Raw genomic sequence first — 64,318 nt, 5'->3', positions numbered from 1 at the left:
TTTCCAGAGAACTTATTTTTCGAGCCCTAGACGATATTTTCATGGGCTATAGGCTTACCGTTTTTTCGCTTTTTAGGGAAAATTATTCTGGGCCTATTCGTTTGTTTCAACGCCTAAATCGGCGTCAGCGGGTGCGTGGGAAGCGATTTACACGAAGAACCAGCCTTTTCGAGAGAATACATTTTTCGAGGCAGAGACGATATTTTCATGGGCTATAAGGCTTACCGTTTTTCCGTTTTTTAGAGAAAGTTATGCGGGGCCTATTCGTTAATTTTAACTCGTAAATCGGCGTCAGCGGGTGCGTGGGGAGATTTACACGAAGAACCAGACCTTTGGAGCGAATTAATTTTTCGAGGCTGAGACGATATTTTCATGGGCTATAGGCTGGTTGTTTTTCCGTTTTTTTAGAGAAAGTTATTCGGGGCCTATTCGTTTATGTTAACGTGTAAATAGGCGTTAGCGGGTGCGTGGGAAGCGATTTACACGAAGAACCAGACCTTTCGAAAGAACTTATTTTTCGAGGCTGAGACGATATTTTCATGGGCTATAGGCTTACCGTTTTTCCGTTTTTTAGAAAGTTATTCGGGGCCCATTCGTTTATTTCAAAGCGTAAATCGGCGTCAGCGGGTGCGTGGGAAGCGATTTACACGATGAACCAGCCCTTTCGAGAGAATAAATTTTTCGAGGCAGAGACGATATTTTCATGGGCTATAGGCTTACCGTTTTCGATTTTTAGAGAAAGTTATTCGGGGCCTATTCGTTAATTTTAATTCATAAATCGGCGTCAGCGGGTGCGTGGGGAGATTTACACGAAGAACTAGACCCATGGAGAGAACTTATTTTTCGAGGGTGAGACGATATTTTCATGGGCTTACCATTTTTCCGTTTTTTTAGAGAAAATTATTTGGGGCCTATTCGTTTATTTTAACGCGTAAATCGGCATCAGGGGGTGCGTGGGAAGCGATGTATACGAAGAACCAGACCTTTGGAGAGAACTTATTTTTCGAGGGTGAGACGATATTTTCATGGGCTTACCGTTTTTCCGTTTTTTTAGAGAAAATTATTCGGGGCCTCTTCGCTTATGTTAAGCTTAAATGGGCATCGGCGGGTCCGTAGGAAGCGATTTATACGAAGAACCAGATCTATGGAGAGAACTTATTTTTCGAGGGTGATACGATATTTTCATGGGCTATAGGCTTACCGTTTTTCCGTTTTTTTAGAGAAAGTTATTTGGGGCCTATTCGTTTATTTTAACGCGTAAATCGGCATCAGCGGGTGCGTGGGAAGCGATTTATACGAAGAACCAGACCTTTGGAGAGAACTTATTTTTCAAGGGTGAGACGATATTTTCATGGGCTATAGGCTTACCGTTTTTTCACTTTTTAGAGGAAATTATTCGGGGCCTATTCGTTTATGTTAACGTGTAAATAGGCTTTAGCGGGTGCGTGGGAAGCGATTTACACGAAAAACCAGACCTTTGGAGAGAACTTATTTTTCGAGGCCTAGACGATATTTTCATGGGCTATAGGCTTACCGTTTTTTCGCTTTTTAGGGAAAATTATTCTGGACCTATTCGTTTGTTTCAACGCCTAAATCGGCGTCAGCGGGTGCGTGGGAAGCGATTTACACGAAGAACCAGCCCTTTCCAGAGAATACAATTTTCGAGGCAGAGACGATATTTTCATGGGCTATAGGCTTACCGTTTTTCCGTTCTTTAGAGAAAGTTATTCGGGGCCTATTCATTAATTTTAACTCGAAAATCGGCGTCAGCGGGTGCGTGGGGAGATTTACACGAAGAACCAGACCTTTGGAGAGAATTAATTTTTCGAGGCTGAGACGATATTTTCATGGGCTATAGGCTTGTTGTTTTTCCGTTTTTTTAGAGAAAGTTATTCGGGGCCTATTCGTTTATGTTAACGTGTAAATAGGCGTTAGCGGGTGCGTGGGAAGCGATTTACACGAAGAACCAGACCTTTCGAAAGAACTTATTTTTCGAGGTTGAGACGATAGTTTCATGGGCTATAGGCTTACCATTTTTCCGTTTTCTTAGAGAAAATTATTCGGGGCCTATTCGTTTATTTCAAAGCGTAAATCGGCGTCAGCGGGTGCGTGGGAAGCGATTTACACGATGAACCAGCCCTTTCGAGAGAATAAATTTTTCGAGGGTGAGACGATATTTTCATGGGCTATAGGCTTACCGTTTTTCCGTTTTTTAGAGAAAATTATTCGGGGCCTATTCATTTATTTTAACGCGTAAATCGGCATCAGCGGGTGCGTGGGAAGCGATTTATACGAAGAACCAGACCTTTAGAGAGAACTTATTTTTCGAGGGTGAGACGATATTTTCATGGGCTATAGGCTTACCGTTTTTTCACTTTTTAGAGGAAATTATTCGGCGCCTATTCGTTTATGTTAACGTGTAAATAGGCTTTAGCGGGTACGTGGGAAGCGATTTACACGAAAAACCAGACCTTTCCAGAGAACTTATTTTTCGAGCCCTAGACGATATTTTCATGGGCTATAGGCTTACCGTTTTTTCGCTTTTTAGGGAAAATTATTCTGGGCCTATTCGTTTGTTTCAACGCCTAAATCGGCGTCAGCGGGTGCGTGGGAAGCGATTTACACGAAGAACCAGCCTTTTCGAGAGAATACATTTTTCGAGGCAGAGACGATATTTTCATGGGCTATAAGGCTTACCGTTTTTCCGTTTTTTAGAGAAAGTTATGCGGGGCCTATTCGTTAATTTTAACTCGTAAATCGGCGTCAGCGGGTGCGTGGGGAGATTTACACGAAGAACCAGACCTTTGGAGCGAATTAATTTTTCGAGGCTGAGACGATATTTTCATGGGCTATAGGCTGGTTGTTTTTCCGTTTTTTTAGAGAAAGTTATTCGGGGCCTATTCGTTTATGTTAACGTGTAAATAGGCGTTAGCGGGTGCGTGGGAAGCGATTTACACGAAGAACCAGACCTTTCGAAAGAACTTATTTTTCGAGGCTGAGACGATATTTTCATGGGCTATAGGCTTACCGTTTTTCCGTTTTTTAGAAAGTTATTCGGGGCCCATTCGTTTATTTCAAAGCGTAAATCGGCGTCAGCGGGTGCGTGGGAAGCGATTTACACGATGAACCAGCCCTTTCGAGAGAATAAATTTTTCGAGGCAGAGACGATATTTTCATGGGCTATAGGCTTACCGTTTTCGATTTTTAGAGAAAGTTATTCGGGGCCTATTCGTTAATTTTAATTCATAAATCGGCGTCAGCGGGTGCGTGGGGAGATTTACACGAAGAACTAGACCCATGGAGAGAACTTATTTTTCGAGGGTGAGACGATATTTTCATGGGCTTACCATTTTTCCGTTTTTTTAGAGAAAATTATTTGGGGCCTATTCGTTTATTTTAACGCGTAAATCGGCATCGGCGGGTAGGAAGCGATTTATACGAAGAACCAGACCTATGGAGTGAACTTATTTTTCGAGGTAGAGACGATATTTTCATGGGCTATAGGCTCACCGTTTTTCCGATTTTTAGAGAAAGTTATTCGGGGCCTATTCGTTAATTTTAATTCGTAAATCGGCGTCAGCGGGTGCGTGGGGAGATTTACACGAAGAACTAGACCCATGGAGAGAACTTATTTTTCGAGGCTGAGACGATATTTTCATGGGCTATAGGCTTACCGTTTTTCCGTTTTTTGAGAGAAAATTATTCGGGGCCTATTCGTTTATGTTAACGCGTAAATCGGCAGCGGCGGGTCCGTAGGAAGCGATTTATACGAAGAACCAGACCTATGGAGAGAACTTATTTTTCGAGGGTGAGACGATATTTTCATGGGCTATAGGCTTACCGTTTTTCCGTTTTTTTAGAGAAAATTATTCGGGGCCTATTCATTTATTTTAACGCGTAAATCGGCATCAGCGGGTGCGTGGGAAGAGATTTATACGAAGAACCAGACCTTTAGAGAGAACTTATTTTTCGAGGGTGAGACGATATTTTCATGGGCTATAGGCTTACCGTTTTTTCACTTTTTAGAGGAAATTATTCGGCGCCTATTCGTTTGTTTCAACGCGTAAATCGGCATCAGCGGGTGCGTGGGAAGCGATTTACACGAAGAACCAGCCTTTTCGAGAGAATACATTTTTCGAGGCAGAGACGATATTTTCATGGGCTATAGGCTTTTCAGGCTTACCGTTTTTCCGTTTTTTAGAGAAAGTTATGCGGGGCCTATTCGTTAATTTTAACTCGTAAATCGGCGTCAGCGGGTGCGTGGGGAGATTTACAAGAAGAACCAGACCTTTGGAGCGAATTAATTTTTCGAGGCTGAGACGATATTTTCATGGGCTATAGGCTGGTTGTTTTTCCGTTTTTTTAGAGAAAGTTATTCGGGGCCTATTCGTTTATGTTAACGTGTAAATCGGCATCAGCGGGTGCGTGGGAAGCGATTTACACGAAGAACCGGACCTTTCGAAAGAACTTATTTTTCGAGGCTGAGACCATATTTGCATGGGCTATAGGCTTACCGTTTTTCCGTTTTTTTAGAGAAAGTTATTCGGGGCCTATTCGTTTATGTTAACGTGTAAATAGGCGTTAGCGGGTGCGTGGGAAGCGATTTACACGAAGAACCAGACCTTTCGAAAGAACTTATTTTTCGAGGTTGAGACGATAGTTTCATGGGCTATAGGCTTACCGTTTTTCGATTTTTAGAGAAAGTTATTCGGGGCCTATTCGTTAATTTTAATTCATAAATCGGCGTCAGCGGGTGCGTGGGGAGATTTACACGAAGAACTAGACCCATGGAGAGAACTTATTTTTCGAGGGTGAGACGATATTTTCATGGGCTTACCATTTTTCCGTTTTTTTAGAGAAAATTATTTGGGGCCTATTCGTTTATTTTAACGCGTAAATCGGCATCGGCGGGTCCGTAGGAAGCGATTTATACGAAGAACCAGACCTATGGAGAGAACTTATTTTTCGAGGTAGAGACGATATTTTCATGGGCTATAGGCTTACCGTTTTTCCGATTTTTAGAGAAAGTTATTCGGGGCCTATTCGTTAATTTTAATTCGTAAATCGGCGTCAGCGGGTGCGTGGGGAGATTTACACGAAGAACTAGACCCATGGAGAGAACTTATTTTTCGAGGCTGAGACGATATTTTCATGGGCTATAGGCTTACCGTTTTTCCGTTTTTCGAGAGAAAATTAATCGGGGCCTATTCGTTTATGTTAACGCGTAAATTGGCAGCGGTGGGTCCGTAGGAAGCGATTTATACGAAGAACCAGACCTATGGAGAGAACTTATTTTTCGAGGGTGAGACGATATTTTCATGGGCTATAGGCTTACCGTTTTTCCGTTTTTTTAGAGAAAATTATTCGGGGCCTATTCGTTTATTTTAACGCGTAAATCGGCATCAGCGGGTGCGTGGGAAGCGAGTTATACGAAGAACCAGACCTTTAGAGAGAACTTATTTTTCGAGGGTGAGACGATATTTTCATGGGCTATAGGCTTACCGTTTTTCCGTTTTTTACAGAAAATTATTCGGGGCCTATTCATTTATTTTAACGCGTAAATCGGCATCAGCGGGTGCGTGGGAAGCGATTTATACGAAGAACCAGACCTTTAGAGAGAACTTATTTTTCGAGGGTGAGACGATATTTTCATGGGCTATAGGCTTACCGTTTTTTCACTTTTTAGAGGAAATTATTCGGCGCCTATTCGTTTATGTTAACGTGTAAATAGGCTTTAGCGGGTACGTGGGAAGCGATTTACACGAAAAACCAGACCTTTCCAGAGAACTTATTTTTCGAGGCCTAGACGATATTTTCATGGGCTATAGGCTTACCGTTTTTTCGCTTTTTAGGGAAAATTATTCTGGGCCTATTCGTTTGTTTCAACGCCTAAATCGGCGTCAGCGGGTGCGTGGGAAGCGATTTACACGAAGAACCAGCCTTTTCGAGAGAATACATTTTTCGAGGCAGAGACGATATTTTCATGGGCTATAGGCTTACCGTTTTTCCGTTTTTTAGAGAAAGTTATGCGGGGCCTATTCGTTAATTTTAACTCGTAAATCGGCGTCAGCGGGTGCGTGGGGAGATTTACACGAAGAACTAGACCCATGGAGAGAACTTATTTTTCGAGGGTGAGACGATATTTTCATGGGCTTACCATTTTTCCGTTTTTTTAGAGAAAATTATTTGGGGCCTATTCGTTTATTTTAACGCGTAAATCGGCATCGGCGGGTAGGAAGCGATTTATACGAAGAACCAGACCTATGGAGTGAACTTATTTTTCGAGGTAGAGACGATATTTTCATGGGCTATAGGCTTACCGTTTTCCCGATTTTTAGAGAAAGTTATTCGGGGCCTATTCGTTAATTTTAATTCGTAAATCGGCGTCAGCGGGTGCGTGGGGAGATTTACACGAAGAACTAGACCCATGGAGAGAACTTATTTTTCGAGGCTGAGACGATATTTTCATGGGCTATAGGCTTACCGTTTTTCCGTTTTTTGAGAGAAAATTATTCGGGGCCTATTCGTTTATGTTAACGCGTAAATCGGCAGCGGCGGGTCCGTAGGAAGCGATTTATACGAAGAACCAGACCTATGGAGAGAACTTATTTTTCGAGGGTGAGACGATATTTTCATGGGCTATAGGCTTACCGTTTTTCCGTTTTTTTAGAGAAAATTATTCGGGGCCTATTCATTTATTTTAACGCGTAAATCGGCATCAGCGGGTGCGTGGGAAGAGATTTATACGAAGAACCAGACCTTTAGAGAGAACTTATTTTTCGAGGGTGAGACGATATTTTCATGGGCTATAGGCTTACCATTTTTTCACTTTTTAGAGGAAATTATTCGGCGCCTATTCGTTTGTTTCAACGCGTAAATCGGCATCAGCGGGTGCGTGGGAAGCGATTTACACGAAGAACCAGCCTTTTCGAGAGAATACATTTTTCGAGGTAGAGACGATATTTTCATGGGCTATAGGCTCACCGTTTTTCCGATTTTTAGAGAAAGTTATTCGGGGCCTATTCGTTAATTTTAATTCGTAAATCGGCGTCAGCGGGTGCGTGGGGAGATTTACACGAAGAACTAGACCCATGGAGAGAACTTATTTTTCGAGGCTGAGACGATATTTTCATGGGCTATAGGCTTACCGTTTTTCCGTTTTTTGAGAGAAAATTATTCGGGGCCTATTCGTTTATGTTAACGCGTAAATCGGCAGCGGCGGGTCCGTAGGAAGCGATTTATACGAAGAACCAGACCTATGGAGAGAACTTATTTTTCGAGGGTGAGACGATATTTTCATGGGCTATAGGCTTACCGTTTTTCCGTTTTTTTAGAGAAAATTATTCGGGGCCTATTCATTTATTTTAACGCGTAAATCGGCATCAGCGGGTGCGTGGGAAGAGATTTATACGAAGAACCAGACCTTTAGAGAGAACTTATTTTTCGAGGGTGAGACGATATTTTCATGGGCTATAGGCTTACCGTTTTTTCACTTTTTAGAGGAAATTATTCGGCGCCTATTCGTTTGTTTCAACGCGTAAATCGGCATCAGCGGGTGCGTGGGAAGCGATTTACACGAAGAACCAGCCTTTTCGAGAGAATACATTTTTCGAGGCAGAGACGATATTTTCATGGGCTATAGGCTTTTCAGGCTTACCGTTTTTCCGTTTTTTAGAGAAAGTTATGCGGGGCCTATTCGTTAATTTTAACTCGTAAATCGGCGTCAGCGGGTGCGTGGGGAGATTTACAAGAAGAACCAGACCTTTGGAGCGAATTAATTTTTCGAGGCTGAGACGATATTTTCATGGGCTATAGGCTGGTTGTTTTTCCGTTTTTTTAGAGAAAGTTATTCGGGGCCTATTCGTTTATGTTAACGTGTAAATCGGCATCAGCGGGTGCGTGGGAAGCGATTTACACGAAGAACCGGACCTTTCGAAAGAACTTATTTTTCGAGGCTGAGACCATATTTGCATGGGCTATAGGCTTACCGTTTTTCCGTTTTTTTAGAGAAAGTTATTCGGGGCCTATTCGTTTATGTTAACGTGTAAATAGGCGTTAGCGGGTGCGTGGGAAGCGATTTACACGAAGAACCAGACCTTTCGAAAGAACTTATTTTTCGAGGTTGAGACGATAGTTTCATGGGCTATAGGCTTACCGTTTTTCGATTTTTAGAGAAAGTTATTCGGGGCCTATTCGTTAATTTTAATTCATAAATCGGCGTCAGCGGGTGCGTGGGGAGATTTACACGAAGAACTAGACCCATGGAGAGAACTTATTTTTCGAGGGTGAGACGATATTTTCATGGGCTTACCATTTTTCCGTTTTTTTAGAGAAAATTATTTGGGGCCTATTCGTTTATTTTAACGCGTAAATCGGCATCGGCGGGTCCGTAGGAAGCGATTTATACGAAGAACCAGACCTATGGAGAGAACTTATTTTTCGAGGTAGAGACGATATTTTCATGGGCTATAGGCTTACCGTTTTTCCGATTTTTAGAGAAAGTTATTCGGGGCCTATTCGTTAATTTTAATTCGTAAATCGGCGTCAGCGGGTGCGTGGGGAGATTTACACGAAGAACTAGACCCATGGAGAGAACTTATTTTTCGAGGCTGAGACGATATTTTCATGGGCTATAGGCTTACCGTTTTTCCGTTTTTCGAGAGAAAATTAATCGGGGCCTATTCGTTTATGTTAACGCGTAAATTGGCAGCGGTGGGTCCGTAGGAAGCGATTTATACGAAGAACCAGACCTATGGAGAGAACTTATTTTTCGAGGGTGAGACGATATTTTCATGGGCTATAGGCTTACCGTTTTTCCGTTTTTTTAGAGAAAATTATTCGGGGCCTATTCGTTTATTTTAACGCGTAAATCGGCATCAGCGGGTGCGTGGGAAGCGAGTTATACGAAGAACCAGACCTTTAGAGAGAACTTATTTTTCGAGGGTGAGACGATATTTTCATGGGCTATAGGCTTACCGTTTTTCCGTTTTTTACAGAAAATTATTCGGGGCCTATTCATTTATTTTAACGCGTAAATCGGCATCAGCGGGTGCGTGGGAAGCGATTTATACGAAGAACCAGACCTTTAGAGAGAACTTATTTTTCGAGGGTGAGACGATATTTTCATGGGCTATAGGCTTACCGTTTTTTCACTTTTTAGAGGAAATTATTCGGCGCCTATTCGTTTATGTTAACGTGTAAATAGGCTTTAGCGGGTACGTGGGAAGCGATTTACACGAAAAACCAGACCTTTCCAGAGAACTTATTTTTCGAGGCCTAGACGATATTTTCATGGGCTATAGGCTTACCGTTTTTTCGCTTTTTAGGGAAAATTATTCTGGGCCTATTCGTTTGTTTCAACGCCTAAATCGGCGTCAGCGGGTGCGTGGGAAGCGATTTACACGAAGAACCAGCCTTTTCGAGAGAATACATTTTTCGAGGCAGAGACGATATTTTCATGGGCTATAGGCTTACCGTTTTTCCGTTTTTTAGAGAAAGTTATGCGGGGCCTATTCGTTAATTTTAACTCGTAAATCGGCGTCAGCGGGTGCGTGGGGAGATTTACACGAAGAACTAGACCCATGGAGAGAACTTATTTTTCGAGGGTGAGACGATATTTTCATGGGCTTACCATTTTTCCGTTTTTTTAGAGAAAATTATTTGGGGCCTATTCGTTTATTTTAACGCGTAAATCGGCATCGGCGGGTAGGAAGCGATTTATACGAAGAACCAGACCTATGGAGTGAACTTATTTTTCGAGGTAGAGACGATATTTTCATGGGCTATAGGCTTACCGTTTTCCCGATTTTTAGAGAAAGTTATTCGGGGCCTATTCGTTAATTTTAATTCGTAAATCGGCGTCAGCGGGTGCGTGGGGAGATTTACACGAAGAACTAGACCCATGGAGAGAACTTATTTTTCGAGGCTGAGACGATATTTTCATGGGCTATAGGCTTACCGTTTTTCCGTTTTTTGAGAGAAAATTATTCGGGGCCTATTCGTTTATGTTAACGCGTAAATCGGCAGCGGCGGGTCCGTAGGAAGCGATTTATACGAAGAACCAGACCTATGGAGAGAACTTATTTTTCGAGGGTGAGACGATATTTTCATGGGCTATAGGCTTACCGTTTTTCCGTTTTTTTAGAGAAAATTATTCGGGGCCTATTCATTTATTTTAACGCGTAAATCGGCATCAGCGGGTGCGTGGGAAGAGATTTATACGAAGAACCAGACCTTTAGAGAGAACTTATTTTTCGAGGGTGAGACGATATTTTCATGGGCTTACCATTTTTTCACTTTTTAGAGGAAATTATTCGGCGCCTATTCGTTTGTTTCAACGCGTAAATCGGCATCAGCGGGTGCGTGGGAAGCGATTTACACGAAGAACCAGCCTTTTCGAGAGAATACATTTTTCGAGGTAGAGACGATATTTTCATGGGCTATAGGCTTTTCAGGCTTACCGTTTTTCCGTTTTTTAGAGAAAGTTATGCGGGGCCTATTCGTTAATTTTAACTCGTAAATCGGCGTCAGCGGGTGCGTGGGGAGATTTACACGAAGAACCAGACCTTTGGAGCGAATTAATTTTTCGAGGCTGAGACGATATTTTCATGGGCTATAGGCTGGTTGTTTTTCCTTTTTTTTAGAGAAAGTTATTCGGGGCCTATTCGTTTATGTTAACGTGTAAATCGGCATCAGCGGGTGCGTGGGAAGCGATTTACACGAAGAACCGGACCTTTCGAAAGAACTTATTTTTCGAGGCTGAGACGATATTTGCATGGGCTATAGGCTTACCGTTTTTCCGTTTTTTAGAGAAAGTTATTCGGGGCCTATTCGTTAATTTTAACTCGTAAATCGGCGTCAGTGGGTGCGTGGGTAGATTTACACGAAGAACCAGACCTATGGAGAGAACTTATTTTTCGAGGGTGCGACGAAATTTTCATGGGCTATAGGCTTACCGTTTTTCCGTTTTTTTAGAGAAAGTTATTTGGGGCCTATTCGTTTATTTTAACGCGTAAATCGGCATCAGCGGGTGCGTGGGAAGCGATTTATACGAAGAACCAGACCTTTGGAGAGGACTTATTTTTCGAGGGTGAGACGATATTTTCATGGGCTATAGGCTTACCGTTTTTCCGTTTTTTTAGAGAAAATTATTCGGGGCCTATTCGCTTATGTTAAGCGTAAATCGGCATCGGCGGGTCCGTAGGAAGCGATTTATACGAAGAACCAGACCTATGGAGAGAACTTATTTTTCGAGGGTGAGACGATATTTTCATGGGCTATAGGCTTACCGTTTTTCCGTTTTTTTTAGAGAAAATTATTCGGGGCCTATTCGTTTATGTTAACGCGTAAATCGGCATCAGCGGGTGCGTGGGAAGCGATTTATACGAAGAACCAGACCTATGGAGAGAACTTATTTTTCGAGGGTGAGGCGATATTTTCATGGGCTATAGGCTTACCGTTTTTCCGTTCTTTTAGAGAAAATTATTCGGGGCCTATTCATTTATTTTAACGCGTAAATCGGCATCAGCGGGTGCGTGGGAAGCGATTTATACGAAGAACCAGACCTTTGGAGAGAACTTATTCTTCGAGGCTGAGACGATATTTTCATGGGCTATAGGCTTACCGTTTTTCCGTTTTTTAGAGAAAATTATTCGGGGCCTATTCGTTTATGTTAACGCGTAAATCGGCGTCCGCGGGTGCGTGGGAAGCGATTTATACGAAGAACCAGACCTTTGGAGCGAACTTATTTATCGAGGGGGAGACGATATTTTCATGGGCTATAGACCAGAACACGCTAGTCTCGCACCCAGACTAACCGAACGCATACTCTCGCACCCGGGTTGCCCGGTCGACCGGCGCTATTTTGTACTGGGCTGCCAAAGTGTGTTCGCCGGCGACCAGTAGACATGGCAAGCGCCAGCTCTAGGGCTCCAAAGTGCGGAAATGTGCCCGTTCACACGGATCCAAAGTAGAAGTCATCTGGGCATCATTGCGTCGTGTTTGGATGCCAAAACAACCAGCGGAAAAGGAGCAGGTTGCTTAGCGCTGTTTGCGAAGAGCACAACACACGTAGGGAATCGTGCCGGTGCGGTGTTTTCAGCCTGCGCCGATTTCCATCCGCAACGAAGAATGCCAAGCTGCGCCACCGGTGGATAGCTGCAGTGAATAGGAAGAACTACCAACCCAGTGAAAATGCACGAGTGAGTATTCGATCTGTGTATATTTTGGTGCCACGTTCAACTTTGCGCCCTACAAACGTAATACACAGGTTTGCTCCGAGCACTTTCTGGGCAACAAGCCTACAGAGCAGAATCCCGCGCCGGTGCTTCGCCTTGGCTATAACAAAAAGGCAAGCCTTTTCGTGTTTTCATTCAGGCAGAGCTCCCGACGGTTAAGCGGAACAGTTGAGTTTGCGGTTAGCGATACTTGCAGCTGGTGCACGGAATGACCATTAAGCGTGAACGACAAGTTGTAGGCCTTGCTGGTGAGCGTTATTGCTAATGAAAGTAAACCGAAGTCTGCTCGTCACGTAGCATGCGTCCACAAACACGTAAACGACGACTACTCGTCGCCGAAGGTGTTCTTGCAGCGCACCTACCTTTACGAGCTGGTGTTGCAGGTGTCATTCGTAACGAATTCATTTGAGCCTCCTGAGCTCTAAACTGCGTGCGGGCTGTTATGAGGGGCAAAGCGCAAAATATTTCCGTCCATATGGCGAGGAAAATAAGGTGCTTAATTATTCTTGTATTTTGTAACAAAATTTTGATCGTTCTCACTAGTTTTTTTTTACTGTTTTCTTTTCTAAGGGAGCGCCAACAATCCGATGGCCTCGCACAAGCGAAACAGGTCTGGTACCAGGTAGCTACAGTTGGTGGGGCTAATTTCTTGGAATGCAGGTGCGGTTGTTGTCTTGTACCAAAGGGGTCCTGATGATGCAGCTTTAAGTAGGGATGGTAATTTTACGTGCCCTGTCATGGTTTGTGCAACTGTACAACACCTGCATCTGTCATGCTCGCCCTGTTATACGGGCTTTGACTGCACATGTAGTTGAACATTATAACTACTGTAGTACCTCATTTTCCAATGAGTGCAGGTTTAGCATCATATGCTGCTTGTTCGAGTGCTGTAGGCTTTTGTTCTGACTGTTGTACTCTTAAGTGGTTGCACGATACAATTGGCCTGGTGTATTTTCTGTTTCATTTTGAGATGACTTCATATCTTCGCAAAAGTGGTGGCATGGGAAAGAACTACAGCCCTGCTTACTATAACATCTATTTTGTTTTCAGTGTGCAGGTGGTGAAGGGCAGGCGTCTGCTAACCAGGCAGTCAAACGACCTCGACAGTTGGTTGCCAAGCGCGGCCAACCCAGTAGAGACCATTAAAAACAAGACCAAACTGAAAGTGCAGATGACAGTGTTCTGCGTGCTTTAATAATATATGGCACCAACACAGTGCTGTAAATTCCTTCACAGGTTACGTGCCAGAAAGCTCACAGGTGTTCTAGCATATAGCGCGCGGTTTGTACAAACGTAATAGCGTACCTACCCGATGTATTCGCTTCTGCAATCTGCACAGCACTCAGTGTGTCCATTGTGGACTTGCACGAGGTCTTGAAGTTTGATTGAATCCAGACAGCGAAAATGACAGGTTAGAAAAAACGTGAAACACGCCTTCCGCCCAGCTAAAAAGCCCAAGTTTCACTTTCGCGCCGGGTCGCATCTCCCGGCGTGGCAGCCCAGGCCTGCTACTTCGCGGCGCTTGGGATAGATGGCGCGACCGGTGCTCATCAATATGGCGGCGCCCTTTGAATTCACGGTGTTCTGGTGTATAGGCTTACCGTTTTTCCGTTCTTTTAGAGAAAATTATTCGGGGCCTATTCATTTATTTTAACGCGTAAATCGGCATCAGCGGGTGCGTGGGAAGCGATTTATACGAAGAACCAGACCTTTGGAGAGAACTTATTCTTCGAGGCTGAGACGATATTTTCATGGGCTATAGGCTTACCGTTTTTCCGTTTTTTTAGAGAAAATTATTCGGGGCCTATTCGTTTATTTCAAAGCGTAAACCGGCGTCAGCGGGTGCGTGGGAAGCGATTTACACGAAGAACCAGCCCTTTCGAGAGAATACATTTTTCGAGGAGGAGACGATTTTTTCATGGGCTTACCAGGCTTTCAGGCTTACCGTTTTTTCACTTTTTAGAGGAAATTATTCGGGGCCTATTCGTTTATGTTAACGTGTAAATAGGCTTTAGCGGGTGCGTGGGAAGCGATTTACACGAAAAACCAGACCTTTCCAGAGAACTTATTTTTCGAGGCCTAGACGATATTTTCATGGGCTATACGCTTACCGTTTTTTCGCTTTTTAGGAAAAATTATTCTCGCCCTATTCGTTTGTTTCAACGCCTAAATCGGCGTCAGCGGGTGCGTGGGAAGCGATTTACACGAAGAACCAGCCCTTTCGAGAGAATACATTTTTCGAGGCAGAGACGATATTTACATGGGCTATAGGCTTACCGTTTTTCCGTTCTTTAGAGAAAGTTATTCGGGGCCTATTCGTTAATTTTAACTCGTAAATCGGCGTCAGCGGGTGCGTGGGGAGATTTACACGAAGAACCAGACCTTTGGAGATAATTAATTTTTCGAGGCTGAGACGATATTTTCATGGCTTGTTGTTTTTCCGTTTTTTTAGAGAAAGTTATTCGGGGCCTATTCGTTTATGTTAACGTGTAAATAGGCGTTAGCGGGTGCGTGGGAAGCGATTTACACGAAGAACCATACCTTTCGAAAGAACTTATTTTTCGAGGTTGAGACGATAGTTTCATGGGCTATAGGCTTACCATTTTTCCGTTTTCTTAGAGAAAATTATTCGGGGCCTATTCGTTTATTTCAAAGCGTAAATCAGCGTCAGCGGGTGCGTTGGAAGCGATTTACACGATGAAACAGCCCTTTCGAGAGAATAAATTTTTCGAGGCAGAGACGATATTTTCATGGGCTATAGGCTTACCGTTTTTCCGATTTTTAGAGAAAGTTATTTTGGGCCTATTAGTTTATTTTAACGCGTAAATCGGCATCAGCGGGTGCGTGGGGAGATTTACACGAAGAACCAGACCCATGGAGAGAACTTATTTTAGAGCGCAGCTCTTTGGCGTCCGTTCCTGGGTTTCGCGTCGTCGTCGGCGTCGTCGTCGGCGTTGTCGTCGGCGTTGTCGTCGTCGTTGTCGTCGGCCTCGTAACCAGCTCGCCGACGAATCTGCTCCGCCGCCGCCGCGCATGCGCGCTGTCGGCTCTCCGGGCGAGGGAGGATGATGGAAGGGAGGAGGAGAGACTGTGGAGGAGGGCTGGCTACACAAATGGCTCTTTGGCGCCCGTTCCTGGGTTTCGCGTCGTCGTCGGCCTCGTAACCAGCTCGCCGACGAATCTGCTCCGCCGCCGCGCATGCGCGCTGTCGGCTCTCCGGGCGAGGGAGGATGACGGAAGGGAGGAGGAGAGACTGTGGAGGAGGGCTGGCTACACAAATGGCTCTTTGGCATCCGTTCCTGGGTTTCGCGTCGTCGTCGGCGTTGTCGTCGGCCTCGTAACCAGCTCCGCCCCCCTTTCATCCCCCCAGCGCTAGCAGCGACCGACTGATACCGCTTTCGTGAGTCCGCTACCGCACTCACGAAAGACGTCGTGCACTTCCTGCAACTCGCATTAACCGTCCATCGATCCACACCGATGTTAGTAGTGGGGGACTTTAATGTTGACATAAAGACAAACAGCAATTTCCTAACACTTATGCCGGAGAACATCCCGTTCCTCTCGCTCGTAACGCGTCCCACGGATGTGACAACCTCGCGAGGCACTTGTATAGATCTCGTCTTTGAGAATCAAGCATTGGTGTACCAAGTCGAACATATATCAGTCTATTTCTCCGACCACAAAGCTTCCTTCATGACTGTCAAGAACTGTTAGTGCAGTCTTTGTTAAAGGAATACGTGTGAAAAAAAAATTCTGTGATAGCGCATACACGTGTTGCTCGATTTCTTTGCCTCAATCTATCGAAAAGGTGAAACAGCTTATTTGCTGCGCTCAAATTTCGCATTAGGAAGTAACGTAATCGTCGGTAATTTTTTTTTTCGAGGGTGAGACGATATTTTTATGGGCTTACCGTTTTTCCGTTTTTTTAGAGAAAATTATTTGGGGCCTATTCGTTTATTTTAACGCGTAAATCGGCATCGGCGGGTCCGTAGGAAGCGATTTATACGAAGAACCAGACCTATGGAGAGAACCTATTTTTCGAGGGTGAGACGATATTTTCATGGGCTATAGGCTTACCGTTTTTCCGTTTTTTTAGAGAAAATTGTTCGGGGCCTATTCGTTTATGTTAACGCGTAAATCGGCGTCCGCGGGTGCGTGGGAAGCGATTTATACGAAGAACCAGACCTTTGGAGAGAACTTATTTTTCGAGGGTGAGACGATATTTTCATGGGCTATAGGCTTACCGTTTTTTCACTTTTTAGAGGAAATGATTCGGCGACTATTCGTTTATGTTAACGTGTAAATAGGCTTTAGCGGGTGCGTGGGAAGCGATTTACACGAAAAACCAGACCTTTCGAGAGAACTTATTTTTCGAGGCCTAGACGATATTTTCATGGGCTATAGGCTTACCATTTTTCCGTTTTCTTAGAGAAAATTATTCGGGGCCTATTCGTTTATTTCAAAGCGTAAATCGGCATCAGCGGGTGTGTGGGAAGCGATTTATACGAAGAACCAGACCTATGGAGAGAACTTATTTTTCGAGGGTGAGACGTTATTTTCTTGGGATATAGGCTTACCGCTTTTCGTTTTTTATAGGAAATTATTCGGGGCCTATTCATTTATGTTAACGCGTAAATCAGCGTCAGCGGATGCGCGGGAAGCAATTTAAACGAAGAACCATATCTTTGAAGAGAACTTATTTTTCGAGGCTGAGACGAGATTTTCATGGGCCATAGGCTTACCGTTTTTTCGTTTAGAGAAAGTTATTCTGGGCCTATTCCTTATTTTAACTCGTAAATCGGCGTCAGCGGGTGCGTGGGAAGCGATTTATACGAAGAACAAGAGCTTTCGAAAGAACTTATTTTTCGAGGCTGAGACGATATTTTCATGGGCTATGAAAAAAACGGCTTACCGTTTTTTAAAGAAAATTAATCTGGATCTATTCGTTTATCTTAACGCGTAAATCGTTGTGAGCGGGTGCGTGGGAAGCGATTTATACGAATAGCCAACGCTTTCAAAAGAACTTATTTCTCGAGGGTGAGACAATATTTTTATGGGCGTCATCGCCTGCGTGGGAAGTGATTTATACGAAAAACAAGCTTATCGTTTTTTTCGTTTTCCAGAGAAAATTAACCTGGGCTTATTCGTTTATTTAGCGCGTGAATTGGCCTCATGGAGATACGATGTATGCGCCAAAAACCACGTTATATGATGTTTACCGGACCGGGCCGAAATCATTTTCGTAGGCTTACGTTTTTTACGGCGAAACATTTATAAATCCCTTTATTCGTGGAATTAATCGACCAGAGCTCGCGTATTAGCACGGGGGTGGAATGTAGGCGTGAAAAAGTTTCAAGGGCGCTTAAAGGGACCCTGAAACGATTTTGACGATTTTCTACAAACGTACGGAGTCGTTAGAGTAGGTCCTTCTGATCGTTAATTGACCCATCTAAGTGCTCCGTGTAAAGCGTGTAATTTATTATAAGGTTTTAAAAATGCACATCGCTGCCGATCTCAGCACGCTGCTCGGCGGAATTTTAAGACGCCCCTACCCATATGACGTCAGTGGGGCGAGCTATCCGATTGGCTGACCAGGGCGCGTGATAGGTAATTTTTCCAGCTTTATGGTAAACAAATGATCTTTGTAATAGTTGGAATGTTAGTTCATTTGTTTTTATAAAAATAAGTAACATAAAGAGAATGCACAAGAACAATTTTTCAGTACACTTAAGTACTTCCGGCACACAGCAAGTGTCTGCTTGTGTTACACGTACTCTATTTTGACGAGAGCTCCGCGGTCAGAGTCGGTCCGTCTTTTCGCGAGCACTATGATTCGACTTTGTTGCCTTGTGGACTGCGAACCTAGCTACTGGCAATATGTCAAGCTGCGACATCGTGTCCCTCTGCAAGGCAGCATACGAGCGAACTGGCTGCTGCGCATCGGACTGCTGCTATCCGATCGGCGCCAGGATTTGCATGTTTGTGGCCGTCACTTTACAGCGGAAGATTACTAACGCAATAGCGTTTCGCAAGTCCGGTATTAGGGAAAACACAAGCGCAAAGGGACAGGGTCTGGCCGCTTGACTGTGCCGGGATGAGCCACGAGATGAGCAGAAAGGCAAATGTGAATGGTCTGCACGGTGCAGCCACCTGGTGGCACAGAGCTCAACCATACACAGTAGCAGCAACGAAGTGCATTCTTCTTTGCTGCTGGTGTGCATTTTTCGCAGGAGTGTAATCAACACGTTGTTCTTATGTTTAACATGTGTTGCACTTGGTTAGAGCCATATTAGCGCTTTGCTTGACTGGTTAAGCGCTGCGCCAACAAGTGTCTAGACCGTGCAGACCGATCAGGCTGCTCACGTACGTCTACGCTGAAGTTCCTTCATCAGCTTGAGTTTATGCCTCCAGTCATTTGCCGAAATGACCAGCTTGCCTGTGGTTACCGGAATACCGGACACCTTCGGCGCTACGACCGAATGCTCGCAACGCACGCTGCTTCGATTGCTCTCGGTCGACGGCCAAGCGGCTAGCGGAGAGGTCTCGCGCGGGAGGAGGCGTGCTCCGAAACAACCGGAAGTGGACGATGTGACGTCGCATCGTGACGTAGGACCAGTGAAGGCGGAGCTTAGCGCCGCTCGCTCGGCGAGCGAGTTGAGGAGGAAAGGCATGGCTAGGGAGGAGGGTAACTTCTAATCGCTTGTAACTCCATTAATACGTAACGCTTCACTTAAATTGTGGTGCGAATGTTCTACTTAAGCTGTACCCTATGCGCTTACAAAATTTGTCCGAACCATTTCAGGGGCCCTTTAAGCTTCGCCTTTTATTGGAACGCCGACAGCATTTTAAGACCCCCGACTGCTTCTCATGCTTCCCGGCAACTGCAGCATAAGTAATCGTTATGTTTACCGGGAAACGCTGACGGCGAACGCTACGCACGAAGGCGGGCCTTCCGGTAGAAACGTGGCCTCTGGCATGAGCCGCGATACGGCGGAGGCGAGCGCCATGTGTTTGGAAGAGGGCGCGCCGCTTCGTGGCCTCCAATGTATTCGCTCGTAAATGGTGGACTAGAAAAGGCGCTTGAGCTTTCGCTTAACAATTCTTTTTGTATATTCAAATTACAAACCGACGCTATCATGTCCGTAGGCTGTAAGTGGTACTTCACAATTTCTCTGCGTGTTCCAGTGTGAGAAATTCAATTATTTTAGTAACTTTTTTGTGGCACATCGGGGGCCTGGGTAGTTCGCAAATATTTTTGCCGAAACGACGTCCGACGCTGGACACCTGATATTTTGCGACAAGTGGCCCTTAATGCCATCGCGTTAAAGAAGCACCTTATAAGATGGAGAGTGGACGCCGCTGATCACCTAAAACTGATCCCGTATATATAACCGACGTTACTATAACTGGGCTGTACGAGCTCGTCCTATCCTTGTCACCTTTGCAGGTGAGGTTCAATTTGTCAATTGCGAGGAAGATGTAATTTACTCTCTCCCCTTGGACTGCGGGAAAAAGTGTATTGGCCAGTCAGGTAGGCGTGTGAATGACAGGCATAGGGAGCACAAGAATCTGGTTCGAAAGACTGTCGTATCGGGACACCTGTCACTACACTGCAGAAGTTGTACTTGTAAACCAGTCTACAGGGATTGTCGTGATTAAGAGAAGGATAAGCTGACACGTGAAGTGATTGAAGCTTACGAAATCCATCATGCTAAACATTATTGCGTAAGGACGCCTTCAGTGACTGTCAAAAAGAAAAATGAATATCTGGATGACACTTTGTAAAGGGCAGAGGGCGATATGTCTGAATTCTTTTTAATTTTTTGGTTTTTGGCTTTGTTAGCTTTCCCATTGGCTGTTTCAGCCTACGTATATGTTGCCTCTTCCAATAAAGTATCAGTTATAGTTCAGTGCCGTGTCCTGTTGTTCCTCACTCTGTCCCAGTCTGTGTGCACTGTTAACCCTTTGACAGACAGCTGGCTGAGGTCCATTTGATTCGCCTTCACCTCGGTTCACAAAAAAAATTCTGACATTGTGCAGCCCGATTCTTCGGTGCAGGCAGAGCGCGACACTCGAAACGAATGTCGAAGTGCAGACGTGGTGCAGGCGTTCTGATTTTTCCGACTAACGTGCGTGGAGTGTGCAAGTTTGAGAAGTCCTGAACTGCTTGTATGATCGGCTTCCGGGGCGTAGATACACCAACGCTTGCATAGACACAGCAGATGCATGCAAGCTGGGTTTTAATGGCAATTGCACATGCGTGCTGTTTTGCACCTGTACATCTGCAGCAAGTCAGCAATGACATAAGAGAGGGTGCAGCAAAATCGTGAACCAGCCCTGCACCTTTTGAAACGCACGGTGTGGTTTGAAGAGTGCCATTGCTGCACCACTGAAACAAATGGCAGTGTGCAGCCCCTCGTGAATTGGTTCACGTGGTACAGGTGAATCAAATGTATGTCTTGTTCCTGTATAAGACACAAGATTGTCAACACTGTTCACAGTGGCAACCAAACGTAAGATGTGTGCACATGCTCTGAAGAGCAAATGTTCCGATAATGGGGTCACATGCTGATTATTATTAGTGTGGATCTGTTGTTCTGAAAAGAAACTTGCCTTTCGAAAAGAAAGAAAAAGGAAGTAAAAGGTTTGTGTATGTGGCGGAGATGGGATCTTGTGGGGTGGCTTCAATGTTTGTCACGAATTAATGAAATTATAATTTGCACAGCTAACATCTTATTGCTCGCAGGAGTACTTGGGCTAGTTGGTTATACATAGATAAAATTTGCACACTTGTTTATTAATATGTTATTGCTAATGTATTACATACTACACAATGAGGCATGTGTGTGCATACACCCCTTTATTAGCTCAATTATCATCTGTTTGAGTGAAGCATTCAGTCAGCATGCATTTTGCTTAAATGAGAAAAGCTAATAAAGGTAAATTTAATAAATTTGCCATGAAGTGCTGTAGCTGATATGCTATATACATAATTCTGCTGTGTTCAATTTTTTTTCATAATACTATAATTTTGTGCAATGAAGCATGTGTTTATGTTCTCCTTTATTAGCTCACTTATCGACTGTTCAATTGAAACATTCAGTCAGCATGCATTTTGCTTCAACTGAAGATATGTTACTTAATGTAAATTAATTCAACTTGCCATCAAGTACAGTAATTAATATGGTTCTGTAGTGTGCTATTATTTATGCAGCACAGAGCTTTGTACGATGAGGCATGTGTGCATGTTTCACTATCTGCTCAATGAAAACACAGCACAGATATTGGTCGACATGTAACAGTAATAAGTTACTAACACTACATTTCTTAGACCAGCAATCAAGTTTAGTAATTTGTAACCTAAATACATCGTGCATGTGATGGCAAGGATCTTCGATATGCATATGCTTTCCACCCTGGCAAAATGATTCCCGTAGTGCGAGATTTCCTTCCCTGGTGGATGCAAATGGCCAGATGAACTCAAGCCAACAAACAGTAGTGCAGCCAGGCCTAACGGAGTCCTCCACTTGCAGTGCCCATGATAATGACAGCATAACGACAAGGCATCCCTGTGCATATCAAATGCACAGCCGCCTTTCCAAACATTTCTTTTCGTCACTGTACACCAGCACCTCTTGTTCCTCTTCTGAAAGGCAATCCATCCACCTGTCCATCTCACACACTCAGTGTCCATGCATAAAGGAAATCTGTTTTCACTTTCGCACACCTTTATCCTTGCGAAGAATGTCTAGGAAGCGACCTCTTGTCATTTCCCGAGCTAAAAAGAAGGAGCAGTAAAGTTAGTACCTGCACTTCAATACAGAAACAATAAGGTTGATAAACACGTAGCATGTTTATGCAATTGAAAAGACACGCAACGACTGCGTGGACTACTTGGCTGCAGTGCTAATGGCGGAGCAAACAACTTCTTGCCCTGCCACCCTCCCACAGCCACTGCAGAGAAGGATGTACGCTCAGTTCTATCATGGCACACCAGACCCTTTGGCAGGAAGGTGGTCTGAGAGCAGGCGATACTGGTCCTCAGAGCAAAAGGGCACCTACTTTTTCCACATCTGCTGACTGTGACTGAAGTATGCTACATGGATAACAGTGATGAAGTCGAGAGCATGATGAAATTTTGTCTGGTCAGGAATTACCATAGCGAAAAACAAAACAGATTCCAACCAAGGCGAAAAATAAGGCACCGACACTGGAGCCTTGTTCACAATCTTCATGCATGCATTGAATAACTATGGCAAGCTGTGAGTAATAAGTTGTGAGTAGGTGAGGGAGTTTTGTTCATTTTGCGGATTGGTGGTCAAAGATAATGAAGAACCCGTTTTCAATGGCAGTGTGCATACCCTCCAAGCCTTTCTTACACTGATGGCAGCATAGACGTTTTTGCTTTGCTTGATGTACTTATCATTCAGATATTGGGGCAGCATGGATTCACATTGAATAACATAAATCCCACTCCCAACTATGGGACCTTTGGAAAGGAAGAAACAAGCATTTGATATTTCACTTACTTTTAAAGTTTTGTTATTGCATCTTTCAAACAATGAATGGGGACGTAAAATCAAAACATTGTGTTGCTCTGCTTGGAGGCTCAATCATGTGCTTAATTGAGACCCATAACAAGTCATTTACTGCCACAGATACCATGTTTAGAAGAGGAGTCATTGCACACGAATTGTCCCATTGTCCCAGATCCTAATAACAATCATCGTTGATTCTCCTTGAAAAAAATTGAGCTAGTTGGTGATCTTGTGAATAACGTTTCACCAAAGTATTTTTCTAAAAAAAAATATTTTTCGTGATAAGCATTTCTTGAAGGTTTCGCAAAGAAGCAAAAGGCAAAAGTTGGTTGGAGGTAATCTTTTTAAAGCAAGTGTGAAAGTAGGCATAACCACAAATCTTTTAGAATATTCTACATGTGTGGTCTATTTGTGTGATGCCAAAGATGAACACAATTATGAATTTTAAGCATTTAATTCACTCAATAAAAATATGAACCTTTCGAAAATTTTGCACAAACACTGTTAATGTTTCATCCACAATAAGTTTTTACCACTTTTTTGTAGCTATGGTTCCCACAAAGAATAATGCTAGACAATCAAATTAAGTGGTCCTCCAGATAATTACTGCTGAAGTAACCAAAAAGCAAGCCATCAGAACGAGATGTTTTTACTGGTTTTACTTTCATGCCACCGAAAAAAGTCCCATTAAAAAAAAATTGTCCATAACGTTTCATAATGGTTTTTGTTTGCACGAAAAATTTTCTAAGCAAAGCGACAATAAAAATTGTGTATTTATTTTTCTCAATAAGTGACACATGAATTATGAGATCATGCTCAGTGCCTTGAGTCGAGGCACTGAGCACGATCTCAGAAGCAGCATGTCATCGGGTGTACTTGCCGAAATGCGAGATCGCTGTTCCAGTAAAAGCATTGTACCCATAGAAAACAAAATGGAACGATAAGCTCTTCAGTGTGCAAGCCCTGGGTTTTGCTATGATGCCAATCTGCTAAAACACCGAGCAGCAGGCTTAGATTAGTGGAGTGCTCACACTATCTCTGCCTAAGATACGCGCTGCTGCGGAGCCCTGAGATACGCCCTAATGCTGATGTTGCCTGACGTCACTTGTTTCGGATTGGTAACTCTCCTCTTGAACCGAAACCCAACAAAAGATATTTCTGTTTCACTCTGAAACAAAACAATAATGTTTTGGTTACATGTTTTGGTTACTGTTCTGGTCAGAAATAGTTTTTTTTTTTGTTTTCGTTTCATTCTGACACACTACCAAAAAGTCATTTTTTGACGATATTCAGACTGAAATCAAGAAGAAGGCCCTCCAGATAAAAATATGTGATAGCTCATTATTGGCACCAATCTTTCAGCTTGTGATATAGAAATTTTATTTGAAGTAAATTTGATTGAGGCAAGAAAAGTAATCTTTAGGTCCAAAACCTATCTCACCGGTAGGCACTACTGAACTGCAAAAAAAAATTCTTTTTTTTGGGGGGGGGGGGGGGGGAATTTGTGAAACCTTATTCACAAGATTGCCAAATAGCCCAATTTTTTTCCAAGGAAAATGGTGATGGTCATTTTCAGGGTCTGGGAAGTTTCCGTGGAATGACCCAGAGGAAGATATTCATTCACGGCAGCAGTGCTCTGATTAAAAGACAAAGCTGCTTCAATCACTTTTCATTTTCTCTCAGAGCACCCCTTTTGTACTGCTCTACATGTCTGTTGGCATGGATGTTTTAGCAGTTTTATAGTTAATTGCAATAGTATTTTTCTTCGTGGCTAGTGGTTAGAATAACCACGAGATTCAATGAAAACAGTGATTGCACGGAGCTTTTCGAACAATGTTTTGACTGTGGAGCTCAGCAGGCATAGTTAAATTCACCTAGCTAGGTGTACCTTGTAGCCAAGATACATCTAGGTTATCACCTAGATGTATCTCGGCTACAAGATTTTAAATTATTTTGTTGTATGAGGGCATTTCAGGCAAAGAGTTCTCAAAACTTGTAAAGCCGAGCCTTCCAGTCTTTTAGAATGTAATGTACTTCTCCTTCACCAATAAACAATTAACCAGGCTAGATTACGCACTGTCAAAATATATATATATATATATATATATATATATATATATATATATATATATATATATATATATACATATATGACTTCATGACGAGCCAATGTAGAAACTTTAAGGCAGCGCCACCACCCAACTTTCATTTTTATGTTGCTTAATTGCCACGGTAAGTGCAGGTTTGGCTATTGCGTAAGCATAATTAAATAAAGCCCAGCATATTCTTCCATTATTATTATTAGCCTGTTTAAAAAGCAAGCAGCAGGATCTTCTGATATAAGCATAGATCTCGAACAGTACAAGAAAGGTCAAGAGATCTTTGCTCATTTACTGTTTTTTACATTTACTGTTTACACTTGTGTTTGTTAAGTGCCTAACTCATGAGTTCAAGACCGTTGGCCACAGGAGCTCACTCACGTTACACTCACACACTGTCACACACTGCCTCTGGGTCACATTCGATGTGCGTCCTTACTCATCAGCACTCATTTCTACTGAGACTCATGCTCGTACCCATAGGCACTCGTGTTTGCATTCATGTCTACTGACAGTCACATGCAGTCAATCATGTCCTATCACCGCCTTCACAACAGCCATCGATAACGAATATTGTGCATGCTCTCTGTTGTAATCACTTTCTCTCTCCCTCTTTTCTCCTCACTCCTCTCTGTAATGCTTTGTTGTTGAGAGTAAATACATAAATAAAAATAAATGTCGATCAGTTGCGTTCACACTCATGTCATCTTGCACTTACTGGTATTCACATTCATGATTATGTTCAGACACACTCAGCAGCTCTTGTATATATACAGTCAACGACCGATTTTTCGGACCCTCTAGGGAACGTAAAAACGTCCGAAAATTCAGGCAGTCCAAAAAAATGCATGCATGCAAAAAACCGCACGTTCCTTTCTTTTTTTCTCGGATCTAGAGGTAAAGGGCCAAGTACCAATCTTCCGAAACCCTGCCACAGCATCAATGAAGGTGCTATAAAAAGAGGCGTTCAAAAACTCTGTATGCAGCCGACTGCCAGTTTATTATGTACATGTGCATCGTACATGCACAAAGGACCTTTCGTCGCATTAAATAGTCCGAAAAATTAGACGGCGGGGGGTTCGAGCGTCCGAAACTTCAGACGTCCTTTACATTGATTCTATGGGGCTCGTGACAGTGCCGCGAAGACGTCCGAAATATCAGGCATGTCCGAAAACTTGGGCGTCCGAAAATTCAGTCATTGACTGTATATAATATATATATTCACATCAACTCACACTTACTAGCTGTCACTCTCACACTCAACGATACTCATTCATGTTCATGTACCTACTCACCTTCATTAGCATTCACTCGAGCCCATAATTACATCCTCTCACACTCACTGGCACTCCCTCGCATTCATACTAATGCCCCACTCACACATGCTGATGGTCACTGATGACCATTGACACTAACTCCCATTTATATTCACATTCTTCATCACTACTGCTCGCACTCACGACTGTGAAATGAGTGAGTGAGTTTGAGTGATTGTGCCTATGAGTGAGTATGCCAAGCTTTGCCTGTTAAAAATGGGCATCTATAAGCACAAGCACATTGCATTACATGTTCATCAGAATGTGGCCATCGTAGCCAGGAATCGAACCCATGACTTTGAACTCGTTAACAGTACAACTACAGCTGCCGAACTACCGCAGCAGCTGTATCAAGTGCAAAACAGGTGCACTTGATGCACTGTCATGTGCCCAGATCTGTGAGCTTGTTCATAACTGTGAAAGGTTCAGAAGTCCAAGAAAAATCCAAGGACACTTAAAGATTTCTTATGAGTTGTGAATGCGAAAGCATTAATGCCCAATTCAACACCGCTGAGCGGTCCTTCGAGTTATGAACTCCTCGCAGGCAAAGCGAGCATGCTGAGATGCTTGGCGCATTTTGATTTGACCTTACCAAGGCGCAGTACGCAGGCAAGAGCATGCATGGACAAGGAACATGTGGATAGCAAAGGCTTCCGAAAGCAAGAGCGATGTGGCATTGCAGCGATGCCCTCTCTCCTTACGCAACACTTGGTGCGCTACCATAGCAGCAGGTGTTCCTTTTTGACTGCTCTGCTTCATCGAGGTGCACTCATGACGTGGTGTCACATCGAATGGGAATTAGCCTGCTGTTTTTGCTGCTACAGATAACAGACAGACACTGGCTTTTTCGCTCAATGGGCCATTTGACGCTTTCACATCAAAAACTTGTGTCAAGAAATAAGAAAGCTTAAATGAAGAAACCAATGCAGACAGCGCTGGGCAGAAAGCATGACACTCGCAGCAAGACTTAACGGCACTCAATGGTCTCAATTTATAAATTATTTGCAACAGTGGCTCTGAGATATAGCATGTGGTAGGCTCATTTCCAGGCAACAATGGCCCTGCTTCATCAGAGCAAGGACTTCTGGTGCACTGGTTTTATGATGCATGTTCAACCAGTTTGCCCAGACTGAGCTCAGGCCTTTCACTAGCCCATGCACAGCTATGGAATGTAGCACTGTGGTAACACCTAACACATAGTTATTAATTTACAAGCACCCTGGCTTCATCTGTCTATTGCATTCTTTTTGACATGGGGTCAGCCCTTTCCTCAATGGTGTACACATCTACTAGCCAGCAGGCTTACACATAGTACAAGCACAAACCTCTAATGTGAACACAACACTATAGCATCAGTTCAATAAAGGCAAGGTGACATGACAAAGAGACTTTACCTGTGCAATGGGGTTGACTTACAAGCTTACATGAAAACTCTTGAATTGATTTAAATTTTGGGGTTTCATATGTCAAAACCACAATTTGATTATGAGGCACGCCGTAGTGAGCGACTCCAGATTAATTTTGACCAACTGGTGCTCTTGCATTTTGCTGCCTTCAAAATGTGGCTGCTATGACCAAGTTCTGATCACATGACATCATGCTTAGCAGTGCAACACCACAGTCACTAAGCCACCACGACGGGTGTGGAAACTCCTTGCCCCATGCAAAGCCTCAAATAGACAACACGTGTTAATATGGCCACAGTGTTAATAAATTAATAAAGGTTTCCAGCAATCACCAAAAAACAGGGCATTATACTTACATTCTTCAATTCCCAGCTTGTATGCAAGGTTCTGAAGGTCCTTTACTTTTTCAAGCAGTGCTGCTGCAGTCAAGCTGCCAAGTTCTGCAAGCAAGCAGTGAAATCAAGTGCCAACTTCAAAGTAATTGAATGACACTTAACATGAAAATACTTGCACTTTATCATGGTTACCAGCTGTACCGTGCATTTAGCTACCTTGTGTGTTTAACTCACTCAACATAACAGTTTATTGTAGCCTATTTCACTTGCTTGCTGTGATTTGCTGAATAACTTTTCATATGGCAAGAAAAGCTCACGTTACTCAAATTTCTTGACCAACTTCAATGAAACCTCACTTCAGCTCAATTTGTTAGAAAGGATGTCACCAAAGCAATCATGTTAAGCCTATAAGGCTAGACAACCACACATACCTACTTTAAATACTAAAGTTCAGACTGCCCTGCAGCAGATGACAAGAACCATTAGCAGCATGCCATGTAACCACGAGAAAGTCAAGATCAGATTTCAATTTCAGATTTGCATGCAGCATGCTGTCTTAAAGGGGTTGGGACACCAAATTTCGAGGCTATAAAAAGCATGTTGTAGGCTGCTTCCGTATGCAAGGACACCCAGAACGAGGTATCAGACGCTGCAAACATTTCAAAATAATTTTAATTCAGCTCCAAAAAGTCATTAAAAACTCCTTCTCGTAGTCGAGACCCACCGCTAGCGCGGCAGCTTCTACGTCACAGAGGAGGAACGAAAATATTGACGTCATAGCACACCAGCACAAAAACGTGACGTATGATGAGTAGCGATGAAATGCCGATTACGGAGCCTGCTGAGCCGAGCGACCGAGCATAGCCTCCACTATGACCGAGCTACAGGCATATAGAAATCCTTTCTTAATGCAAAGAAGCGGTACACGGACACAGGAGGAGAGAAGTGGACAACACGAACGCCGCACGGCGGCCCGCGAATGGCAAACTGCGTGCAGCGAGTTGCCGTGCCTACGGGCCTTTGCACGTTTGAGTGAAAAACAATAGCCGGCCGACTCCGAAAGGGACCAGGATATGCGGCGATCGCGTTGTCCGCTTCTCTCCTCGCATAGTCGCATAGTCGGCAGCTCGGAGCGGTCTCTCCTTCGCTTGGCCTTTCTCAATGTGAAGGCCCGTCGAAACTCGCCGCACGCCGTTTGCCGTTCGCGGGCCCCCGTGCGACGGCGGTTTTGCTCGCGAACGGCGAGATTTCCTAGCTGTAGAGAGCACGGGCCCGGGACCTATTTGTGCGGCAGCCGTACGGCGAAGCGGCCAATCAGCGTCCGAGGAGTGGTCACTCTGTGCACCGACGGCAGCTTCACCGCCTCTGATCGTTCGGCGCCGCCGATATCGTGGCTAGGCCTTTTCCGGTTCACTTCGAAGCTAAAGCTTACGGCGCTTCGGAATGAATCACCGACTCTCACAAGCCGCAATATTTTCTTACCGTTGTTGTCGCTCTTCGCAATAATTATAATAATCGCGACATGCACTTCGAATCACCAGTTGACCTCTGCTGGCAGAGCACGCGTATGAGCGAGCAGACGACGCAGCATAGTTTTACGTCACAATTTTTTGTGGCTCACGTGACCAAGCCATGTTGCGTTTCCTCCTCTGTGACGTCATAGCATCCCCCGGAGCCCAGAAACCGAAACCGAAATCGCTCGGTATAATAATGCTATTATTAAATTATTTATCGGATATATATGAATCCCGCTGTGAGTATCGTGCTCCCTGAAGCATGACGCAACGTTTGAATCAACAAACGCATGAACGAAAATTTTGATGTCTCCACCCCTTTAACAATATTTTTCACCCTTACAATATTTTGCCTTAAATATAAAGCCTCATGCTGTATACACTATACATGAGATGCACTGAGCAGCTACAAAGGTTCAAGTCAGGCTGAGTCTGGGTTTTGTGTCACTTCTGGCAAGGTGTAATGGCACTATTTTTGTATAGTACTGGCACAAAAAATGTGTATTTCTGCAAGTTGGTTCCAATTTTACATTGTTCCTACTATGTAGTTACGTGGTCACTACAAATATTTATTACACAATACAAGATTTCACTGCAGTTAGCCATTAAAGGGACCGACAACCACCTGGAATGTGTCTTGAGATTAGAGTGCCGATGGAAAGATTGTGACTCACAATGATAGGAAAAAGCATAATTTTATCCCTTAAATGAGGAACTATATTTTTAAATCAGCACAGAAACTTGCTAAAAATGACGGGGGGGGGGGGGGGCAACATTCTATGGCGAAATATGTCATAAAGCCTTGAAGACTGGCCATTTCTAAATAGATGCACATAGATGTAAATAGATGTAGCTCGTTTCAAATGCTATTCGCCGTGAGATCCAACTACAGGAAGTAGCATTGCTGCCATGTTAGTGCGGATAGGCGGCCGACGACATGCATCGAGGTGTACACAGAGGATGGGTGTTCTGCTGTGAACGATTTGGCCTGATTTTCTGGTTGTTACGATTTGGTTCAGGGAACAGGTTTATTGGTTGGAGTCGAAGATGCCTTTGAGGGCAGCAAGGAAGAAACTGCAACAGGCATGGCACACAAACATATATTGAAAGACAGAAATGACAATTACAAGGACACAGAGCATTGGGCTTACGAGAACAATAGATAAGCGTCTCCACCGAACGTTTGTGTTCCAACCGCATGCTCATGGTTTGGAGTTCCAGAAAGTTGGCAGGATGCATCGCTCGATTTGAATGAGAGCAGGTGGCAGGCGAACTCTCGCAGGCTCTTGTTCATCAGTGTCATATGTACGAGGTATGTGGCGCAGAAAAGAAGAAGAGGACGATGTGCATGTATCAGTTCGAAGGGCACGAGCTCCGAGGTGCGTGATACGAGCTGTGATCGAGGGAGAAGCGGTGCCAAGCTGGGGTTATTGATGGGGCTCTGGGCCAAGAAGGTTGTAGTGTTGGCATCGCACTGGCATGGGAGCCATGGAGGTCCGGTCAAGTCTGTGATGCTGGCGGTCCAGGGTGTGGCTGTCGACCTCAGCAACGTTTGAGTGAGGCTCCTTTGACCTACTGCAGCCTCTTATGGCTGTGCCAGGCACTCCAGGAAGGATCCCCCTTCAGAGGCAGACCAGCACGTACGACAGTCCTTGGTGCGTCTCATCGGTACTCGAAGAAGCAGCGGTGGAACCCGGAGTTAGGCCTAATCAATGAGGCCGGGGTGCCAGGTCACCGTTGAAGTTCGGGACACCGGCATCAGAGATGGACGAGTTGACTGGCCGACATAAGGCAGCAATGTTTATTGAGTTGGCGAGAACACTGAGTACGAGGAAGATCCGACACGCTTCGGACTCGGAAGATATGTGCAACGACAAAAGTCTGTAATAACGGCCCTTTCTAGTAGCGTCGCAGCCATAGGCTAGCTTGGCCTGACTTCCGCATTCGAACGCCAAAGACTAACGTAGGTAGCTGGTAGTAAGGAGATTATTAAGTAGGTTGCATAAATGTTAGTATATCTTTATGGTGTTTTAGTTTGAGTGAGTTTTATTTTTAGTTTGGGGTAGAGTGTAATTAAAATCTATTTGCGGTGCTGTTCTGCATGTCCCAACTCCATCTCTCATAACATCCACACGCCCCCGAGATCGGTGACGCATGATAATCAGCTGGGCGACCACAGAGGAAGACGTCTCATTTAGAGGTCCCCTCGTGCGTTGGTGCTCGACTGGGTCCCACCGACAGCTGTTGGCCTCGCGAACGCTGACGACCAACCCAAGCCAATGTGCGTTCCTTGCTCCGCTGCTTCTCAGTTCTGTCTGCCTCTGCCAATATGGTCTCTTCTTCTGTAGGCTGCTTGAGCCATGCATTATTCACTGATTAACTCAGTGCGCTTTCGCGACATTTGCTTATTCATAGCTACATTATTTCCTTTTTCCTTTAGCACTCCATGAGTGCACGTGCAGCAAGGTGTTATCCTTGTTGTGGGTGATGCAGGTGCCGCGGTGCCACTTGCTTCTATGTTTTCAATCTCATTTCATTGTTGTTTTTAAAGCGGTTCATGGCACTTCACCACACTGGTAAAGAAACATGCTGACTACAGTGAACTGATCCTATGTTGCCCTCAAATGGCACTTTTATGCATAAAATGGGTAGAATATTCTTATATATTTGAAAAAAGCACAAACTGTAATTCAATAGTGGTCTGGCACTCAGCTATACAGTCTCAGTTCCCGCTATTTCTTGGGGCTTTTTGTGTATTTTACACTTGCACTCCGCCTACTCTGTTAATATTGTTGCACAAGTTAATGCCTCATTCTGTGCCTTCCTTGCAGTAGTTTAAAACAGTACATATTCCTGTACAACGTAGGTAAAGTTGCAAGTTAATGAACATTCTAGATCACCAATTGTACGCATACAAGTGCACTTCTTTTTTTTTGTTACTTGCCGTGAAATGCAAGCAGCTTATGTGTTCAATTAAGCAAGCTAGGCCACTATGAATGACAGCATGTTAGCATAATCATCAGGCTGCTTCAGTGGAGATAATTAAGGCGATAGCCTTAGACGGCTCATGGGACTAAAAATCTCATGTCCGGCGTTATGGCATCAAAATTCATAGAAAGTCGAACCCTCGGCCTTTGGCTGGAGTCGAACCCACCTGCTTTGGTGTTCATTAAAACAAAGTTATTTAAAGGGACACTAAAGGCAAATATTAAGTCAAGCTTAAGTGATAGATTAGGGCTTGACAATCTCTAAGGCGTCAATATTATCGTAAACACAACCTTTGAGGTAAATGCAGGATATTATTAAAGACTCCCCCAGGCCATTCAAGCACTTGCCCGATGACAAAAGCATTCCTCATTTAAATTTTGTCACTAGGACTCAACCACTCGTTACAAAAACATCCTTTTGCTACATTATACGACGAAATAAAATGCTACTAGTACAGTTCTATATCATTTATAAAAAAAAAAAAATAAGAACTCACTGACAAAGATGTGGGCAGTCAAAAGGTTTTGTTTTCGCTAGACTCTGCGCAGCCCAAGCTTTCACATTTCAGTAGTTTCGTTATCACACGGTGCTGCGCTAGTATTGATGGCTTGCGAAACTTGCACAAACTGCAAGTAGCAGAGAATTCAAATTCCATGTGATGTCACAGGCTGCACGAATGGTCCATGCTACTTGGCCAAAAGCAGCTGCAGCGGCTAATCACCACTCTGTTTTGGTTTCTCTATAGCAAGAGACTACTGCTGTCTGTCAGGTGCTGTTTCACTCACCGACGGCAGCAAAGGGCGGTCATGGCGCATGCAACGTCGCCACTCACCGTTGGGTCGTGGCAGATTTGAATTGTGGTAAAGGTAAACCCACTACCTTTGGTCTTAATTAAGGTGAAGTGAATTAGAGCATATTTAATTAAGATATAGTTAATTAATTCCCAGTCTTTCCCATAGTTAATTAAGGCATTCAAGCCCACGACCTTTGGTGTGAGTCAAACTCTGGACCTTTGGTGTTTGTCGAAACCACTTGGAGCTTTGGGTGAACTGGCGATACCTTCAATTTGTATTCCAATTAACATTGTGATGTTCGAGAGTCGAACCCACGACTTTTGGTAAAAGTTGAATCCACAAACTTTAGTGTTAGCAAAGTAACTAGTTGGGCTTGTTAGTTGAACACAGTGGAAGGCTACAGCGTGAGAACCGACAGAGACAAAGGAGACACGCAAAGTACACAGACAGCGCTGACCAACATTACGGTTGATCACATAAACGCCACGCGAGACACAGCCGTCATTTTCACTTTCCGGTGCACATTTCGCAACTTCTCTGACAAGAGTCAGTAGACCAGGACAGTCTTTGTTAGATTCCATGGCAAATTTTCGCTTGAGCTGTAAAACTTCATGCAAATCACGCACTTTACACACTTTTGTGTGCCTCCTTTGTCTCCGTCGGTTCTTGCGCTGTAGCTTTCCCCTTCGGTGTTAAATAAGGCGAAGTTGATTAAGGCATTCGAACCCATGACCCAACGTGGAGATACAGGTGAACTGGCCACATCTCAAAGTTGGATTCTAATTGATATCATGAAGGACAAGCACCAACCTCACTCACTACCTTTGGTGTTAATTAAGGCACAGTTAATCAAGGCACTCAAACCCACGACCTTTGCTGGGAAAAGCAAGTAATAAGTAGTAACAACACATTAGAATGAGAATGTCAAGTAATGTAACGAATGTCTCGCGAGCATACGCTAAACTGTCAACTTTTTTTATTGCCCTTGCATCATTTTATGTGCATGACAGTGATGTGACAAAGTTGTAATTATTTGAGGAGCTACAATAATTTGGTTGTTTTATTGTAGCTAATAGTTGCCACTGCGTTGCATCGAGCTAACACCACAATGAAGAATGAAAGGAAATTATAATAGCCGTCTTTCAATTCAGTGTTATGATGTCCTGCATCTAGAGTCTGCCGTTTCACACGATCCTCGTCTAATACTAGCTTTGTTTTGTAGCAGCAAATAAAAATACAAATGGCAAGATTTAATTGCGAAGCAAAATGAATTCCCCGTAGTGGCATCAGAACCACATATTAAAGGAACACATCTGGCCACATAGCCACAAAGCAAGAGTCAAGCAATTAACACAAGTACCATAGTGCAGTTATCATAATATGAAGCGTATGGTGCAATATGAGATGAGTGCATGCTTACAATTCTTTTTTCTGCTGCTAAGTGATGTTCGCTCCACCGTGTTCACGTTTCATGTTATCAGAGATAGCACAGTGATGAACACATGACAAGTCACTTCAGCGTGGTATTCACGTCTCACTGCTACAACTTCATTTGTTTAAAACAAGGTAAAATGCTTTTTGTGATGTACTCAAAACACGAAATGATAACAAAATTGATAATAAAATGCTTTTGTACACCATCAAAAAATGCAGACCAGCATTTACGAAGAAACAGTCATAAAAGATATTCATACTGTACACGCACATGTAAACATATAGTGCATAGCAGATGACATGCAGCGCAATGCACACTATATGTGGTTCAACCAGTGCCTACCAGGCTGCGACATGCTCAATCTCATGACCAATACCTAAAAGTAAAAAAATTTTTTACTTCCTATTATTACAAATTATCTTTATTTATCTGTGTGTTTGTAAACTGCAAATAATCGTACAGAAAGATGGCACATCGCCTGCGCGTAAGGAAGCGGAGCCATTAGCCGACCAAGTGCCGCCATCTTGCAAGTACAAAACTAGCCGAAAGAGTTTTTGGGATGGCCACACTAACGATGCAACATGCGCACCTGCCTGTATCAGCTGATTTGGTCCATTAATCTATTGGTCGAACACATGGGTGGCGACGACGGTTTTTGCCGAGATGCCTCCCACCTCTGAGTAACAGAAACAGATGTCGAAGGCTATGACATCAAAGCGTTCATGCTTTATTCTGTCACCGGCAGGAAATTTTGCAAAATAAAAAGGCATCCGTGGCATTTCTTCACTAATAAAAATTGTTGTGGCTGTTTTTAGACTGCAATGCCAGCATTTGATACAGCAGCTATTCCGCTGCCCCACCTGCATGTCTTTCGAATTGCTCACCCCATCGATATCATCTATCACCGTCGCCGACGTTGATACACAGTAAGTGGAGGAGATTTCGCAGATTCAAAAAATTATGTTTTCAAATTTCCAGACGTATCCCAGATGAACTTTTGCAGGCATAGATGCTTCACATAGTAAGCTTTTCATCGCCCCTAAAGAAAGGGCAATGCTTGAAAATTGTTGCTGGTCACTTTAAGCGTAGACAAGAATTTGTGCATCAGAAACAGAAATACTGCATTTACTTGATTCTAACGCATCCTCAACTGTACCATGCACCCGCTTTCCATGACAAAAAAAAAAGGGAAAAAAAAGACCGCCCTCGATTTTACCGTGCATCTGTTTGACGCGGCCTAAAGAAAGAAAAGTCCTTTACAGTACCACGCACCTCATTCTTTCATACAAGAATACAACTTTTTTTCATTTGCAAAAACAAATATTCACTCCCAATACACTAAAGTTGCAATAAATAAATGCGGTAGTTTCGCTCGAAAGGCGAAGCATCGATTACGATAGCAAATTAGTAGACAGCTATACGTAATGTAAGAGTAGCAGTTTTAATGGCCGTATGAACTTTTAAACATTCGCTTACTAACTAAATTAACAAGCATAGTGTCATGTGCGCACAAGAACAAATGAACACGTCTCACGGAATGACTGCGGAAACTCTTTATCAAAACGATGGAGTGGGAAAGTGCGTTAGCAGGAGCGAGCGAATTAATCTTTGTGTGGCCTCTCGCTTCAATGCGCAATAAGCGACAAGAACAGAGCATGGTGCACCTAGATGCATTAGACTCTTGTCTCCATCGCAGATCGCTTTCAAGATAGGGCTCCTATGGCCACGCCGTACGTAGCAGCCGCCGGAGCAGAAAGTAGAAAGTTTGTGCAAGTTTCTGGAACTCCGAACGCCGGCGATGCGGCCCAATTTCTGTCTGTCTCCGCACACGTGATCACTTTCCTTTTAATTGTGGTCTCACGATGAACTCAGCATGTCTTTGCAGTCGGCACTTCTATGCTGATAGAGTAAATGTGGAAAACGGGAAGACGGATGGTGCGCTAACCTAAGCATACATGCTACAGCACATGGAGAAAGCTATGGCAGCTAGGCCCAAAGCGTCTGCGAGGTGGCTATTTTCAAATGCCGATGATGATATGGTAATGCAGATTTAGGGTCATACTCGATTCTAACACGCAGGCTATTTTTGGACCCGTTTTATCGAAAAAAATGTGCGCGTTAGATTCGAGTAAATATGGTACTACACCACTGTGACAACTTCAACAAATCAGTAAGGTGAATGCTACCCGAGTGTAGTTCCATGTAATGAAATTACAGAATTATATAATAGCTAGTGGTGCAAAATTTCCTTGAAGTTGGCCTTTAAGGTTGCAGACCAAAAGCTTGTCTTTCCAAAGCTCTTAGCATCAGTGCTACTATCTCACCTTGCAGCATGACTAGGCCGTCTTCGTCCAGAGCCCACTTTGGCTTTGTGCTCCTTGTGTGTGCAGGCTAATATTCAAATGGGGAAGTGTGGTAGAATCAATTAACAACAGCGAGAAGCAAAATGCCCACAGAAGGCACATATCAGCATTCTACAGCCTCAAAAGCCCTCATGTACAATCTAGCAGTAAAGCTGTTTGCAGTGAAAAGTGCGAAATTTTTAAACATAACTTTGGTAGACCCACTTTAACGTAAGCAGTTCTAAGGTGAACTCGTCAACTAAGGAAGGCAAACACACAGCAAGTTCCTTTTCTGCAGTATTCCTGCACACATTGTTCTTAGTTCCTGTGATTGGCCTCGTCCCCAGTCTTTCCTAGACATAGAATCCTTCAATAACGCAGAACTTTAAGCTTTGCCTGGTTTCCAATAAAAGCAATGCCAGAAAAAGTTTCTCAGGACAAACGATTTCCCCCATGCAAAGCAACTAATGCAAATTGCTGTGGTGCTGCACCTGCTACAAAGTGACAGCACTGCGTCAACTGACCTTGCCTTGTGTTGCTTTACGATAGCCCCTTCTGTCACAAATTATGACGGAGTGTTCTTAAACCCTCCAAATTTTTATATATATATGTATGAATAAAGGGAAAATCAGACATCCACCCGTACATAGCAATCGCTACAATTGCTCCACCTTGCGGGTTTCCGCAGAACTACTACGTCAAACATATATATATAGACACACACACAGGGTGTCCCAGGTAACTTGGACCAAAATCTTTACAATATCTAAGAGCTCTACAGAAATCGTACCGACTGTATAGTAGCCATAGTCATATGTACTTACGGCCAGTATTCTTTTCATCACTAAGTAATACCTAATTACTTTTAATTAATGTTTTTTTTTTATTATTGCTTGAATCGCAAACATATCAATTAAAAAGTTGTAGGGCACCTCAAATAACCTCCGAATCAAGCATTTGTTTAGTGATCAGCTTTGTCTCGCTGGTTTTTCAGAGAAAAAAACAAAAGCACGCAAAACATCCAAAATACGAAATAGATATGCGCTCGCGCACCGCTACTCAAGCGCTACCAAGCGAATAGCCATGGATACACGGCTTTACCAGCAGCAGCCGCTCGATACAGGGCTTCACGCTATGTCAAGGTTGCGGCATCAAGAGAACACGCCGCGGACGCATTGATAAGCGTAGTAGAGCCTTGTACGATGTGGCGATAAGAGAATGCAGCCACTATATTATACCGCTAGCCATTATATCAAGAGCTGAAGTATTTGCTACAATTAGATGCACTGGTTATTATTGATATCAGGGCCTTCCGGCACAATAAAGAACACTAATTAACAGCAGTGGTAAGGAGAACATATCAAACTTCTAATCAAAAACAATAGTGCCTTTCTTGAAATACAATTGTTTTGCATTACAATCTGTACTGAAGTGACATATTTTTTTAGGTTAGAACAGGGTTATGTTTACATTCAGCACTATGTTCAATATATTCATCTTGCCATCATTAGTTGGAATATTCAATACACAGAGTGATGCCGAAACTAAAAGGGATAAAGACAGTGTGGCTTTTTTTAACAATGGTGCAAAAAACCTAGAACAAAACTGGAAAGGCCAAAACTGGAAAGGCACAGCTGGAATCATAAATGGATGGGACATGGCTTCCACAAAAATATGCAGATCCCACGGACAGTGGGAATTTATGAAGGCGAAGCTTCCTGTGCTGGTTGCTTTGATTGACGATAATTATTGGTGTTGCTGACGGTGAATGTTTAATTTCTTCAATGTTCAGTCCAACCTGAAAGTGGTGGGTTGATGTTAAATGTTACCTTGTGTATACTACTGCTGTTTGTCTGCACAGTACACGGAACATCAACGGAGAGGTGTTTGCTTGAGGCGTTGTCAAGCACATTTCATAACCTCCAGGAGGGTTGAGCAACGTCATTGCCTCACATGGCACATTGCATCGTGGCAGAAGTATCAAACTTGAATTGGATTATGGGGCTGTATGTGCCAAAACCACAATTAGATTATGAGGCATGCTGTAGTGGTGGACTCCAGATTAATTTTGACACCGAGATATTCTTTAAAGTGTCCCAAAATCTAACTGCACGGGCATTTTCTATTCCACCCCCATTAAAATGCGGCTGCCGAGGTCGGCATCAAATCCATGACCTCTGGCAATGCCATAGCCGCAAAGCTACCGCAGTGGGTGCAGAAGTGTTGATTTGACGGTTGACCACTTCCGTAGTGCCGCCTTGACCCCGCGGTGCACTTTAATTAATGCGGCTCTGCTTCAGCATGCCCTGTGTAATTTGTCAGCTTGACATATTGGCATGGTGCTTATTTTTCAGAAATAACAGGAACGTACTGTATGGTACCTTGAACTTAAGCTTATCCAGTTTCCACGCAACCGCTGTCATGTAGTAGGGTTTCCTTGCCTTCTCACGGCACCTCCCCCCACCCCTTGTATGGGAACTGCCTCTTCCACTCCCTCCTCTCTACAGTTCAATCTATGTCCCCTCTGGACCTGCAGGTTAGTAGAAAGGAAAGCACTGCAGATTCTGCAATGCTTTTGAGGGAGGTCACGGATAATTACAGCTGTCAAGTGGGTAATGTGGTGACACCCAGGTAGCTCCAGAGGGCATTGTGCACAGTTGACACAGTGGGGTCCAAAGGAGTTTCTTGCATCATCTTTCTTCTCTGAGTGCCCCCTGCTTGTATACACACGCTCTGATCCCCCCTCCCCCCCCTTTCCCGCCCGACGCAGTGTGCCAGACAGCAGCAGCAGCAGTGGGAAAGTCGAAGGAAGAGGCAAAGAAAGCTTCGCTTTAAAAGTGTGATTTATTTTCAATTCGGGCATGCAGCACCTAAATGAATGGAAGACAGCATTGGTTGCACATAGCAGCCATGCACTGATCCTCTCCAGTGCCTCGATGTGCCCAGAATTCAGGAAAATACAGAATTTTCGCTCATTTTGTGCTCCATAAGTTAACAGCGATAGTATGATCATACACATACACTCTCAGCTTGGCAAAGGCAATGCTGATGTAAAGGAGACTGGGTGAGACTGTATACTTGCAACGGTGAAGGTAAAGCATCCTGTTCATGACATGGAAAGAGATTTCTAAGAAGATACTGGCAAGCTAGTTGGTAGGGCTTTGTAAACAAATAAGCGCAGAGCCCTCACTCACCTGTTTTTTTTTTCTAGTGTTTCCTTTTTCTGCCTCTTTGCTTTTTGTACACCCGGCGGCAAAGTATTGCGGGGCACGAGATTTGAGAAAAAGCTGAATATCTCCGCAACCTTAAAACGCAGTCTGGTATTAGCATTTCAGGCTTCAACTAGAATGTGTCAACAACATTGTCCTATTCAGTTTTACTGGCTACTGCTACAAGCTGCTCGGGAACTAAACGGTTTCGGTAATCCCGTGGTCCTTACACATTTGTTGCTGGTTGTACATGGCTCCTGATGTTCATAAGCTAGAGCCAACTTGCTCTGACCACGAGTGCAACAGGGCCCATAACCTGATTTATTAAAGAAAGTCTACAAAATGCTTGGCGGGCATCATATACAATGTTAAAATGCTGTAACCTGTGTGCACGCGTGGTAATCACACATGAAATGTCAGGTAGCTACTAATACGTAGACCAAACCCCAATAACAGAATCCCAGTGCTGATATGCTATGCAAAACACGGTTTGCAACCCTTTCGTTTTGATAAAATTTCGCCAACTGATTCACCTAAGCTAAAGAGAGAAAAACTCACCGAAAGGAGCGCAGCGAATTCCATAACTCCAGGTACTGCAAGAAACATGCACACGAATTTATGCTTATGCACCTCCTATTTACTCTAAGGAAATGTGGCTACGTAGAAAAACGGAACTCGCGGTCATATGACCACAATTCGCTTATTACTCTGGCTACGCATTCGAGACGGAGAACTCACTTGGCTCGGGCCATAGCTCAGGCGACAGCCGCCCATCCAACTGTTCTTCGCTTAAAAGAGCCATTTCAGAGTCATCTGAAAACATAGGAAGGGGTTACAATCCAACAAGAAAACCTTGCATCACGAGCATGTAGGCACAATTCTGTCCCAAGTATAACGGAACTGCTCTCAGCAGCAGCGGTCGCTTGACTAGATACTGCGCCGGTTGTCACAAGCTCCCCTCAAGAAGCTCGCCGGAACACTGTAGGATACAATTCTCATCCTGAAGCAAATAACCGCGCGTCGTACGTTAGAAAACAGACAAAATGCGCCACTATCACAGCTGCGAGAGCAACAAGCGTACAAATTTACCTCCATTGCCACACGACGCCATCATAGAATAAAGAACCAACTTAGCCATTTTTCCACTGCGGAAGACACTTACCAGGGGCCGCCACCAGCCGCAGCGTTGTGCGTGGCCCATTTGTTGTTGTTCGTTTTCTGCATAGAGTGAAACTCTATGGTTTTCTGCTAAGCTTGGGTATGGATAGGTTAGGCGGCTTGGGCGCAAAAGGACTTTTGAGAAGCGCTGGATAAATACTTCTACTTTCCGCTTTTCGCAAAAGAGCATGGCGATGGATTGAGTGCCGGTAAAAATAGAGCAGACGACTACACTGGCGCTTCTGCTCTGAATTCGAGCTATATTTGCCTTTGCCAACCAGCTTTCAAAAGGCAAGCACAGTTTTCTGCTGCAAAGTTGCTTTGTTTTTTTACTCGCCTTGAATCAGTTTCCTTAGGGGACTCTTGCATTGCCCAGAGGGCGCTGCGAATAGATGGATGGATGGAAGGTAGGAGCGTCCCCTTTGAAACGGGGCGATAGCAGTTGCCACCATGCTCAGATTTTTATTTTGCCTTTTATTTTTATCTGTGTTGTGTGTTGTTGAATTTCTCGATTTTCTTTAAATACGTTTTCCTACCCTTTTAACCTCATGTCACCTCTCTGCTTTTGAGCCACCAATCCTCCAATCGCCTTTTGCTAATTTCCACCGCATATTTATTTACATGACTATTATTATCTCTGAACCCTAGGGCCTCAGGAAGGGTGACTGTGGCCGCATCGACATCGGGCTTGATACCATCACATTTTAGTATGAGGTGTTCCATTGTTTCTACAATTTTACCACACACAGTACATGTCACATGTGTCTTCTTCCTTAAATTTCTTTTTATAGCTCCGCGTTCTAAGACATCCTGATCTAGCTTCAAAGAGTAGGGCACTGCCTCTTGAGTTATCTTAAAAGCGCTTTCTTCCTGATCTGCTGTTTCCAGTATCGATATAGTTCCACACGATGCTTCTTTTCCATTGAACTTATCCAATTTTTACCTTCCGCATTTTTAACCTGTTGTTTAATGCTCTGCCTTTCTTCGTCCTCGTGTCTGGCATACTTACTGGTTAGCTTCCTAGTTCTTTTCTGCCATTGTGAGTCAATGCTCTTTCTGTATAAGCATTTAAACACCTTAGCTGCCCACCTGTTATCGTCCAATTTCCTCAGACGTTTTTCGTATAGGATTTTACTCTGAGTTTCCCGTGGTTCGAACGATGCCCAGCCCATATCTCCCTGTACTGCTTCGTTTGTGGTTTTCCCGTGGGCACCTAGTGCTAACCTTCCCACAGCTCTCCGATTTACTTCTAGTCTCGACTGAACATCTGCCCTTAAACACAGGACCGCATTCCCGAAAGTAAGCCCCCGCACCATTACTCCCTTCCGAATACCTCTCAGTACCTCATACCCGTTGTACACCCACAATGCCTTATGTTACATTATCCCGGCATCTCTTCGCCCTTTTGCTATGAGAGACTGTTCGTGCTTTTCCGTGTACATCTGCCCTTTGTTTATCCATACCCCGAGATATTTGCATTCGGCCACTCGGGGTATTTCATGGCCTTGTATTGTAAGCTCCTGATCAGTTGTATCGTTGAAAAACATCCCACCGGACTTGGCTGCACTAAAACTGAAACCTAAACTGTCTCCTTCGTCCCACAGTAATTAACCAGTATTTGCAAATCTTCCCGGCTATCTGCTAACAGTACAATATCGTCCGCATACATTAAACTCGGTAGTCGTTGCTCAACCTTTTTGCATAATCTGTACGACAGATAATACCCTAGATTGCTTCGTTGTAACCTTCTTTCCATGCTTATCATATAAAGCATGAACAGCAGCGGTGATAGAGGACAACCTCGCCTTAATCCTTTGTGAACCTCGACAGTTGTCGTACTCTTAATTCCTTCCCATGTTATTTCAACATTATTTTCTCGATATAGTTCCTGTAGAAAATCAATTACCTCATGAATGATACCTTCAGCTTTTAATATGTTCCACAGGAGTTCCCTGTTCACGTTGTCGTATGCACCACTTATGTCCAGGAAGGCTAAATACAGAGGTCTATTTTCCGCCTTAGCTATTTCTATGCACTGGGTAAGCATGAACAGGCTATCATCTAAGCGCCTACCACTTCTGAACCCGTTCTGAATTAAGTTCTCCGAGTATTCTATTACTTTCTACCCATGACTGCATTTTTAATTTTACCGCCTGCATCGCCAGCCTATATATAACTGATGTTATTGTAATTGGTCGGAAGGATTTTATGTTCTTATCACCTTTCCCTTTATAAATCAAATTCATTTTACTCTGTTTCCAGCTGTGCCGAATTTGCTTATTTGTTATGACTGCCTCCGTTGCTTTTATCAGTGTTTCCTTGCTTCTTGGGCCAAGTTCATTAATTAACTTTATTGGAATTTCGTCTATCCCCGCGGACGTGCATTTTATGCTATTCTGTGTTGCTCCGTCACTTGGGGCGATTACCCTATCGTCTTTCCTAAATGGCTCTGCTATAACTGAACCAATGTAGTTCACAGCGTCATCTCCTCTCTAAACAATTTCCGTCGGCATCGTGAATCTGTTCCTGTTTTCTGCGTTTAGCTTTACCCAGCCAGCTTATATGGTTCCAGAATTTTCTTGACCCCACTTTAGTTGCACCGCGAACTTCAGCCAGCCAGCGATCAGAGGACTGCTTTATTTTAGCCTGGACGCAAAGTTCCTTTGTTTCTTTACTTGCTTTGAATCAGTTTCCTTAGGGGGCTCTTGCATTGCCCAGGGGGTGCTGCGAAAATGGTGTTAAAGAGCGCCCTCTGCCCTGTACTGGGTAGCATAGAGTTTCCTACAAAAATTTTGTAGGAAACTCTATGCTGGGTAGTACCAAGCTCGGTCGCCTGCTTCGGAAAGCACGTTTACAATATGGACCCGCCACTTTCGGTTTTGTTAACAACGGCTTGAAGCGAATATCGGGCGCAGAAGATTTTTTCAGGGGTGGCACGCTGCGTAAAGGCAATAAATTATGCAACGCCGAATATGTGTACGCTGTTCAAGAAATAAGCGGCGAAGTTTTAGCGCGGTGTCAATCGCAAGTGAAGCGAGTCACGTACGAAGCTAAATTTCAGGTAATGTTTGCACGCTGCTAGATTCAGGAGCACAAACACCAAGAAATGCTTGCTATAAATGAATTCACAGCAGCGATAAGCAGACATCATGTGTACGAAACTGCTCGTGCTCACGACGGTACGTGCCGTGACGGCAGCGGTCTTTCAACATGCCGCGAAACGGCAGGCCTCCTGCAATCTTTGTTGACTGCATGCCGCTAGACAAGTAGTTATGCCTGTACTGTAGTAGTGGCCATCTGTCCCATTAGCAACTGATAAATAACTGATACAATGCACATGAGCTAACAGTAACGTACGTGCAAATCGTGCTGCAGCGCGAGCTCGTGCGCTGCTCGCTTGATGTAGCTTTTAATGACAGCGCTCGAACGTCGATGTGCTGCAATCAATACTACCTTGCTGCGCTGCCTCAACGTGCTGGCTTGAGGGCAAGGATGAGCACATTTAACTCTCTAACCTGTGTTGCTCGTAGTGGGGTCGTGAATTGCACCGGTCGAATTGTTAATTGTCGCTGTGGCCGGGTCTCGAATCGTGAATCACTAGCCATGCCTGCTGCTATGTCGGTCTGCCGTCGGGACATTAGGTGCAAAAGACCGAATTTTAGAACACAGATATAATCAAGCAAGCTTCAAGACAGGCGACAAAACTGCGGTAAACAACAGTGGCCTTGGCAATTCTGTCACTACAGATCTGTGCATTATGAAGAAAGACAGCTCTAATCTTTCGCCACTGATGCAACTACACCTGTGGCAGTGTTTTCGGGAAAGTGTTAAACTCAGCCGTCATTGCAGTATACCCAATTGTTAGAGTTTTGTAATGTGCACAATTACTGCTCCTGGCGGAGACTGGCATGGATTAATCAGCAGTTTTAACTCATTTTTCACGTACAGTGAGCCCTGCTGATATGTGCTAGCCTAAATGGCTGTACACAGCCACTGAGCGGAGATGATGCTGCATTTTTGGACATCAGTTATGCTGGCAGCATGAAGTAAACATTCCTTGCTCCACTGCCGAGTCAACTGAAGGACAGCACGTCCACTTGGCTTCTTTTTTTATCAGCCGAGTTGAGCACACACTGCTTTTGTCTCTGTGACAAGCGATTTTTAAAAGCACGCAATCAGTGCAGTTTCCTGCTATGCCCGAGTACGTGAAGTCCAAGCAAAATGTGTTATGCCGAGGGTCACATAAGCGTCAATGATGATAATACAATTTACTGTCCGATAAATTGAGTAATACCTGTGTGCCAAAGTAACACCTGATGCAACTTTGCATGGCACAAGAACTTCCATCTAAAGTAATAAGTTGGCTCAGTCCCCAAGAGATTAGCTGCAATGGAATTTTGGACAGGGATAATGTATTGATTCTATTCCAAAACAATTCCTTTTTGCATTTTGCCAGTCATCTGAGCAGCAATCTGCCTACAATTATCATGACGACTGGCTTCCCACGGATGCTAACAAAGGAATAGAATTGAGCAAGAGGGAACCTTACATTATAGTGTCCCTGCTGTACTTGTTAAGGAAAGTGCAAGTTTAAAGAAATGCAGACAGATACACATGATGTTTGGTGTACATAAGAAACATATTTGATCTCTCAGCAGTACATGTAAAAGCAATACTGGAATGATTGCCAGCACATAGAAGCCTCTGTAAAAGTCTCACGTCAATGGAACAACAGCAGCAAGAAACAACAGGTCTATGCAGGCGGCTATAACTTAAATGGTGAAGGAACTGGGCAGGTGGGTGCAAGGCTGCCTGCAGGCACAGCCCTAGTTCAGGAACCGGATGCTCATCTTCTCTTCCACATCTGTCTTGTCCAGCGTTGCACAGAACTCTTCAAACGAGATCATGTTGTCACCATCCTTGTCAGCTTCCATTATGGTCCTGTCCGCAATACTCGCCAGCTACAAGCCAAAAATGCACCAATCAGACATGTCACGTGCTGTGTTAATCATATACAGTTGAACACATTTATAATGACTGGCTTTAAAAATATCGTGGATATAACAATGAACAGCTGATGCACCGTAAACTTTAGGGTGTGTTCTATGGTGAAATAAACTGCTCACTACAATGCTCTCATGCTGTGTTATCCGTTTAATTAAATCAGGCTACTAGATTTGTGCGCTGAAAGGAAAATAAAAATTAATGTAAAAAAAAAAGTGAGCTGCCGTAACTGTTCCACACCTTCGTTGCACTTCCCTATGCATCGCAGGGCTTCTCGCACCATTCCCGTGTGTCCCTTCCAACCCTCATACATTGGCACAGTCGCCTTGTTTATTGTAAAGTTGGAAGAGAGATGGGAGAGAGATGCGCGAAGCCTGCAATATGTAGGGTGATGAGACGAAGGTGTGCCATGTAGGGTGCGTGGCACAAAAGCGGGTGTGGAGTGAGTGTGGTGGCTTGCATTTTTTTTTCTCAAGGATTTAGCATTTTCTTTAGCTTTCAGCGTATGCACGTAGTAGCCATATTTAATTGTTATAACCTACAATGTTATAAACATTGTAGTAGGCAGTTTATTTCACCATAAAACACATACAAAAGTTGGTGATGCATTGGCTGCTTAATGTTGCATTCGTGTATTGTTAAAATCAGCAATGCTATAGGTGGGTTTGACTTAGTTCGTTCTATTCCATTAAAATGTTTGGATGTTTGCCCCCTCTGCTTTTTTGTGCAACCCGGTTATAATGGGATTGTTCTAGCACTTGAACATTGTTATAAGTAGGTTCGACTATAAAACAAGCATCAAACAAATAAACTGTTTGTACATTCATGAATTTTTCTGGGTGCACAAAATTTGGATGAACCATGCATTTACTGAAGCATGCATTGCACACTAGTGCTGGGCAACTTTTTCTTGACACAGTTGCCATGATGATGATAATGATGACATGCTCAAGTGCTTTTTACTTTTTAATTTTTCCTACACATCTTCCTTATTACTTTTAAACCTTGTAGTCTACCTCACGTGGTGCTCTATCGAGAGTAACCTAGACCACTGCTCGGGCCTGAGGATTCAAGCCCTCAGGGGGACGCGCAGTTCAGCCGCTTATGTATTGTGTGTCCAAAGTGGGCACTCGTTCGGTCTCTACTGGGAGCAAGACAGAATGCCGCAAGGAGAGGACCCAGACCCCAAGTAAGGCGCTTATTATACGACTAGCTTGGCGTTATCAAAATGATACACCTTATCCTCGTGGTGTGCATAAGCTGGTGCTCCTGCAATTCAAGCATCATACAACAGCATCAGAAAACACTGTGACACACCACTATATGGGACGATGGCTCCTAATGACCGTGCTACCAGGGCAATGTTCCATTAGCTCGGTATAGCCTCCCATCATGCCTGCGGAGAGAACTGGGTCTTAGTGACCCTTCAGAACAGGAGCAGTGAACAGGTGTGCGCCTGCTTTGAGCCAAGGACTTTTGATGGGGCCGGCCCACAAAAGGGCTGACCGGGAGGATCAGAATTCAGTATACGCACTGTTTGTGTCACTGTCCGAGCGCTTCTTCCCGCTCCCACTGTTGGCTCGAGCCACCAGGAGAAAAGGGAAAGTTCCCGCCCAAACAGACCAATCAGATGGGCCCCTGGTCTACTTAAGGGGCGGACAGCAGCAAATGCTTAACGCTATTGCTGCTGTACGGTGCCCTCGAAAGAGAGAGGGAAAGAGGCGGCCCGCATGCACAAAGTTTGAAAGGGACATCACCGTGATGCAGCCTCTATGCCCAAAACCTGCTACACTAGAGCACTGCAACGAAATGGATGAACACAATTCCCACAAGCGAAAACTTTGAATTACTATTTACGGTTGGGTATGTGTCAATGGCCAATGTGAAGAAGGGAAACAAACACCATTATTTTTAAGTGGTAGCACATCTCAAGGTTGTGCTTTGCTTAGAAAAGCAGCTTTGATGCACCCAGATGGCTCAGTAATGAGCTCTTCCGTATGTATTCAGAAGCAGTGACAAATGGAGGCATGTATGTGAATACTGAGATAAAACAGGAGTGAGGCATGAACTTGGCTTATGTCCCTTTAAGATTATATCAGGGCTATATAACCACTATATTTGAGCCAATAAAAAAGCCACCAAAAAGTTAATAAGATGCCAAAACAACAAAGTGGTCGTTAGAATGACTAAAATATGCTAAGTTCAGTAAATTTCTCACTAAGTTACCAAAATTAATTAAATTCCGGGGTTCCAAGTGGCAAAACTAAAATCTTATTATGAGGCATGCCAAAATAGGAGACTCCGGATTAATTTTGACCACCAGAGAAATTTTAACGGGCACCCAATGCATGGTGCATGAAAGTTTTTGCATTTCGCTGTCATCGGGATGTGGCTGCTTCAGCTCGGATCAAAACCCCAAATTCGTGCTCAGCAGCGCCACGAAGTTACCAACACGGCTGCACACGAAAGACCGCTGCCTTTGGGCCATTACTAATGAGGCGAGCTCATCAAGCGACGATGGTAGCAGAAACGATGACGATGGCTGGCTAAAGGTGCTTATGGCTGACCATTAGTAGATGCATCATTCTATACAGCAGTTTGAGGCTCCAGTGAGTGACCATAAGCCTGCTTTGTATAAGGCTCGCATCCTGTAAAGAATGATAAAGAAAAGTGCGGGCCTTACCTGAGTAAGTACATTTTTTCATACAATGAAAAGCACCTCCACACCTGGCAAACATGCTCATGTGAGTGCCGGTACATGCAAATAACTTTATGCACTATGTTTCTGAGAAAGACTGAGTAAAGTCTCTGAACACAGCCTGGTATTCAGGCTTTAAGCTTGTACTGGTATTTGCAAACAACACAGTGTTCTGCAGTTATACTCGTTATAATGACAAACTGCTTGGAAATTCAACATTATCTTAGATCCAGCAGTCCGTAAACTTTGTGGACGGGTGTAGATATGGTCCTTGTGATTCAAAATAAATGCATTTCAGATTTGTAAAGTACACTATTTTCCTATAACAATTCCATTACGACAGGAACTTAAGCAAGATGAAATAATGTTCAACTGCTTCAAGGAAAAGTGATCAGACTAGCATGAACACAGACAACATGGCAAAAAGCGAAAATTATTCACAATTTGTACGTCTGCTAATCTGAAATCTTTGTTGTGTAGCTAGGCTATTTTGATTGGGCTAGCACCCCAATGACATTTAGCAAGAAGCACCTCCTGCTTGCACATTTAGAGCAAAACACAACTGTTAGCTGGCCCAATTTCAGACGTTTTCACCTTGCCAGTCATGTCATAAAAAAATCAGATGATAAAGCATCCTCACTAAAAACTTTCCTATCAGGGTTATTTCACATATGCATGCTGGCTACACTGGCTCTCAGATCAATGAAGGTAACAGTATTGTGCTTGGCTAATATTAGGGGTGCTTGAATAGTGAGACTTCTGAATGAAGTCGAATATGAATATTTAAGAAGAATGACTTTTCAAAACTGAATCAGATATTTCTCATTTCTAAACAAAGTGAAATACAAAGTATGTGCATGGACTGTGCGAAAAAAAAATAAAATAAAGGCATATATTTCCATCATTTGATAAGCGCATATGGCGACGTTTGCGACTGGAAGCCTAGTCAATTCAGGAGCTTGTAAATGGGAAATTACTGCTTTCAGCCATCTGGTGTGCCATGACGACAGCAATGAAACAAAAGAACAGCACATCACCAGATGCACGGAGTGCAGCACTGCACATTGTTCTAATGGAGCGCACAGATATGGTGAGGCTGGTTAAATAATACATTGCTTTGTAATGGCCTAGGCAACAAGTTCGTATATAGGCTGCCTTAAATACAAGCAATTCTTATTGAATGGCTGGAGGATAATTGCCAGAAATTATCTGCCCTGTGTGTTTGCTAAGGAACAAGTGCACAACAGCCGTGGCTCTCATGCAGCACAATCAATCAGGGCACTCCCCACTTGCATCAGTCTTTCCCTCCTAAGACTCCATTAAGTGTTATCCAAACAGAACCTAATATTGTACAATTTCAAATAGCAAATGGCTGAAATGAATAGGAGTAAAATAAGAAAGGCTATTATCCAATTCATAGTTGACACTTTGAATGATAGCACACCCGAGTTCATATCCTTGGGAATGAAACCACCTGGACATTGATGCTTGCCCACACAGCCATGACAATAATGGTGCCTAGGGCAAGAAATTTCCTGTCAGCCTCATTATTTAACAACATGCATTATGTTCCAGCTTAAATAATGGTGCCAGACTCCTAGAAACAAATGCAAAGGGTGTTGTAACATAGTATTGTGGGCATTGTGGGCAGTTAAATATAATGTGCGCAACCCCCTTCAGCAAGTGAGCATTCAAGATCAAGGTCAGGTAACGCACCTGTTCATCGGAGATGTTTGCGCCAACCATCATGTGCAGCACAGCCAAGAGCTCATCCCTAGAGATTTTGTTGTCGTCGTCGAGGTCGTACATCTTAAAGGCAACTGGAAGAGCAACATTGTGATGCTATAACAATGGCAAAGTTAGAAGCATTTGTATCCATGGGTTTGCTCGCACGCACAACAGAAACTCAGTCAAGTTTTCAAACCAACGTGCATGTGACTGGAGTAGCTTGTGGATTGCATCTGTGCAACATTTGTTGCTTCAGAGCACCAGGCTTGCCACAGGAGACACGAGACAGGTCTTGGTGACGGACCTTAAAACTGAACTAGTGATTTGAAACTTCTGTCAAGCACTATGCTTGCTTTGTTGAAAGTATGCAGAGTGAAGCTTATTTCTCAAGCTATGTTGGAGGAAGATTCTAACTAGTCCCCAGCACGGAGGAGTAAGGACAAGTTATCAGGCTGGCGAACTGGGCTATTAATGGATTAATCTTAGCAAGTAAACAGTGCAAAGGCTGACAATGACTTCAGTAACACTTAAGACAATGCTTGTCTTAGTCCCATTTGTGTCCTTGTAAGCCATTGCATTGCTCACATTCTAAGGATAACACTCACCAAAGACTCTGGAACCTTAGATCATCAAAAGTCCTATGGGCATATGAACATATGGTCTAGCGACAGCTTTTGTTACACAAGTAACAGCTTGTATACCTTCAACAAATTGTGCGCCATCATCCCTGAATGGTATGAAAAACATTCAAAACCCTAAACAGAGAATGATGCAACACCATGAAAGAGGAAGGTGAAGAACTAGGCTAGTTTTCATTTTGAATTTCACTGAGTGACACCAATCACAGCAAATAACACAAACAGACACACCAGATGGCACACTCTCGTCCTGCCTGGTGTGTTACTTGCCATAATTAGTGTCACTCAGCGCAATTCAATATGAACCATGAGAGAGCCTAGTGTTTTGTGCACAAACTGATTCATTTATGTGCTTCATGGCTTCATTAGAGACGACTACGTAGGGTGGATCCAGGGCGGGATTCACTCCACAGGAGCCCATGGGATCCAGGCGGGAGCCCTCTTTAAAGCATAGAGAAAACAGAGGGTGGGTGGGCTTGCTGCATGTTCCATACTGACAGCCAGCGTGTCTCAATGGAAGGCTCAGGCCCCATTCTGGATTTGCCAGCGACCATTGCCTCCTGCCTTATTAAAAAATGTTACCTTTAGAGATAGGTTGACCAGAAGGCCATCAAACCAGCAGAAACATGTGGGCATTAACCACACAGTGTTGCAACAGCCGCCAACAATTCTACTCAGACTTGGTGCTTGCACTAGCAATTGTAAGTATGTGTGCCACCTGTCAGTTTTACCATGTTACCTGCTCAGATGACGCCAGTATGCCTCAAAATGAGCAGACAGACTAAAACCTTGACTGCATTCTTTACATCAAAGTACTACACATGCTATTGCTGATTATGAACTTCAGGAGAAACCTAAAGAAAGAAGGCCAGCTAATAAGAAAGAAGGCCAGCTAATAGGATGCCAGACCTTTTCTACAAAATGCCTTTTGTTTCTCCACCTGTCATGCTTCATGAAATGAGCAACAGTATGAGGAGACAGAGAGAGCACGAGCAAACACAAAGGCAGAAGGGCCGTCGCCCTTGACACTGCTTGATGTAGTGACAGCAAATACCTGTCCTGTTTTGAGGCTTTATGATGAGTTAGACAGCACAGTTTGACAAGAGTCCAACTTGTGTGCACTCTGGAAGGCATTAGAGCCACTACCAGGATCACGATGGTAGATAGGCAGGTGGAAAGATGCTCCACCTCTGCAATTTAGCTGCCAAGTGGTGAATGAGGATACGCCTCTCTTTAGCCACCAGGGCGCTCTAGGTGCCGCAAGGCTTTCAGCTTCTAGGTTTACTGTTCACCAGCACTGAGTGGTATGCTGAGTGTCGGTCGTTTGTCTTTGTGTTGTGGTCGCATTTCATTGCGACCACAACACATTGCGACCGAGTGTTTCGAATAAGTTCATTGAATGAAGACGAGATGGGTGAGCAGTGTTTTGTAGCACAGTGTAACTTGGGGTACAAGTCATGGAACCAGGTGTCTCTTTTTGCCGCTCTGAAGGGGAAAGACTGCTTGAAAGTTTGATGACATGCTAGTCCATGAAAGGGTCATGTGTTGCAAGCAACACATTTTGTTTGTGAAAAACATCTTGAAGTGCGATTTGCCACAAATAGTAAGAAGCATTATACAACACAGGACACATCCTTGCACGTGCACTGCAGAAGGCTGCTTTGGCAAAAGACACCATTTCAACATTATTTCCGGGCTGCCCCTGACACTTGACCAAGACTGAAAAGAAAAGTGACTGTGAATTGTGTTTGCTCTCCTGTCAGGAAACGTGAATGCTTCAATGACGGTGATGCATTGGTCTCTGCTGTTGTTGGTGAAGAATCATCCCCAGGTACTCAGGGAACCGGCAGCAGACTGTTTCATCTGGCACCACCGTATCCTACAGTACCAAGGCTGATGGAACACTCGATTTGAAAACTCTATGTAGCGCATATGCTGCATTCTGATATGTGCTTAAGCTTTAATTTACTGGCTCATTATTGCTGCTCAATGTATTCACTTCTAATGTTTAAGCCTGGATTATTTTTGCTATCACATGAGAAGTTCAATGTTTTCATGAATCTAGACAATTGTATTTTTATTACACATTGAAAGTAGGCCTCTCAGAGCACACAACAATGACACATATTTGCTATATATTTACATGGCGATGACTATAGCTTATGTACATGTTCTCCCAAGAAAGCGATGAACAAGGAAAAGAGGTGCACTGAATGAAAGCATTACATAAGCATTCATATAAAAATGCGATTAGAATGCGCCCATGAGAGTGGCTTCCTGTCCTTAATCTGCATAAGCGCCTGGCCAATGTGATGACTGTGCACATTGAAATACCATATGCTGGACTGTTATCTATATAACAACACTGTGGAAAAGTCATCTTTAACTGGCACGCAGAACTTAAAGGGCCCCTGAAACGGTTCGGACAAATTTTGTAGGCGCGTAGGGTACAGCTTAAGTAGAACATTCGCACCACAATTTAAGTGAAGCGTTACGTATTAATGGAGCTGCAAGCGATTAGAAGTTACCCTCCTCCCTAGCTATGCTTTTCCTCCTCAACTCGCTCGCCGAGCGAGCGGCGCTAAGCTCCACCTTCACTGGTTCAGCGTCACGATGCGACGTCACATCGCTCACTTCCGGTTGTTTAGGAGCACGCCCCCTCCCGCGCGAGACCTCTCCGCTAGCCGCTTGGCCGTCGACCGAGAGCTATCGAAGCAGCGTGCGTTGCGAGCATTCTGTCGTAGCGCCGAACGTGTCCGGTACTCCGCTAAAAACAGGCATGCTGGTCATTTCGGCAAATGACTGGAGGCATAAACTCAAGCTGATGAAGGAACTTTAGCGTAGACGTACGTGAGCAGCCTGATCGGTCTGCACGGTCCAGACACTTGCTGGCGCAGTGCTTAACCAGTCAAACAAAGCGCTAATATTGCTCTAACCAAGTGTAAAGCATTTTAAACATTTATAAATCAACGTGTTGATGATTACACTCCTGCGAAAAATACACACCAGCAGCAAAGAATACACTTCGTTGCTGCTACTGTGTATGGTTGAGCTCTGTGCTACCAGGTGGCTGCACCGTGCAGACCGTTCACATTTGCCCTTCTGCTCATCTCGTGGCTCATCCCGGCACAGTCAAGCGGCCAGACCCTGTCCCCTTGCGCTTGCCCTAATACTGGACTCGCGGTTTGCAGGTCGCTAGGTTTGCAGTCCACAAGGCAACAAAGTCGAATCATAGTGCTCGCGAAAAGACTGAGACCGACTCTGACCGCGGAGCTCTCGTCAAAACGGAGTACGTTGTAACACAAGCAGACGACACTTGCTGTGTGCCGGAAGTGCTGAAGTGTACTAAAAAACTATTCTTGTGTATTCTCTTTAAGTTATTTTCTTTTTACAAAAACAAAGTAACTAACATTCCAACTATTACGAGCATGATTTGTTCACCATAAAGTTGGAAAAATTATCGACCACGCGCACTGGTCAGCCAATCAGATAGCTCGCCCATGTGACGTAATATGGGTTATTTGCATCATATGGGTAGGGGCGGCTTAAAATTCCGCCGAGCAGTGCGCTGCGATCGGCAGCGATGGGTATCTTTAAAACCTTATAATAAATTACATGCTTTACGCAGAGCACTTAGATGCATCAATTAATGATCAGAAGAACCTACTCTAACGACTCAGTACGTTTGTAGAAAATTGCCAAAATCGTTTCAGGGTCCCTTTAAGACGAGCAGCTCCACTATAAAGCCTTTCTAACACCGTGACCAGAGGCCAACCATTCGGAACAGCTTACATGTGAACAGAAGTCGAGTTTGTTGGTGCACTATTAGTGTAGAGACTGCGCACACTCGTCTGGAAGTGGAAAGGTTGAGCAGATAGCTCTAACCGCACCTGGGACAGCTGGCGGTAGCCAATGGTTCAAAATTAATTGAGGAAGATTGTGAAGAGCTCACACTGCATGCCCTTTTAAAGGAGCTGATCTATGTGTTCTTCATCCATGAGTAGACCTGCAGCTCATAAAGATTGTCGCTGCTTGCAGGCAGCAAAAAATCCATGCCTGTGTATTGACAAGGTTGCCCACGCATGTCATGTGTGCGCTTGAGGTGCTTTCAGTTAACCAATATTGAATTCAATGGTTACAGCCCGACGTTGCATGTGTGATCTGTAGCCAACAGCTCTACCGCTCCAGAGAAGTGTCATTTGGTCTGTACATGAATCTACAATGAAGATGAAGCACTTTGGCACTGGTCAGTATTTATTGCCTAAAACATGTGCTACTGCTACTTTTACTCTCTGCTGAGTAACATAAGTGGCTGTGATTGCTGGAAAAATGGCATATAAGGCAATAGAGTAAACATTTGAGTTGTAGCATATGCAACTGCTGGTGCTCTATTGGCTAACATGAAGCCACCAAAACTGGGAAGCTATGCAAGACACTGCACTGTGACAGGGGCGAGTTGCAACTCCTCGACATTTTGCAATGCCTGCTCTAATTTACTCGTCTCCAGTAAAGACTGCAAATATAACTGAGTCACACACGCAGTCACACACATTGAGTCACACATCCTTGTGCACTTATATGGAAGAATCCTTTCAGTCTTGCACGGAGAATCAAACAGTAAGCATGGCATTCAGGAAATGAAGTATGCATGCTTATGTGTCTCACTAACTGTGATTACGAGAAAAGCAGCATTGCCATCTTCTAAATCTACCACATCATAGTCATATACAATTATTTCAAGCAGCTAAATATGTGTAGAAAAAGCATGTGTGCAGAAGAGACACCACAAAGAAGAAAAGAATATGCACACCAACATGTTTATTTCTAAAGTTACCAACTAACGCAATGCCACATCGTTTTGTAATTATGTGTAGGAAGGCTAACATACTTTCCGGGCCACACGACCAGACTAAGCCTCTGCATTACGACAACCATGAAGAAACTTCAGATTGCAAAGGTATGACACTGTGTTAAGGAAATGCCTACACTGTGCATGTGACTGTGTCACGGTTTAAAACAAACAATGCTTTTAGAGTTCTTGTGATGACATTGTCATATAGAATCAAGCACGGCATTTCAAGCTTATTAATTATAACCTCACCAGCGATGGTGATACTTACAGTGCAGCTTTTCTTCGCGGCTGTTTAGTTTGTTCTCCTTGTTCTTCTTCAGGGGTCGAAAACGTGACAGCACCCGGACGAACTGGCGGAAATTGATGCGGTCGTCGTAGGCATCCATGAAGAAAGCATGCACAATGCGGTCGCCCAGAGGATTGATGGCTAGCTCCGGGATTCGCAGGAAGTCTTCGCGGCTGTAAACAATGCAAAGTTCAACGTAAACTTGGAGCCTAACAACGCATCGCTAGCGGTTTCTAACATGGCTCCGACCAATATCCACGCCCAATATCTAAACCGTACCGCAGCCGTTTTCAGATGATGGATATGAAAATACTGCTAGCAGCGGCCCGTGCGCTAGAGGCCCGTATGACAAGCGACAACCCTGAGCCCAAAATGGAACGGTAATCTCCTAGCATATTTGTACACTGACGGACGGAGAACCGTAAGCACCTCACATTGACCAGCATGCTCGTATATGACACAACGCGGCAAGCGAAACGCCGATTCTAAGTTTAACTGTGCAACGTCGGCGTGTGTGCAAGATAGAGAGCCCAGGGAAACGCAAGTATAAGGACCTTCACCGGCGCGAATTCTACCAGTCTAACGCAACATTAAGCCGAAAGTTGTTAGCTACACGTGCACGGGACAGCGTCTCGAAACACAGCTCTAGCTAAGTTGTCCCGATCGTCACGTTACAAACAACGCACATTTACGTAGACTGCCTTCCATTGTATGGAAAGTCACCTGGTGGTCGACGGACAACCGAAGTAACGATCGTTGTCTGCACAATTCAGTACTCGCACAGAGAAGGGCCCTCGCTTTAATTTACGGTTTCGGACACCCTCTATACGCTCGCTCACCTAAGTGTGCCGTTGTCAGTCTTGTCCAGGCTGGTAAATCTGCTGTACAGCCGCTCGATCTGGTTTGGCGAAACTGCAAGAATGACCTCGGATGAGCGAGGGTTCTTTAAAGAGCGCGACAACGGCGTTTAGAAGTGCTCCGTGGATAGGGTTGTAATTCTCGAAACAACTCACAGCCAGTCTCTTGCTGAATCTCTTGAATTTCCTCCTCTTGGAGCATTAAAGAAGACCGGGTGCCCATGGTCACGAGCGAGACAGTTCACCCGGCTGCACAACAACGTGGGACGAACTTCGCGAACGGCGGGGAAACCCAAACTGGCAACGATTGTGCGAAACACGTAACGAAATAGGTCGCGGTGGCCTCGGCGTCGACGACGTTGCCGACGGGAATATTGACCTTGATAGTGCGCGCACTCCACGCACACGACGACGCAAGCGCCCCGGAAATAGTATGCTCCGCTAGAGAATGCTAGCGCTGCATTCGCTTACGACAATTTGTGTCCAACGTTGGAGTTGTCGCACACAGATTTCTCTAGCGGAGCATACTGCCACACTCTCATTTCAAGAAACAGGTTGAACTCCCCTACCCCCCCCCCCCAAAAAAAAAATAAAAAAATAAAAAAAGAGAGACAAAAGAAGATGAGAGAAAGTTTTTAAAAAAATTGAATTGCAGATAATTCTGTCTGCATATCGGGGACAGAAAAGCACAGGCGGAAAACTACCGCGTACATGTACGTGGCCGTTTAGAAGATCATATGCATGGAGGAAGGAATATCTTACCAGCCGAGGAGTAGCATTTGGTGCACCTGACAATCTCCAGATGCGTGCGATACGTTCTTAATACCACTGCAGGTTATATACAGACGCTCGTCTTTATTACACATGGTATGAATACGCTGCCAGAAGAAACCACTGAGCAGACCAGTGTGGCGTTTCTGACAAGGAAAGGCGAGACCACACGTACGTTTGCGGACGCGCGCAAGCTCGCGTCGGCGCGCCTAGCGCCTGGCGCGCCTCGGGCGTAATGGCGGTTTGCACATGATCCACAAAGACGCGCGTCACGTGTATTGTGTATGGAATGGGGCAGTGTGTCATCCGTACGGACTGACGGAAAAACAGTGGGAAAACTGGGGACACTTCTGCAATGACGCCACCAGGTGGACGCTGCGATCGACCGGCGTGCCTAGCGCGCGAAATTTAAACATGTTGTGCAAAGCTTTCTGCATTTATGAACTAAAACGCTCTCAAAACACGTACAACTGAAATTGTTATAATTTGCAAAAAATAAATAATACAAACTGTTAAGATACATCAATAACGCCGTCTATGCTTGCTCGTTTCCGACCACAGATCATGCAGTGTTCCTCATCGTCTGCTCAGCGTTTCGGTTGCAGAAGACAAACAAAAACTCGTCAGCTCGTTCCGTTCGGTAAGCACGCATATGTTTTTAGTATTTCGAAAGACACGAGGATGAAAAGCCCGGAAAGAGCACATGCACTGTGCCTATTCGATTGCACGGGATTCCTTTCATTTTATATCTGCCAGAAAGCGGTCGCCAGGTTTCCCTGAAGAAAAAGAAATACTGCTCTTTGACGAATGCAGCCGCTAACGTTTAGATATTTCGCTCCGTAAAAGGGCGCAGAAGGGCAAGAATACAGCCAATGTTCTCAATGAGCCCGATCTGAAGAAGCCCGGAGTTGTTGCGATCTTTATGCAGGAACCTCAATGCACGAGCGCGCGCGCACGCACGCATGCACGCACGCACACAAGGTACATTTTAATTGGTCGCGGGATCGAATCCCGGCCACGGCGGCCGCATTTCGATGGGGGCGAAATGCAAAAACACCCATGTACTTAGATTTAGGTGCACGTTAAAGAACCCCAGGTGGTCGAAATTTCCGGAGTCCCCCACTACGGCGTGCCTCATAATCAGAAAGTGGTTTTGGCACGTAAAACCCCATAATTAAATTATATACATTTTAATTGGAAACATTGGTTGCGCTTTTTAGACAATCACAAGGAAGGAAGACAGGACAGGCGCAAACTAACAACTGAGGCTTATTCGAAAAAAACACTTAAATATCAGACCAAGCCAGCGCAGGCGCTTCAGGGTATCAGCAGCATAAAAGGAAGAAAAACCCAAAATCAGAAAAAACCAATGGCGTGGCTCACCTAAACATACTATCTAGAAAACGTGCCTCCCTATTGTAAAGCATGACCGACGTGTCACTGATGCATGCTTGTCCCTTCTTTTTTATATAATATGACTCAAGAATTAAGTTCTCGTGCTTTTTCATTATTGCACTTGTGCAGGATCTTAACCTGGTTGAGCAGAGGCCTGCACTTATGGTCTAAGCAATGCATGGGTAAATGACGTTGCTGCCGGTTTATAATTGATCTTTTGTGTTCTCGGATTCGCACGTTCAAACAACGGCCCGTCTGGCCTATGTAGGTTTTGCCGCATGTCAGGGGAATCTGATAAACAACGCCAACTTGGCAATCTACATAGAGGTTCTTGAACCAACTTGCCCAACAACGCATTCTGCTAAGGTACATTTGCAAACCCAGCGCTTGCCGTTTACATAAAGGATGTGCGAACGCGGCAGGAAAAACCACAGAAAGCAATCAGCGAGCTCCAAACATACATGCATGACCTCCGCGACAACCATAATTGCCGATCCCGGAGGCCCCGAGTTGCGCCATTACTTACCCTCTTGCCAGCAATAATAATGACTCAAGGCTGCAGTGACAGATGACGCTGCAGTAGACCGGCGTGCTCCAGTACTCACAGCCGTCGTCGCAAAAAGAGCCACGTTTTCGCCCCCGCACGATACACTATCCTATTTCAGTACACCCATAGTACACCTAGCAAGCGTTCACAGGAGACGTTCATTTGAGGGATCGCCAGTCGTTTGTGCGCAGGCGCTAATAAGAGCGGGCGCGAGAGAGAAAATTTGAGGGCTTTTGCTCTTTGAATATACCGTATGACTCTGCCTAGGTACGTAGGCGTTTGTCCCTAGGCGTTCCGGCATTGCGGAGTTGGGTTGAGTTTACGCCCCGACGCTGGCTGCTGGCACGGTAAAATGGTGAAGCAGCAGACAACGCCCGATTTGCCGATCGCTGTGTCGGTCAGACTGTCTCGCACCTGCTGCGCTCGTGCTAAGTTAGTCATGGCGGATCATAGCTTTCTCGCGCCTTACGGCGATGTACCTTGTAAATAACATCACAGATGTGTCTGTGGGCGCAGTAGCGACCGTAGTAGAGCCCAGGGCCGGTATTTTGTAACGATGCCTTTTCCGATTCTATGCTTTTTCAGGCTTTTCGCGCTTGGCCACTGGTCAGAGCGACGGTCTGCCCACATTATCAACGCGATCAGGCGGCCGTGTGTGGTGGATGATAAGAATAGCATAGAATAAGGCATAAGGCATCGCTTCAAAATAGAAAATCTAGAAGGCAGAGCGGGGGGGGGGGGGCAATCGCGGTTGAGCGCAAGTGGCTGAAAGGCCGCCGGTGGACTGACTCAGCACCAGCGCCGCAGGCGCGAGAAAGTCTGTAAGACGTACCTTATGGGGCAAAGTTAATTGTGACTGGTGCTGCAGAAGTCGCGGGGCGTGGGACTGCTGAACTTAGCGTCACAACTTGGCCACTGGACGTAATTATATTAATTCAATCGTTTTTTTTTTTGCTAATTCTGACAACGTGTCATTATTTCGCATTATTGGTGGCGCCTCCAGGACACCAAAGCGGCATCGGGGCATGCAACAAAGCTAGAACCCGACCTGGTGCGTGGATGGCGCTCGCCGGCGCCTGCGCGTGCCAGGGGTGTGTATATAATTTTTTATGCAAACACCCCCAGCACGCTTCGGCCTCCGCTGCCCCAACCCACAGGCCGCCCTGCTTCACTCTTTGATCCCCCCGCTACCCCTTGGGTGCCCTGGAGATCCTGCGCCGCCTGCTTTATTATAACATTTAGGTTTTTACCGCACAAGAAGGGCCGAGAGACAGAGGTACGACGCGGTCACAGCGCTAACTTCCAACAATTCTTTCATTCTACGAAACGACACACACACACACACACACACACACACACACACACACACACACACACACACACACACACACACACACACACACACACACACAAACACACATTATATATATATATATATATATATATATATATATATATATATATATATATATATATATATATATATATATATATATATATATATAGGTAACAGTGTAACGGTTGAAGGTCGTAGAGAGGAACTTGGGAGGAACTAGGTGAACAGGGTTTATTTGCAGTATTTACATTTTGTACGAGAGATACATCGAGAGATGATGATGATGATGATGATGATGATGATGATGATGATATCAACTTTATTGCACCGCCGGATAAGGAGGCCCCTACTCCCCGTCCCCGGCACACAGGCCTTGGGGACGGGGGCCGGAACCTCCGCGATTAGAAGCGAGCTAAGAAATCTTCACTATTCGCGGCTTCTTCCGCCAGGCGGATGGCGTGTTGCTGTGGAGTAGGGTCCTCGCTCCGCAGCAGGGCTTCCTAGGCTTCTCTACAATTTATGTTTGCTTTAGCCCCTGGTGAGCTAGCGCATTCCCAGATTATGTGATCGAGGGGCCCTCTCGCCCCACAGTGTTTGCACTCATCGGTTTCTCTATCGTGCATAACATGGTATGCCCAGACCGGGTTTACGAAGTTTCCAGCTTGCAGGCGCCGCCATGCGACTGCCTCTCTATTGTTTAGACTTTTATCCGGTGGTGGCACCAGTCTCCTGCGTAGCCGATAATTTTCGACAATCTCCGTATAATTTTGCAGACGCTCGTCCATGTTCCGGCAGTCGGGCGGTTCCACAGCCACCCGGAAGTAGAGAGCTCGGGCTAACTCGTGGGTCGCCTCGTTGCTAGGAACGGACGTGTGTGCAGGGGTCCAAATTAGGCTAATTTTTCTGTTCAGCCGTCTACTGGCCAGAACCCTTGCCGCTTCCGGCGAGATCCTGCCCTTTCCAAAATTCCAGATGGCCGTTTTGCTATCGCTAATTATGAAATTTGCTTCCGTTCCCACGCAAGCGAGCGCTATCGCAACTTCTTCAGCCGTTTCCGAGTTGCGGCTTCTAATGGTGGCGGCCGATACGGGGGCACCTCGGCCGTCGACCACCGAGGCGACCGCCGCACCCGACTTGCCACTTGCCGCGTCCACGTACGCAACCGACTTGCTGTTCATTGAATCAAAGCGTTTTGATTAGTGCTTCTGCTCTTTTTTCCCTCCTCTCCGTGTTGAATATGGGATGCATGTTACGAGGGAGGGGTGGGGGGGGATGATTATATTTTCTCGGCAGTCCAGCGGGATGTTTGTCTTGCCTCGTAGTCCCCTATCTGTTTGCAGGCCTACCATATCGAGGATAGCTCTGCCCGTGGTCGTTCGGCTTAATATTTCGAGCTGCGAGATTCTGACAGCCTCCGCTATTTCGTCCCAGGTATTGTGCACTCCCATAGAGAGGAGCTTTTCTGTGGAGGTGGTAATTGGTAAGCCTAAGGCCCTCTTTATGCACCATCGAATGAGCGAGTCGAGTTTCCTCCTCTCCTCTGACCTGATGTTTAAGAAAGGCGTGGCATAGCACACGCGGCTTATTACGTGTGCTTGGGTAAGTTTAAGCAAGCTTCTTTCCTTCAGGCCTCGTCCTTTCAGCGCGACCCTTCTAAATATGCCAAGTGCTTGCGTGGCAAAGCCCTCTAGATTTTTGATTGTCCCATCATTATATCCGTTTTCCTGTATGAAAAGTCTTAGGATTCTGATTTGGTTAACCTTTGGGACTGGTTTCACCTCTATTTTAATGTCAAATTCCCAGTTACGCTTGCACCGGAGCGACTTTGGGTTGTAGACGAATAACTCCGATTTTTGCGGTGAGCACGACAGACCCCTACCGGCAGCACAGTGCACGACAGTGTCCGCCGCCGCCTGCAGGCGCTCCTCGATGCTCGCATCGCTCCCCTGGTTGGTCCAGAGGGTGATGTCATCCGCATAAATACTGAAATTTAGCCCCTGTATGTTTCTCAGAGCTTCGGGGAGGCCCCTCATCGACACGTTGAAGAGGAACGGGGAAAGAACCGAGCCCTGCGGCGTGCCCCTGCTTCCTAATTTTAGTGTTGGAGATTGAATATCTTGGAACTTCATGCAGGCAGTTCTGTCTGACAGAAAGTCCTTGACATAGTCGAATGTTCGCGCGCCTACCCCGATTTCTTGGAGACCGTGGAGTATCGCTTCGTGTTTAACATTATCAAAAGCCTTTGTCAAGTCCAGGCCGAGGATTATCTTGGCGTCTCTAGAACGTGAGTCGATTAGGTCATGTTTTAGTCGGAGCATCACGTCCTGCGTACACAAGCCCGGTCGGAAGCCGATGATCTCGTGCGGCCACAGGTCCATAAAGTGCGTCAGTCTGGTCTGGACTACGCGCTCCATCAATTTCCCCATGCATGAGGTTAGGGAAATGGGTCTTAGATTTTCTAGTTTAGGGGGTTTGCCCGGCTTTGGAATTAGGATCACGTTTGCCATCTTCCACTGGCGTGGCAGGTGGCCTTTAGTCCAAATTTCTTGCATGTATTCCGTCAGAGCACTGATGGAGGCATCGTCCAGATTTCTTAGAATTTTGTTTGTTATCCCGTCAGGGCCTGAGGCTGATTTGGTTTTTAGTCCCAATATTACTGCCCTGACCTCCGCCTCCGTGATGGGTGCGTCGAGCTCCTCATTGGGAGCTCCGTCGTATTCCGGGAGGGGGTTGCTATGCGTATTGCCAATGTACATGGTGATCAGTTTGTCCATAAATTCCGCGTCTGTACCCTCATACGCGTGCCTGGTTTTTGATAATCTAATTCCCGATAGGG

General features: G+C 44.6%; 2 protein-coding genes across 4 annotated transcripts; both read right to left on the bottom strand.

Annotated features, from left to right (window-relative positions):
- Positions 1-21,081: 21,081 nt before the first annotated feature.
- On the bottom strand, positions 21,082-41,624 carry lin-52 (DREAM core complex component lin-52). 3 transcript variants are annotated; one of them, XM_070521563.1, is made up of 7 exons: positions 41,375-41,624; positions 40,951-41,025; positions 40,771-40,805; positions 36,986-37,052; positions 27,952-28,035; positions 21,964-22,014; positions 21,082-21,882 (listed from the first exon to the last, which is right to left on the bottom strand). In XM_070521563.1, the coding sequence occupies exons 2-7, from the start codon at positions 41,012-41,014 to the stop codon at positions 21,815-21,817; spliced, it is 369 nt and encodes a 122-aa protein (XP_070377664.1). In that variant the 5' UTR covers positions 41,015-41,025; positions 41,375-41,624; the 3' UTR covers positions 21,082-21,814. The 3 variants fall into 3 exon arrangements, with proteins under 3 accessions (XP_070377664.1, XP_070377663.1, XP_070377665.1); XM_070521562.1 differs by lacking the exon at positions 41,375-41,624 and adding an exon at positions 41,302-41,370; XM_070521564.1 differs by lacking the exon at positions 41,375-41,624 and adding an exon at positions 41,114-41,260.
- Positions 41,625-45,990: 4,366 nt separating this feature from the next.
- On the bottom strand, positions 45,991-57,845 carry elm (calcineurin like EF-hand protein 1 elm). Its single transcript, XM_070521561.1, has 5 exons — positions 57,590-57,845; positions 57,416-57,488; positions 56,559-56,749; positions 50,789-50,892; positions 45,991-46,331 (listed from the first exon to the last, which is right to left on the bottom strand). Exons 1-5 carry the CDS (start codon positions 57,654-57,656, stop codon positions 46,197-46,199), a joined length of 570 nt encoding a protein of 189 aa, XP_070377662.1. The 5' UTR covers positions 57,657-57,845; the 3' UTR covers positions 45,991-46,196.
- Between the last annotated feature and the right edge of the window lie 6,473 nt (positions 57,846-64,318).

The sequence above is a fragment of the Dermacentor albipictus genome, chromosome 7 (assembly GCF_038994185.2).
Source record: "Dermacentor albipictus isolate Rhodes 1998 colony chromosome 7, USDA_Dalb.pri_finalv2, whole genome shotgun sequence".
In the NCBI taxonomy this organism is placed as follows: Eukaryota; Metazoa; Arthropoda; class Arachnida; order Ixodida; family Ixodidae; genus Dermacentor; species Dermacentor albipictus.
Note: the sequence above shows the minus strand (reverse complement) of the source record. Positions and strands in the feature narration are given on the sequence as shown.

Bases quoted from the DNA above. Each gene is read 5' to 3' on its own strand.
- elm (XM_070521561.1), bottom strand. From the start codon at position 57,656: ATGGGCACCCGGTCTTCTTTAATGCTCCAAGAGGAGGAAATTCAAGAG. The intron at 57,489-57,589 runs GTGAGTTGTTTC...TCATTCTTGCAG, and splicing joins GATTCAGCAAGAGACTGGCT to TTTCGCCAAACCAGATCGAG. The intron at 46,332-50,788 runs GTGCGTTACCTG...TTTGGCTTGTAG, and splicing joins CAAACATCTCCGATGAACAG to CTGGCGAGTATTGCGGACAG.
- lin-52 (XM_070521562.1), bottom strand. From the start codon at position 41,350: ATGGCTAAGTTGGTTCTTTATTCTATGATGGCGTCGTGTGGCAATGGA. The intron at 41,026-41,301 runs GTAAATTTGTAC...CTATGTTTTCAG, and splicing joins GGCGTCGTGTGGCAATGGAG to ATGACTCTGAAATGGCTCTT. The intron at 21,883-21,963 runs GTGTGCGAAAGT...ATTGCCTTTCAG, and splicing joins CATTCTTCGCAAGGATAAAG to AAGAGGAACAAGAGGTGCTG.